The sequence below is a fragment of the Phalacrocorax aristotelis genome, chromosome 2 (genome assembly GCF_949628215.1).
Source record: "Phalacrocorax aristotelis chromosome 2, bGulAri2.1, whole genome shotgun sequence".
NCBI classification, from domain to species: Eukaryota; Metazoa; Chordata; class Aves; order Suliformes; family Phalacrocoracidae; genus Phalacrocorax; species Phalacrocorax aristotelis.
In genome coordinates this window covers 104,312,686-104,383,864 of record NC_134277.1, presented here as the reverse complement: position 1 = coordinate 104,383,864, position 71,179 = coordinate 104,312,686, and the positions used below count along the sequence as shown (strand labels likewise).

Below are 71,179 nucleotides of genomic sequence, written 5' to 3'. Positions count from 1 at the left end.
CTAAAAATCTTTGTACCTCCAGTGCTTGGCTGCTCTCTTTTCGTCCTTAATCTTGCAATTGTGCCTAAGACAAAGGAGGAGCAGTGGGGTTTTCTCAGCACTGAGGTTCTCTTTGTGAGGAAGAATCTAAGTCACACCAAAGGGCACCAAACTAATGGGCTTGATTCTGATTTTTTCTCATGTTGAGGTCTTGCAGTGGACATAGATTATACTGATATCCACTCTTGCCCCTGAAGGTCTTTTACAGAGGAGGCCAGAGGGGTCCAAATGTGAATGCAAGCTCAGGCATCATTTATTACTCTGGTTCTGTTGAGCGCCCGGCACAATAAGGCCCTGATCCACTTAGCCTAACAGAGACAACAAAATGTTTGAACCATGATCGTATCATCCTCAATGTTCAGATGGAGATTAAGTCTTGGGATTCAAGAATTTTGCAGAGGATTCATCCTGTAGGCAACGCAACTCTTGGCATTCATGAAACTCATGTTCTCCCCATTCCTCAGCTTCCTCAGAGCCTGAGGTGGCTTTGGCTGAGCCTGAGCGTGAAATCTGTGCTTCGGTTTAGAGTAGAAGATGCCTGCAAACTGGATGGGGCGCTTGACAGTTAGAGACCGAATACGTGCTTTTGGCTCCTTCACTGAAAGAATATTCTCAGTTACAAGAAATATTTGGGCATTTTGAGTAATAATAGTTAGAAAAGACCATTATGGTTTTTTGATTTTAAACTGTAGTTGACATTTTTGACAGGCTGCATGCTGGCAGCCTCTGAGACATGGAGGTCACCTAGTCCAACCCCCTGCTCAAAAGGGGCCCAATTAGACCAGATTTCTCAGGGCTTTGTCCTGTCATGCTTGAGTATCTCCAAGGATGGAGACTCCACAACCTCCCTGGGACCCTGTTCCAGTGCTTGACCCTCTCTACAGTATAAAACTTGTTCTTAATACTGAGTTAGAATTTCCCATGTTCCAGCTTGTGCCCGTTGCCTCTTGTCCTGCCACCAGGAGCTTCTGAGAAGGGTTTGGCTCGATCTTCTTTACACGCCCCTGTCAGCTGAGACAGCAGTCTCTTCTTATGGCTAAACATGCCCAGTTCTACCAGCCTCTTCTCATAATGATCTTCCCTCTTCCTATACAAGAGAGAGGCTCTATTTTTTTTGGCATGGCTTTCTTCTTCTAATGAAAAGACATCATCATCTTTTAATAGCGCTTCACAGTACCAGAACCGTCCACAGAGATACATACAACACCCTTTAAAAGCCCACACCTATTGATTTGGCGTTGCTCCAGCTCTGCTCTGCACTCCAGCATCATTGCAGCTTGAGAACACGTGCTCAGAGCAGCTGGTTTAAACATATATAGCTGTGTAGTTGCACACTCCAGCTACCAGACTTTTATCCAAATGCCCTAGCAGTGCGCCCGCATTGAAATCCCTGTTGCTTCCAGAGATGGCATCTGACCTGGCTGACAGCATTGTGAACTCCTGGACTACAAATTAGACACAGCCTTGCTGTGCTTTGCTATCCATAGCATGAAAGGATGGAGCCCAGCAAATTCTTTCTCTTCCTTTACGTTTTCCAGAAAAGCTGCCTTATTTTGTAGTGATTGTTCAGACAATTCTTATCTCTTTCCCACATGGAAAAGCAGACAGTGTTAAATTCAGCCCTGCGATCTTTTTGCAGCAGGCTCTGTTATGAGAGTAGGTCTTTCACACCACAGTTTGTGTGAGGCTGTCAAAATCCTGGAGCTGTGGGAACGTCTGAGATCAATAGGCAAGAAACTTCCAGTGGTGCTGTATGTTTTTTCTTTCACTGCCCTTCTTGACATGAACACAGGATTCCTCTGAGGCACCAGTCTTGGCATGAGAAAGGGTCTTGCAGCCCACACCGGAGAAGCAGGACAGCAAGCGGTGGGGTGAGCCCCCCACATAGCGCCCCATCACTATGCTGGGACTGGGAAGGGCTCCAGTTACAAGAAAGACACCTCAGCATTGGGAATAGTGCTAGAGACTCTCCCTCCAGCACCCTATGAAGATCCATTAGAGAAGCAGCTTTTATTTCCCAGTGAGCTTGCACTCAAGGACTGGGGGAGTGAACACTTGTAACTCATTGCCTAATGACGAGTGCTATCAGAGGAGAGGGGCTGAGCTACAGCCTTCAACCAGCAGGTTGGCCTGATCTATCTGCTCATCATCCAGGTGCAGGAGAGAATAACCTGTGCCCCCTGTACCCCGTGCCCTGCCCTAGAGCTGAGAGGCGGTGGCTGAGGCGTGAGTGGAGCCACAGCCCCATCACCAGCATGCCAGACGCAATTGCTGAGCCAGAGTCGGTGAAGTGGTGGTGACGGACAGTGCTGTGGTCCTTGAGGAGCATCCCTGGATCGCTTATGGGGCAGCACAGCCATGTGCCACCCTTTCCACAGAGATTTCAGCTAGGGAAAGAAAAAAAGCTCTGGCCTGTAGTGAAATTTCTGTATTCTCATGTTTATTAAATGAGCTTATTGCTCATATTACTCCTACCTCTGGCCATTTAAAATGCAAGGAGCTCCTGCTCTCGCTCTCCTGCTGACGTGAATCAAGAGCACGCACTGAAATGCCAGTGAGTTATGCTGGTGTAAATCCACCTTGAGCCTTAAAACATGCTAATACCACATGTGACTTCGTGTAAGTGCATATGCAAGGAGAAAAGCAAGCAAAAAGAATGAGGTGGGACTGAAGATCTGTCCCTGCTATTTAACGTAGTCCATTTGCAGGCATTTCAATAGTGCTTATCACTGTCCTGTCCAGCTCTTGGCTTCATTTCTTCGCTTTTGAGAGATATCTACTGAAATGGCAATGGAAATTCATGCAGTATACTTGCATTTTCTAATGCCTCTTCAGCGATATTGCTTTGGCTAATCTAATACTGTCCATCTGATATTTTCTAAGAGTTGGAGACTAGAATGTGATCCAACAAATTTAACTCTTTCACCACTTAAGAAAGCTCAGTGAAATCAGTGGGTAAAAATGCAGAATTTGATTAAGCATTCCATTAATTTTTCATTATTTCTCTACACTGTGTGATGCTCATTCATGTTGCTAATCACCCTTGCATTTTCCCAATTTATATAGAATATAATAGGAAAAAATAAAAATACTGGGCATTTGTGGACTCTTCACAGAGCATTTGTTACACAAAGTTGTAGTTCAACAAACAGATGCATGAATACCTGTGTGCACACGCACTGCCTTTACTCCACAAACAATTGAGTATGATTACTAAAAGAAAGACCATGGATATAAGTTTCTAAGGGTTATTTTTTGTTCCTCTATGCTCCTGTCCAGATACACAGTTTTGCCAAGAGTCAGTTGTAGTGTTAATCTGTGCGAAAGCATATCTGAACATAAGTTTGGCAAAGCACTTACTTGTACATATGTAATCTAGAATCAGATAGGATAATACTGGTATCGTTCCATTAAAAGCAAAGTTCTGAACGCTGGAGTAATTACATGGATATTTATTTAGTTATTGTTAGAGATTGAGTCCGTTAATCAGGCTCTGGTTTCATGTAATAAATATCTAGCCACTGATAACACTCTGCGAGATTAGAATGGTGCTTAATAACCCTTGAATAAGAGGAAAAAAACAGCTTTGGAAACAGTATTTTTCCAGACATTCACTTTCTTGGGATAATGGAAAAAATCCATTTCCTAAGGACAAAGAAACAACCTGAAATGTCTGACACAGAAATGGGAAAGAGGTAATTGGCATCCCTGTGAAATTTGGCGTAGTAAACACACTCTGCTTTTTCAATTTTCTTTTGAATGGGAAAGGAGCAGAGGGCTTTAGATTATGCAAATACAGACAAATGTTAATTCATAAATCTACAGGGGATACTGGTTGAAATATCTGTTTTTTCAGCTACTTATATTTAGCTGGAGAATCTCTTCTTTAGAAATAAAAATTAACCTCTGTTCTTTCCTGCAGCTTTGCATGTCGTACCTTTAAGAGAATGAACCCATACTGAACCCAGTGCAGTTTGGTCTTTTCCTGCTGTAGCATGAATCTTGGAGAGATTATAACCAATTTAAGCAGGATGGGGGATTCTGTTTCTAACCAGCTACAAGCAAACCGCTAAGGAACCAGCAAGGGAAAATGAGAGGTATTCACAATAGTCTCCAGCTTGGATTACATGTATCTTGAAAGCACTAGCAGCAGATGCTTGTGGAAGTGATTATGCACTGGATCATATGCACATCCTTCTGGCTGCCGTCACCACTTAGGCACATTTGTAGTATAGGAAAAAGCCCCTCCAGTTTACAAAAAAAGGAGCTCAAAGTATATTGCAGAAGGCACCAATAATCACAGAGTTTAAAGGAGCTCAGCAATTACTCTGCTGTTTAGGGGCCCAAGCCTGCAGGATCAAAACTTTAAACAAACCACAGGATCATGGATCATAGCCTTTCAGGGATTTCAGCATTTTGCCATACTTTAATTCATAGACATAATAAACCTTTTACTGAGAAAAGCGCTCTTTTCTCCTTTTTTTGGCTAACACAGGCTGTTACTAATTAGGGCAGTTTTCTGCATTTATGCAAATAGTAGTTCTAAAAGCTTTTGCTAAGCTATTTTATTCTGTCTAGCCTTTAGGCTGCAGACGTCATTACAGAGCTCCGCAGTCTACTTGACAGATCCTTAGATCTGTCATACAACAAATGGCTTTGGAGATGCCGGCAGTATATCCCCTGTGCTGCTGTTCTTTTTTATTTTAAAGAACTACAATAGAATTGTTTGGGATTTTTTTTTCCAATTAATTTATTGACAATCCCCGATTTTTCAGCGCAGGGTCTCTTCTTAGCTTCAGTTCTGAGTTCAGTTGCCCTGGATTTTCATACTTCCAAGCAACTCGTTCTCTCCCTCTTTGTGTTGCTGCCTTTTTCTGCTACCGAAAGCCTAGTAGCCTTCCTCCTGATTTCACTGAGGATCCTGGAAAGTGGCAGCGACTGGAGGCTCCCACAGAGTGACTCTGCTTATTGCTTGGACTCACTGCAGGTGAGCCACAACAGAGGGTTTTCATCTCTCATCTGTGCTAGCCTTCCGAGATCATCTGCCAAGATGCCTAATCTGATTGTACACTTCCTCCGATACTGCTTATGGGTTTTGTTACAGTTGGTTGTCCAGATGTGTAAACTGATATTACAACCACAAGGCTCCAATGTTACAGACTGATACTTATTAAAAGTTGCAATTTATCACCTTCCTGCCCAGTACATGCAACAATATGACCTGCTGAAAGACAGGCAACATGGTATGTGACTTCTTTAATTCTTTTTTTTTTTTGCAGCTTGGGTCTACACTTTTCAACCAAAGGAAAAAAAAAAAGCAGTGAGGAATCCCTAACTCCTTCAAGCCCCTGATCCCATTTTTCACCTGTAGGTTTTGTTCAATATTTCCAATCAAAAAACCCCAAATCCTTCCCTTTCTTCTCCCCCTGTCCCGAATATCTCTAGTTATATCTGTTGACTTGAGTAGTGTATCTCAATGCTCTCAGCGAACAGAGGGTCAGTGAATTCACACTAGGGCATAGGAGTCTCTATATGAAGAACTGTGGCTATGGCAATGACCTGCAGTTCTGGGTTAGTCACCATTAAGTCAACCTCAAAACACAAGGGAGACCACAGAAATCCTTTGGGCTAAGAAGTTTTGCTCTGTTTCACATCACGCTAGTGCAGGACTGTTGCTTGCGGATGTTTTTGCAGAGCACACAATGCCAATTGGACAAAAATCTGCATTTAAGAAGTAGTGGTTCTGTGAAAATCCTGAGCAAAGGGTTGAATTTATCTTTCCTAAAGGTGAGGCCTCCAACTGGACTCACCTTCTGTAAAATGTGGGAAAAGACAGTATATTTAGATTATTGAAGAGTTGAAGCACATGCTGGTAACTGAGATGCAAAGAAGGAATAAACAATGACTCAATGCCATTCCTGTTCCACAGGGAGCCATAAATATGGGGAGAAAGTTGCTGAGTAAGGCACTAATGTAGCAAGTGGTAGAAATTAATCAAGAGGTAGTGCCACTTTTATAGGGCGAAAAGGATTCAGGAACAGACTGACTGAGCAAAGAGATGGGGCTGAGATCAATTGAACGGGAACAGCCGTCTTGGATTAAGTGGCCATTCCCAATGCAGCCAAATGCTATTAGTGAACCTATATAAGAGGAGTCATCTTTTATATGGAGGGGATGAACAGTGCGAAGAATCTTATGTAGTCTATGATTTCACAAAGCTGCAGTGAGCTAGACACCAAACAGGGATGCCAGTAGACAGGTGCTTTGGAGATACCTGAAAGTGAGAGAAATCAAGCAGAAACCCTTGCAGCCCAAGTTAAAGTCACAAACAGTACACAAAAAATGAAGTATGAAGCAAAGGTGACTTCAAAAACTATATGTGGACTTCCTCTTTTCCAGATCTGACCACTGGGGCTGGGTGAAAAATTCTCTGCAAAAGATTTTGAGCTTTTGTGAAATTTCTCATCTGAATCGGGATGAAAAGTAAACATCAGAAAGTGATGGGGTTACTAACGAGCTCCACTTCATAGAGCAGGCAAAACACTGTTTTTTAAACTGTGATTCATTTCAATCTTCATCTTTTTATTTTGCAAACCTTTTCAGTATGAATTAACTAGAATTGGGAAAATAACCTGCAGATTTTTCCCTATAGGAGTTCCCTATAGACAGTTCCCTATAGGAACTGTCAAAACTGAGTATGTTAGATATTTTCAAAACTGACCTAAAAGCATTTTAAACTGAGGATTTCTTGTGTCTTGGGGTTGGTTTTTTTTTTTAATGAGACTCTCGTAGTGCATGATTTAATTTTTGACAACTTGTTAATTTTCTGAACATACCCCAGGACTGTTTCACTGCAGAATTTTCCAGCTATCACTGCTGGCTGTTGTATTGCAATGAACTGTGCCGACAGCCCGGGTTCAACAGCACACAGGACTCTCATTCAACACCCGCCTGACCTGGCTGTGCCCTCGGAAGTATGAGCCAGCTGGGTGTCTCTTTATGCCAGGGCTGGTTTTGGTGGGCAGTGCTGCCAAGGCAGTACAAAAAGGGCTGTGTTGGAAGGGACGTGTGAGCCTGGTTCTTCATTGTCAGATACCTGTATAGAGATTTCCGACATAAAACATGGGTGTAAAATAATGCAGTTTACACGTGTCTCTTTAAGGTAAATGGCAATTAAACCAGCACCTTCACTTTCTTTTCTTTCTGTCCCAGGGAGAGAAAGGCATGACTACTGTTTTATTCCTGGTTTCATCATTGGTACCTGTGCTAAATAAGTCAGAATATTTAATTTGCTTCACTGGTAGTATGTTTCTCTCCCATTTCCCAGGTTTGAGTGACTTTAGAAGGCACACAGGGGGCACTGAAGAATCAAGCCCTGTGTTCACACAGCCTGTCAGATTCTCCTTGTCTTCCCACTCACCGGTGAAGGTGTTCCAAAGCCAGCTGGAGCTGGCTGCATCAGCGATATGCAATCTCACAGCCCAGCCAAGTACAAATAGCCCACTTGTGTTGCTCTTGAGAGGTTTCTGAGGATTTTTCTCTGTATCCTGAAAAGAAGAAGTGAAACCTAATGACCTGGGAAAGGGTGTGGTGTGGGGGAATCAGGTCCCTGCCAGGTGGAGGCAGCTGCAGCCAGGCCCTAGGGGGGCTGGAGAAATCTGTCAAAGGCAGCATCCCTTCCTCAAACCTGCCAAAGAGAAGGACCTTCTGAGCAGAGTGACATTCCACCAGCGTTTGGCTGGTTTCATTTCACTATGTTTTTTTTCCACCTGTTTTAAAACTGAAACCACACATCCAACAGAAATTTAGCCCATTTGAAATGCAAACCTGAAAATGGGCAGGGGAGCCCTGCCACGCTGGAGCATGACACTGCCGCAAGCACCGAGTGTCTGCGTGATGCTTGCTTTTCCCTGAGGGCATCCTGCAGGCTTGGGAAGGAGGAAAGAATTCATGGGACCAACGAAACAGGAAACGGATAACGTAGACGATCTTCAGGTTCCCCAGCAGCATTTGGGGTACAGACCACATCACGCTGACCTAGCAAGGATCAGTGCCTTCAGCAGGGAGGTCAGGTGGGGAACACACAAACCCTGATCACACCACTAGGCTCTGTAGCATAATTTGCACAGCAGGAGACTTCTGTGCTTTCCCTTCCCAGGGGACCCCATGGATTTGCACATGGAAGGTAAAGGAGAGTTACCCATCCCCGTGTCTCAGAAGGGTGGATTTTGTTGTGAGGGAGTCACAAGAGCAAAAACATAAGCTGGTAAAATAACAGAATCACAGGACTTGGAGATAAAAGGCTACCTAAAGGCAGGATCATCAATGTAGCTGCATGTGCATCATTCCTGACAGGCGCTCACTCTTGTCTGTAGTTAAAAATCACAACTTATGAAGACTGAAGTCTTCCCGAATGATCTGTGCCATATCTCCACTGCTTCTTACTATTAGAAAGCCTGTAGAAAATGTCTAGCCAGAATTTTCCTTGCTACAATTTAAGCTCATTGCTTGTCATATCCACCAACGAAATCTGGACAGGGCAGTTCTACTCTCTTTTTATCTGCCTCTTTCTGTTTCTGAATAATGTTACCGCGCTCTCTTCAGTCTCTTCTTCCTCAGACTAAATGCCAGTTTATTTGCTTTTATGTCATAAATCAAGTTTTCACAAAGTGGGCCATATTTTTTACTTCATTTTTCCTATTTCTCCTTCATTCTTCCTCATCTTCTTTCTACCCGATACTTTATCTGTCCCCAACTCTTTACCATAATCTGATTCTATCCTTACTCATTTTCTTCTCTATCAGTTTGATGACTTTGTAACAGGGCTTGTTCTGGAATTTGGGTTTCCTCTTATTCTGCTTTGCCTTCCTGCTTCTGCCAAGGGTGATCTTAAAGTATTGAAACATTGTCTGTCTCCTTGGTTAGAGGAGAAGTGTGGGCTGAGCACAACTTTACTGGTCAGGATCTCCTAACCTGTAGCTCTAGCTTAGCAGCAGCTTGTCTTCAGTAGAGCCCCAGGCAAGGCAGCCAACGTTGTCCTCGCTATGAGCTTGTTGAGAGCTTGTGTGATTTTTAAAATTACAGTAGTTTATTGCGAGGAATAGAAAAAAACCTAGCACTAGTCTGAAAATTTGAGCTAGTTTTGGGTAAGTGTTAAGGTCTCCTAAGCAGCTTACATTTTTCTGGTCACAGGCAATTTAACATCCATTTAAGAAACCACTCCAGAAATGGAAAGTTTATGTATAATTAGTGCTCACAGGCTTCAGGGTTGTCATAAGGCTGAGGGATATAAAACCAAAAAAGATTAGGTGCTGTTACGTGTCTCACACCCACAAACCAGCATTGTCAATCTTAATATTGCAGCGTCCTTCTGAGCTGAGGGCGGTCACAGGCTGCTGGTTTTTCTGTTTGTTGCTTTTGTGATGTGTTCACGCCAAAACCAGCTCAGGAGTATATTGCACAATGTTGGGCCTAAACACACGCAATGTCTTCTGAACCCGTACGTTAGATTCTCCAGCCACAGCTACACATGTTTTAAAGGCAAAGTTAATGATTTTAAGTTAATCTAGGGATCTTTATTTATGTAACTGATTGCAAAATAATGAATTCTTATGAAAAATTTCCCTTTCTTCGTTAAAAAAAAAAAACACAACTCTGTAAGAAAACTATGGGTCTGGATATTGTTCTGTTCAGTGCAAAGGACAGATTGTTGGCATTCCTGGGTGATTCTGCTCTCTGGCAAAGGAGTGCTTCTTATCAAGTGGTCTGATGTACAAGTGCCTAAGGGCTTGTTCACATGGGAAAATTCGGTGCCATTATTCATACCTCTCCACTGCAGAATAGAAGTACCCGCATGGGAACTCAGCAAGGGTTATAATTATTTTGCTTTAAAAGAGTCCTAAGTACCTTCGTACAATTTCTCCCCAGAAAATTAGCTACGGCACAGGTAATGCAACACACCAGAGAAAATGCCTTTGGGGACATCGGAAGGGACTGCTTTGTACGAAAGCAACTCTTCACTCGTGTGACAATACATTTCCCTATTTGAGACTGTTTTTTCACACAGAGCTCTCCGTCCCTAATTTAAAAAAACGTTATTCTACAGAGAAATTAAAACAAACACCATGCATGTACCTATCCACAGACACCTACCCACTGTATTAATTATTGACATTAGTGTTGCTGCACTCACACTTTTCTTCTGTAAATTCACCCTCACCCTGAGCACCGCACGCAGACAGATGCTATCTGAGCAGTGACTACAGCTTTTGGTAAGCAAACGATGCGCTGAATGCTGATGGAGAGGGCTAGCAGGAGCTCAGGAAAATAAGCAAGAACGAATGCAGGTAATGTAAAACAATTTCACACTTGAAAGGATATTAACAGGACTTGCTGCACCTGCAGCCATGAATTTCATTTGCATAGGAGAAAAACAATTGCTGTGCTGTAAATGTAATAGAATGGGTAGGAGGGGTGAAAGAGTGAGAGAGAAAGAAAACATGGGCTGCCTTGTACACAGTGTCCCTTAGCAGTGGCTGGGATGCGGTCCTTGCAGTTCTGCCTTTTGTGTCTACTCTGCCCTTTGCAGTTCTCGCTGAGTGACCTGAAGCAGCTGGTATAACTCGGAGAGAGATTTCAGAGTCCTCTGGTGCCCGGCAGCGTCCACGTGCCCCGGCTCGGCACACTCCTGCACAGCCTTCTGCAGCTGCAGCTGCAGGGGGAGGGAAACCAATGGTCCTCTGAGATTTGGGGAAAACCAGCGACGGAATATTTTGTCACAAATTACCTGAAGAAAGGGAAAGAGCAGATTGTTGTCTTTTAGGAGCTACAACTACTGCCCTGCTGCTTCCCTAGGACTGTAGCAAAATGTCATCTGAATCCAAAATGCCTCCAGCCAGAAAAGGAGCATCCACAAAGGCTATGCTCTAGCTGAGGAATCCCCCTTCGTCTCAAGACTGCTCTTTCACGTCTGCAGAGCAAGTGGTGACAGTGAAGAGGTGCAAGAAGCAGGCAAAAGGCCGCCAAGCTACACTGCCCCAGCCTCTCTGCTCTGCTAGTGCCTCTCACACCTCATCCCAGGGCCAAAAACCCCATGGACTCCCTTTTCCACTACATCAGTGTACATGGTCTGTAGAGTGGAGAATCGCAGCCATAGCCCCGCTGCTGCTTACACGTGGACAGCCCTGGCTTTAGCATTAGTGGAGACAGTAATGCCTGCTTTCTTCACTCTCCTGGCTGAGGCATTGGGCTAACAGCTACACAAAAATATGGCAAATAAACTCTAGTGAATATAAAGACCTGTTTGTGTGCCCCAAGATGGGATTTCTGAGCAGGACTGGCACTTATGTGGCCACATTTAAAAACCTGACTGTTTTCATCTCACAGTCTCCTAGTACATACCAGGCATTTTACAGTCAATGTGATTTTAAAAGAAATGGATGCATAAAGCAGCTGTGTCTACTCACTTGCAAGTTGTTATTGGCTCTCTGTGCCCCACATTTTCTGATTTTCAGATTGCATTTTGAAAAGCAATCAAAAAAATTACAATCTTCGTCTCCTGTGCAGTTCTGTTCAAGGATGTCCCTCATTTTGGGTTCAAAAAAGGCCATATCCACATCAATAGCGACCACCTGTGGATCAAAACAAGCCATCAGATCTGGCACAGGACAGCCTGAGGGACAGAGCTGTGCAGGCATTCTTTGCTGCATGCTTTTGGAAATGCTGTGCTGAGAGCATCTGCCAGTGGAGAACTGGGATCACAATGAAAGGGTTTTATTTAACTTAACTGAGCTGGACTAGTCTTATAAACACCACTTTTGAAAGAAAAACAACCAATGCTTATGGCATGAGGAAAGGGAAAATTAATTGTGGACAATATGCATCCCTGGGGTCAGCTGGATTGATCTGCCTTATACCAGGACCATCCAGCTTGAAGACTGATTTACTTGTTTTTGCACCTTATGCAGATGGCAACTCGACCTTTTAATTATATGACGGTGCAAAATTACCCACAGGCCAGATGCTATCATTTCGCAATTCACCGTCCAGACTAAACCCCTGACTTTATCATTGTGGAGAGGAGAAGTGGGATGTACAGAAGTACCCATACCTGGTACAGCCCCTCCAATCCTGCCATTGCATTCAGTGGGTTTGAGGTCTGCTCAGCTGTAGAGAGACCCCTGAGGCTGTTGAAAGTCAAGACTGCTTTGCTCAGTCCTGTTTGCTGTGGTTTGACTCTTTTATTGTGCGTGGTTCTTGTTCTACTTCTCCAGAAATATGGTCCATAACAGAGTCCCGTCAGCAGCTGGTCTCAGCAGAAAAAGCAAAGGCTGAAGGGATCACTCAGTTTTCTCACCCTGACACAAGGCTTGCAACACAAAGAATATGCAGCACAAAGAGGTCTGCAGAGCTGCTGCCTGTGCTAGGTTTGAAACCATTTTGGGAGTGAAGGGCTGTAGTCTCAGTTTTCTGCCAGTGTCATTCCACCCATTAATACTTCACTTTAAAAAAACCCACAGCAATAAACAGGGAAAGAAAGGAAGCCGGTAATGGGACAGCAGCTGCTTGACATGAGACAAACTGTGGGTGACCACAGTGAACGCAGCCTGCCTTCGGCACCATGGATGCAGCAATCAGCATACGCCCAGAGCTCCGCTTGACACTTGACAGTCAGGGTCAGAGACTCTCCCTTGCAGCAGTTGACAAATACATTTTCATGGAGGAAAATGTCTGGGACCTGGGCAAAGTAGAGTTACTTGGGCTCAAACGATAGTCTTATTTTTAACATTCACCCCCACCCCCAGATAACAGGGGAGGCTGAACTGCGTGGCTGGAGCAGCAGCTGGATCAACCCCAGGAACTAAAGATGTCTGGTCTGGTAGAAGGCCAAATAAACCTTCCACAGGCAAGAGAAAGAACAAGGTCTAATCTTCATTTTATTCTACTTTTTCCCCAGGGAAAATCTTAAAGAGATGAGGCATAGCTTAAAAACTCAAGTATTTTTAAGCTTCTTGGAGAGCTTGATAATGATGATGCAGCCTAAGGAATTTCACACGTTTGGACAGGCAAATTTTTTTTTCTTTTCTTCTTTAATTCCTTAGGCTTTCTGCAGTTTTGCTGGTCACTTCTTTGGAGAAGAGACAGTAAAAGTGGTGCAGAGTTTTCCCAGCTCTAGGGTCACTGTATCAGCACCCTGGTGGGGTCTCTGCTCCCACTAAGAACCTTTGATAACCTGATCAATTGGTCTGCTAGGAAAAAGCGCCCTGCTTCCCAAATGCATGGCTGCCAAAGGCTTCAGTGGTTTCACTGAAGTTCATATGTTACAAAAATGTGTGGGCATCCAGCCAGACCCTGTGAAGACAGAGCTGGGTGACATATTTCACCTGTAAGCAGCTACATTTTGGTGGGGTTTGTTATGATTGTAATTGATGATGAAGGTACCTAAGGAAATGATGGAAGAACCTAACTTAGCTCCTGACCTGATTTAAAGTCATGTTTAAGGTGCTGTAATCTTTCTAGTTTGCTCTGAGGTGCTGGTAAAATAAGCAGCTCTCCTGGAGCACTGTATATTCACCCAGACCTCCTTCCAACTCTGTCCCTTATGCAGCTCCATGGCAGCTTCAGATTACCCTGGGTGATCTACCAGGCAGTGATCTCTCCCCTCCGTGCTGCAGGAACAGCATGTGAAGGCTAGAGTGAGGGCCAGAGGCTTATCCCCACCATTTGAAAATAATCCTCAAAGGAAAACTATTGCACTCCTGGCACATTTCTTTGGGTATTAGCAATCTCGTTGCTAGGATGAGAAACAGTGGTACTATTATGGGTGTTTATTGTTATCCTATAGAGAGCACAAGGAACAAGCAAGTGAAAAAATTGCTTAGAACAAATAAGAGGGACAAAAAAAGAGGCTGCCTTGCTGCGTCCCTGTTCTGGATCGGACTGATAAAACCACCTAGAGTTTCTGCTTCTCACTCTCCTTCCTTCTTCACTGACCAGAAGCTCGCTCTGTGTGTTCCCCCCTCCCCGCATCTTTCTGTCCATATCTCCTGTCTCCCAGCCCAGTGGGGTGAAAACACGTGATACCAACAGGCTGTAAGTAACTCACAACTGGGAGAGCAGCGTCTCACTTTTTGCCTTTTTAATCCATTCTCCTAGAAAATACTAAATGACTTTCCTATGCCAGAAGGTGACTGCTGTCTCTTTGGACCCCAGAAGTCACGGGAGGATCCTGGAGAAGGAAGCTTCACCAAGACAACTCGTAAGGGAAGACATAGCCAATATTCTTTCTCTTTTCCTAAATGAAATCTCTTTTCCTCTAAGCAGGTGGCAGAACAGATGCTCTGGTGTGTGCTCAGCCACAGGCAGTCACAGCCCTGTGTAACTTAAAAAGATGGGCAAAGCCTGCCTTGAGGAATCCCTGCTGTACCCCACTTTTTGCCTAAACGCTAGTACGCTTTTTTAGTTCTTGCTGTAGCTCCTCACCCATTCCCAGTTCAGCTGCTGTATTGCACCTGAATAAACAACGGGAGGGAAGGGAAGGGTGAAGGGGAAGCACTCTAATTGCTCCTAATGGCTATAAGTTTAGGCAATGTTTGTCTAGTACTCTGAAGATGCAAGTGTTACGTTAACACTCAGTGAGTACAGAAAACAGCATTCAAGTTCCTGAAAATGCTTTATGTTCACTCAGAGTGCAGAAACTCCACTGATGTCACCGCAAATTGTGAGTCTAGTTCAAACACTTATTGCACAGTGCCTCCAGCCCATACACACAATTCCCACTGAAACCAGTGGAATTTCTGTCCACAGAATGAATGCAAGATACATTCAGCAATGTGGTGCTGAGCTACATAACTATTTAGAAAACATGCACAGCTATTCAGGTCTGAGTTACAGCTGTACAACAAAACGTCGAAGAGTAACTGTACCAGGGAGTTTCACGTCGCTGTCCTTGGATCATTTCCAGACCAGATAAGCTGAACACTAAAGCACAAAGATGTATGTGTTTGTATGTGGGGAGCTCTCCTTGTGCCAGGTCAGAGAATTCAGCCTTAGCTTTCAAATTCAAACAGTTCTTCCTTTCAGCATCGCTACCAGAAAGAGTTGCTGTGACTCACATTACAGCTTTTGAGATCTCCTTGCCTTCAGGAGGTACTCCTCACCGCATCCAAGGGACCCTGTCTGTGCTGGTGCCTTTGAGGAGGTGAAACAAATCAGAACTGAGCAAACAGTTCTCGAAACAAGTAGCAGGATCTAGCGCTCTGAAACATGATACTAAAAGGAGAAAAAGCAGTAGAGAAACTCCCCTGTCAGTTGTAAATGCATTGATTTTACAAAAACTTGGCCTAAAGCTGTACGAGGAGCCACTTGCAGACTAGAATTTGACCTCAAATTGCTGCAACGTAACCCCAAAGACTCAACTTACCGTGAGATCATGCCTGATAGCGAAGTTTTCTGGTTTGATGTCACACAGGTGAAGTCGGTGAGAGAAGTCATTATCAAAATGCTGCACCATGTCCAGGAAGCTGAGCGCAATGTCAATGATGGCTCTCACCTTGCTTCTGTGGCCAGCAAGGGAGGGACCGACCACGTTTTCCAAGGGAAAAAGAGTTTTATGCCAGGCATGTCCAGCTGTGAGATACTCCACAGCATAAAAGTGTCCACAAGAGCCAATAATTCGCAGCACGTGTTTGCTGAAGTCCTGCAGCAAACTGAAGTAGATATATTCTTCCTGCTGGAGCAAGGACCACATGCTGGCCACCTGTGCTTTCCAGCGTGGTCCCTTCTTCCTTGTCCACAGGGGCCCCATGGTATTGTTAGACAGTTCTAGCCCCAGGACATTTTTGACCTCCAAGGCTACCATCAGTAGAAGCTCTGTTTCAGGAATATCCTGTGTTTCCACCTCCTCTAGCATACTGAGATGCTCATAACTGGAGAAGATTTCCTTTTTGGATTTCAGGATGATGGGCTGGCCTCTCCAGTCAGCCTGGATGACCTTCTTACCTCTGTCATAGTAAAGGCAGTGCTTGTACACCAGCTTCTGTGCCACACACAGGTCTTCACAGAGGTCACCAGTCAGGGCTCCACTGCTGTAGTCAAGACACTGGAGTGAAAGAGCAGAATAGTCATAGCAGTACCATACGCCTGTGGACCACTTAGAAGAAAAGCAAAGAATCAGCAATGGTCCTACGCTCAAGAGTCTTGCAGCAGTCGTGGTACCGCAAGCACACACCTTCTACAACCGTTGGGTTATTCAGTGGTTTTTCAGAAGTCTGCAGAGACCTTTTACTAGGGGGAATCTTGCTTCAAAATGGGGATTTTGGGATGGTAGAGGACAGGCTTGTTTGGGGCAATGAAATGCTCTAGATGACCTGTTACTCTTAAGTTCTTGCCACATATGAATTCAGTGAGACAAGCTTTCAACACATTTGGCTGCACTATGTGAGATTCTGCGCTGTAATGCTTTAAGGCACAGGAGATAACTTCCAGTGTAAGTCAGGACTTCTCTGGAAGGTTCAGGGCATCATAACTTAACATCATCCACACTTAAACTAATGGAAAATCCATGGGTAGCTGGATTGCTGGGACCTTCCGCAGCCCTGGATGTTTCAACCTTGCATTCAACATGCCCTGAGTGAAGCTGTAAGAACCTCCTTCCACATTACCAGGAAACCGAGGTTGCGCTCAATGCCTCTTGGACCAAGAACTTTCAGAATTTTTAAATATGGAAATGCTGTAGGACAAAATGACTTTTCCAGTTTTTATATGCACTTATCAGAAGTGACATTCTGATATGAATGAAACGCTTATATTTTTAAACCTGGAAAAAAATCAGCTCATGGAAACATGGGAACTGCTGCTTGATAGTTAAGCAGTCACTGCAAATTCATACAAGAACTGCAAGGATTCCCTTACCAGTCCTCCCTTCAACCCATAATTGTTTCCACACTATCATTTCCAAAAAGTGTAGGCAGTCAGTATATTCCTATGGGCATTCAGAAGTGCAGCTGCAGGGACTGCTTTGGGCAAATCAGTAGAGGGAATGATCAGAGGTCTCTGGTGAAAGGGGAATAGACTCTAGTGGTGTAGGAAGCCAAACATCTGGGAGGCGGCTTGACAGTGTCAGCCTTCTTCATTGCTTTCTGGCATTTGAACCTTAATTTAAGCAAGTTGGCAGCTCCCACTGCATGTGCAGTACTTGCAATGGCTGCCTGACCCCCACCTCACTTGTGACTTGCTGTTACGTACACAAGAAACATGATCATAAAATTCAACTGATTGATGTATTTCCTGAGAACAGCCTCTGAGGTGTGCACCTCTGAGGTGTGAGGAATACATTCTGATGCCAGGCAAAATTCAGAGCCCAACCTTAAACAACACACTAGGGAATGAGTGGAGGATTAAGTCCAAAATCCAAGAATGACGATAAATTGACTAAAGCAGCTCAGTGAGGGCAGTTCAGACAGGCACAGAATTTATTTATACTCTGATGTTCTCACAAACCAAATGAGAACATTCAATGCCAGCAAGAAGAGCCAGGTAGGCAAACTCTAGCATGACTGTCCTGACCCTGAGTCCAGGGTGATGTGCCTGTGTGAAACACACACATCTGCATCCACATCCACATCAGGATGGTCAAGCAGATTATCTATGCTGTCCCCAGACTTCAGAGCATGCAGATCAATGTGCTTGCTTTTGAAAATCCATTCCTATGAATGAAATACAAATTTATTTTCTCTTTTTAAGTAGAAAATGTAATTTCCACAGCAGAAGTAGCTTAGGAACCATCTGGAACTCTAGGCAATATTAGAAAGATGATTAAAAACAAAAGGAATATTGGGGGTTTTCTTTGGAGCTTAAGTATAATCACATTTAAAATCATTGTTGTCCTATTGAGAAGACCACAACCTAACTCTTCTTCTGCTACAGTAAGAGAATATAGGACTTAATCTTGTAATTGCACCCACATGGGTGAACACTTGCCCCTGTGGACAATTTTACTGTGGTCCATCAAGTCCACTCTTAGAGGGTCCATACACATAGACCTCTTTCACCTAGAAGAACACATGCCCAGAAGACCTGCAGTCAAACATGTGAACATGCAGCTTATTTTCTTGTGCTGCCATCACAACAGTCTTAATGGCATTAATGAGAAAAAGTAGTTGTGGAAAAAAATAGCCTCACTTACATTTCCCAGCCATAGCAGGTGAGTAATTTTTGAACCTGGCTGCTGTTTAGAGCTTGTCTGCTGTTCGAGTTGAACCTATAAATCTTGGATTATTAACCCAGTACCTGATAAACAGTCTCCGAATCTGATTCCTCTTACACTGAACTTGCACAGCGTTTTGCAGATGAGGATCTGTGAAACAGGACTTGACCAAGGAGTTCCTGGTCTCACAGTGATGAAACACAGATCTACTCGCCAGAAGTAATGCTCTCTGCTGGTCACCAATGTAAGCAAGAATTTCAAAAGTGCTTCTTCAAATAAGCAATCAAGGAGTTTGAAGAATCTTCAAGGTGTCTCTCTCTACTCACAGAATGTAGCACTTCATGAGTCACTCAATGGCTTTAAAAATCTCCCCAGTTTCCTGTTCATTATAACTTAGAAGGTCATCAAAGACTGACTGCACCTTCACGTTCCCCCATTATTCCAGCTTCCAGTGTTTCATATTTTGCCTTAAGCATAATACACTATGTAAGCTTAGCTCCCCAGCCCTCCCCCTATAATTCTTATTTTTTCATCCCCCGGATGACTTTTGTGGTTTTATTCCCTCCCTGTTTCTTCTGTCCTTTTTTCCCTCCACCAACCTTGGAAGCACAGACCTCAGAACCAAACGAATGCTGTTGTCCAGTGCTGCAAAGACAATGAACAGCCCTTCCCTAACTCTCCTTTTTGGAGACATTCAGAGATCATACCAGCCTTTTAGGCACCGGCTGCACTGGTAGTTCGTGTTGAAGCAATTATTTGACCCTGACGTCCTTTCCAAAGTCATACAGTTTTACAAGACAGTCTTCCACCCTATTGGCATAGCTGGTACTCGTGTGCTCCCCAGTGTACTAGCTTGCATTTTACTGTATCAAAGCACATGTTGGTTGTCTGAAAACATTTAACCAAGTGATGCAGATTACCCTGCAATGAAAAGATGGTCCGTTTATTATTTACCAACCCAGGAACCTTTGAACTAACTGCAAACTTTACCATACAAGATTTTATATCATCGTGATGAGTGCTGATAAAAAGAAGAATCAATTCCCCAAAGAAATCTTCCAGAAATGGTCCTCCACACTGCCATCCCTGTCTCAATGGCTGCATTTTGAGATCTGTCGGTATGACAGTTTTAAATCTACCTAATGACTGCCCTTTGAAAGCCACTAAGTGCCAGATTTTTAAAACTAAAATATGAAAGAGATACTAAGTCAAAAGCCTTATACAAAAGCAGCTGTACTGCACAAAAATGCAAACACAAGCACGGTTTGGACTTGCTCATCTGTTTCTGTTTAAAATTGGCTACACAATTTTTAATATCATTAGTACACTTATCAAGATAAGTTAAAAGAGCTGGGTTTAAATTTATGTAAAAGTTTAAATTAGGGTAAGCCCCACTAAGGTTTTATATAAATTTAAATAACTTACTGTACCAACTGTCCCTTTTGCGTGGATCAGGCCTGAGACCAAGTACTTCTATGTAAATGCAATACTGAGCAAGGTTTTGAATGGCATCAAAATTAATTGATTTCTCCAGAGAAAACAGAAATTGATTGCTATGATTTAGCGTGTTCAGTGTAAATGAAGATGAGACCAGCAGTAGGAATGGTCTTTTAGAGAGTTAAAGTTGGTCTCTGCAAAATGCCCAGTGCTACTCCAGCCTTCCCAGTACAGTACATGTCTCCACAGATGTATGTTTTACTCCAAAGAATAAACCTTCAGAAATACCACTTGAAAGGGTATACAACCATGCAATTTTCCCCTGCTTGCTTAAAAGAGCTCATTTTCTTATCTCCTACTAAAAATATGACAGATGACTAGTAAAAGAGTTTTTCTTGGAAGTTGAATTTTGCTTAACAAAAGGCGTGAGACTGAAGCTATCAGATTGTTTTGTAGATCAATTGCACTTTGTAGAACTGCAAAACTCATGCCGTGCTCAGGAGATGTATAAAGACTTATTTCAGGGCTGATGAAGATGAGCTTGTTTTCTAATCATTCCACAAGAAGGACAGTCCCTTTCTAACATCATCTGGGAAAACTGTGGCTTACAAACCTTAACGATGCTATTGAAGTCTCACCTATGGCAACAGATGAGGACTCACCTACGGAACCAGATGAGCACAGCAATCTCAGCCACTCTTCCTCTGGAAGCGGGGTCTGAAACTGAGCTATCACACAGTGATAGAGACAACTTTCCAAGCTTGCACCTGAAATCTGATCCCTGCCTGGGCTTTTGAAGTCATGCCTGACGCTCTCCAAACTGAAGTCTCTGTCCATCTGTTTACTGGCAGGGGTGATGCAAGGGCCTGGACCTCCCAGAGCTCGGCGGCTCCTTGCAGCTCCACACCTCTGTGCTCTTCCCAGCCACGTAAGGAGCAGGCAGGATTCATTCCTTCAGCTGCAATCCCGAGCTCAGCTGTACTTCAAGCTGACTGCTGGGGTAAAGAAACCGAATCTCACTGCCAATAAAAACACGCTGTCAGGACCACTGGCTATAGCTTCTCTTCCTTTATTATACAGAATTTAGGGTAAATCTATGGTTAGCTTTTGCTTGCTGTAGTAACAGATTATTTATTTTCTATTAGGATTCCTCCCTTCTCACCTAACCAGCGGCACTACGAATGCCTTAAGAAACAAAATTAAATTCAAAGCACTAACCCACACTGCTCCTCTTCTCGAAGTGTTTCCTACACAGTACTAAATCTGTTTGGGTTTTTTTTGTTGTTGTTGGGGTTGGGGGGATTTTATTGAATATTTCCAAATCCTTTCTTAAATTTCGAATAACTACATCTTAAATGCCAGCCCCCGCCAGACGTAAAGGAGGCACTACAAGCCGTGTGGCATTTCTGAAAGACGACTTTTGTACCAACACCTTTTTGCCTAAATAAAATAAAATAAAAAAACCCAAAACAACAAGACCAACCCCAAACCCGGAGGGGGGGTTTCCTCCCGCCTGGGAGCGTGCGGGATGCCGAGCTGCCCCTTCCAAAGCGCTTGGGAAGCGCACCCGCACCCCACGCCGGGAGCCGGCCGCTGCCTGCACCTGCCCTCGCCCCGCGAAGGGAGGGACGGACGCAGGGAGGGAGGCAGCCGACCGACCGACCGACCGACCGACCGACCGACGGCCCGACCCCCCGCAGGGCAGGGCTGTCGCCGGCGATGCGGAGCCCCGGCGGGACGGGGCGGGCGGGGGCGCCGCCGGTGCGGGGCGCTGGGCTCCGGCAGCCCTGGCGGACTCCCGGCGCCCCATCCCGGGCGGCGGGGGATGCCCCGCGTCCCGCCGGGGCACGTACCAGCCTCGCCAGGATCCGGCGGCTTTTCTCGTCCGTGCAGCGCTCGGTGAAGACGCTCCTGTGGAGGAGGAAGAGCAGGGCGCTCACCAGCACCCAGCAGGCAGCCCACAGGAGGAGGAGCACCACGGTGCATCGCCGCCAGATTTTGAGCCGCAGCCGCTTCAAGCCCGGGATGCCCCTCATCGTGGCGCCCGGGCTGGGCTTGGGCGGCCGCTTCAGCCCCCGCCGGCCCCCATCGCCGAGGGGCCGCCGCCCCCCGCCCCGCCGCCGCCGCCCCGGCCCCGCTCCCGCCCCCGCCCCCCTCCTCGGGCCGGGGCTGCCCTGGCGGAGCCCCCCTTTTGAATGGAAGCCACGTAGTTCCGCCGGCTTTTGTCTGCGCTCCCCGGTGCCAAGCGGCCCCGGCAGCCCCTTGGCGGCTTCTCCCCCCCTCCCCCCCCGCACCTCCTTTCCTCCCCTCTGAGTTTCTCGCCCGGGAATAAAAGAGGTTTTGAAGGGTGATGGAGGCTGCTGTGGGAAGCCTTCCCCACCCAGGCGGCTGTCCGACACTTTGAAAGAGGCAGCCTGGACACGGACGGCTGCTTCTGGTCAAAGCTTCGCCTCCCGTCAAATGGGGGTGGGGGAAAGTTGTTTATTCCGGAGTAAATCCCCCAGTTCTACCCGGCCGGGGTCAGCTAAAGGAGGGAGAGGAAGAAGCGCCCATTCACAAACGCACCCTCCTAGGCCCCGCCGTGATGGGGCACCCCTTGACTCCCCAGCAGCTGCCACGGCCTCCCCTGCCCGCCCCTGGCCCGGGGGTGCGGGCTGGCCCCGGCCCGGCCCCCCCGTGCCCTGGCTCCCCCGGCAGCCGCGCAGGAAGCCGGCAGAGCCCCCGCATTGAACACCTTGCCAAAACAGGGCAGGGGGTACGAGGGCCGAGGGTGCTGGGGACCACAAACTGTCTGAGAGAATATCTGAAGCTACGTCCCTCTCTGAGGAGGGGTCAGCTCCATGCGACAGCCTGTATATATTTGGCTTTGTTAACTTCCCTAAGAGGTCAAAGACCCTGATGTTTGTTCCTGTGCAGCAAGAAAGATCCTGGCATCCTTTCCGCAATCCAGCTGCAGATGTTCCCTGCCTCTGTTTAGACCACAGCGTTCACTTTTTTCTCCCTTGACTCCCATCTGATAGCATCTCGCCATCACAGTTTTCAAAGGGAAAATTCATATCCTAAAGCCCAATGTAATAAGGGCATCCAGTTCAGGTTTGCCATTAGATATGATGAAAATGGACCAGATTCATTTTCTTTCCCTCCTGTGGATGGTTACCTCAGGCTACTTGCAATCCCGTAGCAGGAAGATGAACTGCAGTTGATTAAACCACTCAGAGGGTAAATTATTTACCCAAATGAGTAAGGATAGCAGAACCTGGCCCGTGGATGGAGAACTGCAGAATAATTCAATAGACACATTTTAATGTGCACCTTGTGCAAGCTGTTCTGGTGCACGTTTTGTTAGTAAATTAATTTAATGTGAAAAGGGGAAAGTTCGCTGCTGGAGAGCTGGGTTCAGCGATATACGTTCTGTACCATCACGTCCAACTTAATGAAAAATACCTCCCTGTACAAGTCGTTAAAAAGAAGGATGTGTCTACTGGCATGATTGAATTTTACCTCTCAGAACAGTGAGGGAAAGAGCAAAGGCACGGCAAACTTGCGGCTATCTACGCCTTTTGCATGGTCAGTACGGTTTTTCCCTTACATGTGAGGGCAGAGCAGGGCTTGCAGTACAGCCTCTAAGTAGGTGGCAGACTATGGCAGAAAAGAAAATGGAAAGACGAAAATATTGCTGAAAATGCTACAGCTTTCTAGAGACTAGCAGTGGGAAGGGGGGATGCAAAAAAAGAGCAAAAGCACTTCCCTCTCCGAAGTGTCTCACAGGCAGAATTGTTATCACCAGCCACATTTTCTGTTGTTAGGGTGGTTTGCTCTCTCTCCCTCCACCATCTCATTTCTTCACCTACAGAGGCTGCCTATGGCCATGCTTTTTATATCTGGGGTTTTTTCCCCTCCCGATCCTTTTCCCTAGAGAAAGCTTTCTTTTGAGGCACCGGGGACACAGCCTGTTTCTTGAGAATGTAACAAGGAGGAAAGACTGACTGGGCAACTAGGAACTGAAAACTTTTAATCCTATTTCTCAGCCCGATATGAAATACTTTCAGAAGCTGTCTCTGACCAGTTTTGGGTGTTCACCAGGAAATTCCTAGGACAGTAAGTGGAGAAGGGCAAGAGGGACAGTTGCTTAGGTGGTCCTCTGTAGGGAGAACCAGCTAGGCTTGAACACAGCCAGCCATCACCAGCTGCTGCTGCCACCTATGAGGGAAAACTGCGGATCTGCCATAGCAAAGTCTGGTACAGTCCTGAGATGGAGGGAGACATGTCCCATGTGGAAGAGGGATGCAGGTGGTAGGGGAAACTCAGGCATCAGAACACCTCCTACAGCTTGGTCCTAAGCTGTATGGGTAATAGTTTAGCCACTATCAAAACTACATGTATTTTACATTTTATTTTATGAAGTGTGGATCTTGACTTCTCTGTGTGTCAGCATTCCCCAAAGGGTATTATGCATTATTATTTCATGTACATGAAATTCTGTATATGTATCATTTCTGCTTTAATGATATTTCTGAAAACAAATCTTAATTAGTCCTGACTTTGAGTTAGGAACAAAGTATGGAGACTTCAGGTCTGGTTAGGTGGCATAGCTGAGCTGCTCTAATTGCTACTGAAAGACGCAAGATGTTCCCTCCTCCTCCCCCACCACTGCCTCCCTGTTTTTCTCTAGGTCTTGCCTGCCTAGCCAGTGCCTTCGCCCAGTGCAAAACATGCCTTGCTCCCAGTGAGTTTTCTCAACTCACTAACAGGGCAGAAAACTGTAAGGCTGCTCTTTGCCGAGACTATTTTCAGACAGGTTAGAAAGTCCCGAGGATGCCAGCAGGCATGCTGGTGGAGCTGTTGCAGGGCAGCGTGCTGCAGGGCCAGGCGCTCTGGGATGCTGGAGGCGGAACTGTCCCACTGGCTCAGCTGCATCACATGTCTGCACCTTAAGGCTGCGATGCGAAATTATGGATAAGGTGATCTAAATGGAAACGGTTGCCGAAAGGAACGGTCCTGTCCCCATTTTCACCCCAGCCATACACTTCCACTGCTTCCTCGGCAGTTGGATCGGGGTCGTTAGCCCAGCAGGCAGCACCTGTAGGTTTTGGAGTGCACTTTTCATTTTCTCCCAAGATACCAGCTAAAAATCACTGGATTTGGGGGTGTATTAAGGAGCCCACATCCTTCTCTTTGGTGTGGGGACAGCTCCTACACGTAGCAAGTGCAATTCTACCTTTAACACGCAGGTGTTTGCTGCTTTGAAATTATGGAATAAGAAGAAATCTACTAAGAAAAAAATACTTTTTATATAGTTTTAATAAAGTTTTAATAGTTTTAATAAAAAATAAAAGCACAAGGTGAAAGGAATCTGATGAAGCAAATGGAAGTTGCATGACACTCATACTAGACTGTTTACCATATTCGTTTTATGGTAAATCCCACAGGAGGCATTTGCAGGGAATAAAGTCTTCCCAGAAGATTTCAGTACAGCATTCAGAGAGGGGAAAGGTTTTGTACCTAGTTATTCAGTCTCTGAACTTTCAAATATCCCACTGACTTTAGTGGGAGCAAAAAGTTGGACGATTCTGGTAAATACATGTGTGTGTGTACACATACCTTCATGTATGCACACATATACACCGGCATCTTCAGAACAGATCAAGAATTGACCCGGAAAGCTGGCATTCAGTAAAAGATAAAAGCCTGGGTGCTTTAAGATCAGGGGGTTTACCCTTTAATAACAATCTGTTGCTAGCTGTAAAATTCAAAGCTAGTTTTAGATTTCCCTAAACTTCAAGGTTATTCAGGCTAACAGAGTTAATGCTAGTCCATCCTTTGTAAAGTATGTATCTGAGTGTCCCTCTGTCCCATAGCAACTTTCTCTTGAGAAAAACCTCCACATCAGAGAAACTTTGCTTCCTGTATGTATTAAAATGTGAATATTTCATGTTGCATTCCTGTATTCCTAAAGGAAGCTATATTCCTATTCTCACTTTAACTGAGAATTAAGCTTGATGGAAATTAATTATCAGAGGTTGAATTAAAGCAAGAGAGATCAAGGGCAGTAAAAGTAATCCTGGACTAACTGTATTAGCTCCTACCCAATTAAATCACTGAAACATTTGATTTACTGCTTAAAGCACAATGACAACATCAAGTTGGTCTCTTCTTCATCGCTGTGTTGGGCACATCACAAAACCGCACATCACTGGTGACAGTTCAGAGCTGGAATAGCCGCAGGCTTCAGCGGCCAGGAGTGAGATGCCTTGGCACAGCCAGGTGGAGGACCTGGCATGGCGTCTACCCATGCTGTCTGCCTACATGTGGGCTCAGCAGCTTCTCAAGCCAGGACCGCCAGAAGCCCTCAGCCTGAGGAGCTGCTGAGCCCACATGTTTCTCATTGCCCTCAGATGCAAACTGTGTTGCACAGGCTCAAGTTGTGTTAGGCTGTCAGTCCTTGTTTTCCTAATTACTTAATTCTTTATGAGAGTTTAAAAGAAAAAAAAATCAGTCATGAAGAACTACCTTGGCACTCAAGTTAATGAAATGTAAAACCGGTTCATCAGGAATTATTGTTCTGTTTGATTGATTTCATCACCTTCTGTCCTTAGCACCAGGTTATCTGTGGAAACAGGGTACATTTCTGTTAATCTTTCGCAGGGCACAAATGAATCTCCTATTTTCCTGCTAGAAGCTTAGGAAACTTTCAAGTGCTGCCTAAATCTACCTTGAAAATATATTTTCACATATAAACATTTCTTTCTGATTTCTTGTGGCGAAGTTGAGTTACTGAAAAGCATCACAATGTCTGACATACATTTGAACATGTCCTTTAGGCAGTGAAATTCCCCTTGCAGGGCACTCAGAGGAATCCAAATGTATTTTCTCATTTATGCCATTAATCAAAAAGAATATGTTGCAAACTACTCACAGAAGTTTACTGCATCAGAGTGCAGCGAGTTTATTGGGTCACATTGCAAACCAGAAGCAGCAAAATGGCACAATATAAAGTACAGAGTATAGCTTTGTGGACAAGGGAATAGCCTAGAGTAATTCACTGATTTAAACAAGGGAAAGTGTTTAGACAGAAAAAGCTTTCCCATGTATATATAGAATAAAGGATTTGTAATATATTTTGTCCTGTTTGCTTTTTACTTTTAGCAGGTATTTCTTAGGCATAGTTGCCCATGAAAGCCAAAGGTATGTATTTTATTCTTCTCTTTTACCACTTTCAGATTCCACACTGCAAGTTTTAATTGCCCTGCTCTTCTCATATATCCCCTTCCAATTAATTTCTTTATTAACCTCACGCCAACTTCTCCCTCTCATTTGGAAAGAGTATCGTCTGGAGAAGCCAGTGAGATACCTTGGCAATGACTGCGGCAGACTGCAGTTTACTTGTAATTCTTTGGAATAGATGGACCAATCGAAACATAAAAATACTCTGGAATTTTTTGTCCACATATCAAAAATGATGCCCGACACAGCATTACCTATTGCTTCTCTGCTACATTCTTTGTCTATTTGTGCTACCAGTCACCAACTGGAAAAAAAAAAAAGAGCTTAATTATCTGTAAGATGAAGCCTAATCAGTTTGTCAGTGGAATTATAAGTGGAATTTGCCTGGGATTGGAGTCAGTGACTTCAGAACAATTTTTCTACCCTAAGAGGATGCTCTCCAATGGAATCTGCTACTGTGTGGCGTGTTGTATGTTTCTCCACAGCATGTGAAAGGGAGAACAAAGAAGGGAAAATGCTGCAATTCTTTTCCAGTCTTTCTATATGCAGTTTCTATTCTGTGCACCAAGTTCAGGCCAAGTGATCTCATTATACCAATGCTGAATCCAGCTCTTTGTAGCCTCGCTTTATGAGAGTCTGAAGCAATTCCAGAAATATTTTGAAGTTGCATTAAGATTATGTAGAAAGAAAAAACCCCACCATCTAATAAGCTAATTCCCTGTGGCCTCTTGCATTGGGCTGGGCTGTTATTTATATGAGTGATCTGAAGTCATTTAAACAGGCAGATTATTTTACACAATATACATATGGCTTTCACAGGGCTGTAATCATTTAGACGTGTGGTAGCTCAAAAGGGTAAGAGAGTTAAGTGCCATCTTTTCTAGTCCAATGACTAGATTACACATTCCAGTGTATTGATTAAGAAGACATTTCTATGGCTGATACAGTCAAAAAGGTTACCACATTGTCATATAGATTAAAACTGGTCTAGCTTTATGGCTGCAGACTCCCTGGAATTAGTTTATGCTAGGAATTTGCACCAGGCTGGTTTTAAATTTATTTCGCTGGCAGACTGATCTAGGGTAGCCAAGGCCCACCCACCTGGATCTTGTTATGCCACAGTGTTTAAAATGCAGCCCAGCTGTTTCCAGAGGTCTGCATGCTCTCTGATACTAGAAGAGAAATGGAAAGCAAGTAAGTGATTCTTGGAGATGGAAAAAGGCATCTCCATTGTAGGCACGAGTGACCACCAAGTGGATACTTTCGATATTGCACACGAAAGGTTTTGTACACTATAAATAGACCTTCCAGAGAGAATCTGTGCTGCTTTTCTCCATTCACATAAGCAAATCTGAATTTATAGCATTTTTCTGTTTGTTTTCTTGTGTTCCTTTGGCTCAAGAGCTGTGTACTATAGTACTCTATGTTTAAAAACCAAATGTAGCCATCACATATGGTAGATCATAGCTCATTTATAAGTGGATATGTCCATTTCTTGATTTCTATTCTAAAAATCCAAATCTGAAATATAAAAATAAAAAAAAGAGGATTTAGCAAGGTCATTGATGAATTTCAGTATTAGTTCTGTAACACTTAATTACTTTCAGTTTTTTCCTTGAAGCTCTTCTTTGCAGTTTCTTTGCAAATAATGAATGGCTGGGCATGGAGCAAGTTGCAAAACAATCTATTAGCGAAATTCAATTTTCTGCCAGTTTTGCTTTTTTTTTTTTTTTTTTTTTTGCAAATACAAATTTGCAAGTAATTAGCTTTTCTTTAGGTAATGTACTGTTAGTTTGCATGCATGCAACATTGTACCACATTTGTTTAACAAAGAGTAGATGATTTAGTTGCTGTACTGCTTGCAACATATAGTCCATAATTATACCAAGGTTAAATATCCAAGCGCAAGTGACTCCCCTATGATACTCCTGAGCAAGAAATCTGCGTGTGTGATCCTGTCTAGCTGCCTGAGCAGCAGCAGTGCCACTGCTGTATGATGTTCCTCCTGTTACACAGAAGCATCCTCCAGGAACCCGAGTAGTTCTGGTGGCCAGGCCTATTTCTGAGGAGGTCATTGCTGCACAGGCATCAATAGCCTGCATAATAAACAAGGAGTGCCGTGGCACTGCCTCCTTCCTTGAGCAGAGTTGTCTGTGGCTGAGAAGCCTCAGAAGTGGATTTCCACAGCTTATTCCACAGGCACAATCTTTGTACCCTACTTGCAATGCAATTCCTCACACAAAAAGAACAGCCAGAGAGGAGAATTTGCTTTTCATCAAAGCCAAGTTGGTGTGTATGGTTTACTTGGTAGATGGGTCTTTCAAGAGACGCAACATTCCTCTCCGTTGCATCCTACTTATGCTCTTTTAAAATCTGGCATTGAGCCAGCTCTTCCTACCAGGCCACATTGGTTTTTGTGAGCAGTCTTTTCAAGAGAAACTGAATTGACTGAGAAATACTTTATAAGGCAATAATGTATCTTTTGAACAAACTTAATTGGTTATGGCCGGAGCGAATGGCCACTGCAGTCAGCAGGAGCCATCAATGGTTTTCAGTTGACTTTGGCAGTAAAGTATCTTTCAGCTTCAAGGATGTGTGATTACAAAAATCCCCACTTAAGTTAGCTACCCCGTTGTCCCTATCTGCACTTGTGCAATAGCTAAACATTTTGGCTTTTTTCTTAAAAGCAGAATTTCACAGAAGCTTGCAGAATACCTTTGTGTAATGAAGCTTTTGCTCCAGAACTTCTTATGATTAAATTGGCATTAATTTGTTTTACTATAACACTTAATAGAATATAATAGTTAATACAATACAATATAATATGTATTATAATAAAATATTATTATAATATGATATAATAATTATGTTTCCATAGAATTAGTTTTTTTCTGAAGTGACGTGTTGTCATCCTTTTCCTGTCTTCTGTGTTCTGTCATTTTTCTTCAGTATGATCCCATTATCCTCCCCACTTATATTTTTTTCAGTTCTCCTTATTCTCCAATGATTTACCCTTTCTAACCTCTTAGTTATCTACCACCAAGAGCAGCTGTCAGTCATCTCTCTGCTCAGAGGACTTTGTGTGTTGTAGAAGGAAGTCCTTCCACATCCTTAGCTAGCGGCTTCTTCAGACAAGAAGAGGCCTAATTCTGATCCAATATCAGTGGAATTACTTTTGGTTTACACTAAGATACACAAAAGGAGGAACACACAGATATGCCATTGCTAGGCAATATTCAATATTCCTTGCTTTTGTGACTCCCTGTTTTCTGCATATAACAAAACTCTGCTTTCAGCCCATGCTGTAGAGGCGCACACCAGTATGTTCTTACCAAACAAACTCATAGCAAGTTTCCCAGAATTAAAAACAGGGATTGCATTATTCTGGATGTGATCCTCAATCTGGGAAGAGGGGAGATCCACCAAAGGATGGGGAAAGGAACCATGGTGAAACCACAACAGGCACTGAAGAGCAGTCCTACAGAGCTGCAACCCTGGAGGAAAATTCCAGCTGGGGAAGCACTTAAGTTCCATTTCCTCAAGGAGAACACGCAGCGCTAGCCAAGTCTCTTTAATATTTCTCTTTCACTTTGGCAAATCAACAACTTATAAAAGACTGAAAGAAAGTCTCCCAACACTCCAAAATATATTCAAGGAGAAATTGAAAATGACATCTATTCACACACACAGTGTGTTCCATGTGCTTTCAGCACGGATAAACTGGGCACGATTGGGCAGAAATACAGGGTAGTTGAGATTAAGTTGCAAAAGGGTAAAGGTTTTGGCATTTGGGCTCTATGGTCATTCCAGAGAAAAGTGCTGGACTGAAGCAGTCTCCAAGGGCTGTGGTTCTCATTTGCAGTCAGGCCACACCAGCCGGACTATTGACCCTTTGCTTGCCTGTCTATTACACTTGCTTGTTACATGACACACATCCCACCGTTCCCATTTGAGCTGTTGCCTTGTTGTATTAATTCAGAGTACCAGGACAAGCAGGCAGAAGCACAGAGTGCTTTAGTCACTCTTAGCAGAGGAACAGACATTAACCAAAGAAATGTAGGTGCATTTTTTTACTCCTTTTAGATCACTGGCACAGCTGGCCTAAAACTTCAGCAAACAAGGAATCAATCAGCATGCCCATTCAATGACTTTCCAAGATATGTTGGCTCCACAGATTGCGAGCCAGGCCTCCAAGGTGCTGGGGAAGAACAATATACTAACAGCCTCTCCCACCATTCTTTCATCTGTGCCTCAAAATTAGAAGAGGGAACAGTTCCTGCCCTCACTGAGCCTAACATCCCCAAAATAGAAAGACTGCCTGTTCCTGGGCAACATTAGGGCAGTGCAATGGGGAACATGCTGCCAAGAGCACATTAACATTTGGGCAATGCACACATTAAATTTAGAAGAGTTTCTTTTTGTCTGGCTTTCTGCCACTCTATCTAATTGGAGACAGTCTCTCCAGGCCTCTAGACAGTTTAGCCAGTCTTCAGGTTTATTTTGGGTTCCTAACAGCAACATTTCTAACATGTCTATCCTGACATGAGGACATGGGAAACACAGACTGCAATGTTGTGTATAGATTCAACAAAATAGCATGTATGGGGAGGGGCAAAGCCACCTTGTATAAAACCAGGACAAAAAGAGTGAGGAGTTATCCAGCACTGCACAGCAAGACCTTTGTATTCTACTTTGTGCTCTCACGGTTTGCAGATAAATGTAGAGCCTAAGATGATCTATGCCTCAAGATCTACCTAAGCTTCAAGATCTATGGTGTCCTGAATTGGCTTAGTTAAGGAGCTAGTGACTATTCAAGGCTTAGAGTAATCAAGTTTTGGTACTTTGTGAAGACACTGGAGGATTTGAAGTCACAACAAGCTTTTGAGTTTTTTAACAGGAAAGTTACAACCATATTGATACAGGGGCTATCAGAGTTGCAGAAAGGCTCGATGCATAAACCACTGAGCCAGGAGGTTGGGGACAGGAAGAGGTTCATAGGAATCAGTGAGGAAGGAGAAGAGCCCTAAGAATCCTGGGCATTATGAGCACCCAATCCACCTTTGCAGGGCACAGAGCAGAGGTCCTCAGGCTTGTGCCAACCAAGCCAGAAGGTCAACCTAACACAGCAGCACAGAGCTACCCTGCTGTAGTGCTGTGCTCAGGCAGGCTCATCTGCCTGCTGCACAGCAGCCTGGCCCTGCAGGACTCATGGGGGATCAGTGTAGATGTCTCTGTTCTGAGCTGGACTCCATGGAGCCACAGGGTGATACATGCCCTGGGAATACAAGCCCTCACTTGCCAGGCTGAGTGTAGTGAGAGGACACTGGAGATGACAGAAGGAGCAGCTAACAAATGGTGGGGCAGAAGAAGGGAAGGAGCAGAGAGAGGAAGAAGGGCCTTTCAGTGTTTAGTATTACTTGGGCTGCCGAGCCACATGGGCCCCATTTGGTACTAGTGTTCCATTGTGCAAGGATGGGAAGAAGGGTTATAGGAGTGGGACTCTAGACTTGGATTCAGTTCTTATTTCAATGGCAGCATTCCTCTGGGTCTACATCTTTGTCCACGTACACAGAGCATGGGGTACATAGTCCAATGTAGGGACACAGCACACTCCAACAGGATTCTGACCAGGGACTGGGGCACACAGGCACCCCACGCTTTGCTGTCTCACGTAAACATCAACACTTGCTACACAGGTTAAGTGTGATCTATCCTGTACTTTAATTAATTACCTATTAAAAAAGAAAACTATATTTGTTTTGCTAGAGGAAGTTTGTGAGGATCAAACTCATTAATTATTATATGGCACACATGCATATGTAAATTAGGAAGGCCGTGAGCATATCTAAATATTCAGCTCTCTACAATTACATACATCGCATAAACAGCCCTGCTTTTTTGGAGGCCAGAGCAGGGTTACTTCTGGAGCCATAGTGCTGACTAGAAAAAAGGGGCATTAATGATACTTTGATTTATTTCAGTTTAGTGCTATTCCTCTAAACACGTTTGGCCTCTGAGGCCACATTCTTCCTACCACTTGGTTTTGAAAAGCCAGAGTTAATAGGTGAGGCTCACATTGTTGGGATGTCAATGGCAAGGAAATTTCCAGATTTAAGGAGCTCTGCTCACCTTTAGTCAACAAATTCAAACCTGGCAGTAGTGGGTGTAATTCCAGCATTGGATCTGGCCCATAAACTTTATCTCCTTCTGCTGGGTCCAACACAAATAGTAGCCTGCTCTGTTCCCAGGGAAGATTTCATACTTTGCCAAAAACAGATGTTGTGATCAGAAGGCAGAGAGAGAAGTCACCCAGAAAGCATAGTAATCTTTTCACTGACAAACAGCTAGCAGAGCAAGAACCAAGCTTAGTTACACAAGCCTCCATCCTGCAACAAGGTTCTCTATGGAAAAGAAAACTGCTTCCACATGTCTCATTTCAGAACTGTGGCCATCATGAGTGGAGAATCTGTCTGAAATAATGGGGAACAAAATTAAAGCCTTAATGCAAAGAATTACGTTCTGGAACAAATCCATCATTAAAATTGAAAGAGGAAAAATCTGACAAAGGAAAATTACAATCCTGTAAACTTCTGGGAGGAGTTTTATCTGAAGTCTGGTAAGACAAGGAGTTTTACTTGAAGTTCCTAAATGCAGAACCGTGTTTCACACATCCTCCTCCAGGCCTCAGTCTGCTTCTAGTGCTAATGGCTGCAAACCAGAAAAAGTTAAATGATCCAGTGTCACTGATTTCAGATGACATCTAGACAGAGACTGAAAGACAGAAAAATGTGACCCAAAGGGACCTCAGGAGCTCATTTAATCCATCCCCACACCCAAGACAGGCTTAATTAACTCTATCTATGCTGATGATTTCTTGTCTAATTTGTGCTAAAGACTTTTACAATAATTCCAACACTGGAAAGACCACAATTTCCCCAGGCAATCTATTTCAGTGTGTGGTGGGTTGACCCCTGACTAGCATCTAAGCCTCCACCCAGTCGCTCCAGCAAGAGAATCAGAAGTGCAAAAGTGAGAAGAAAATTTGTGGGTCAAGATAAAGACAGTTTAGTAAGTGGAGGGAAAACAAACCCCAAACCAAAACAAGTGGTGCAAAGGCAATCCTTCACTACCTCCCACCAGCAGACTAATGTCCAGACAGTCTCAGAGCAATAGCTACTTTGGAAAAACTCCCCACCTAGTTCTATTGCTAAGCATGGCATTATATATAATATGGGATATCCCTTTGGTCAGCTGGAGTCAGCTGTCCTGGCTGTGTCCCCTCACAGCCTTTTGTCTGGGGGTGGCAGAGTGAGAAATACATGATATCATAGAATCATAGAATGGTTTGGGTTGGAAGGGACCTTAAACGTCATCTAGTTCCAACACCCTGCCATGGGTGTTGGAACCTGGGCGCCTTCCGGTAGCCCAGGTTGCTCAAAGTCCCATCCAACCTGGCCTTGGACACTTCCAGAGATGGGACATCTACAGCTTCCCTGGGCAATCTGTTCCAGGGCCTCACCACCTTCATAGTGAAAAATTTCTTCCTTATTTCTAACCTAAATCTACCGTCTTTCAGTTTAAAGCCATTACCCCTTGTCCTATCGCTACATGCCCTTGTAAAAGTCCCCCTCTAGCTTTCTTGTAGGCCCCCTTTAGGTACTGGAAGGCTGCTATAAGGTGTCCCTGGAACCTTCTCTTCTCCTGGCTGAACAACCCCAACTCTCTCAAACTGTCTTCTTAGGAGAGGTGCTCCAGCCCCCGATCATCTTTGTGGCCCTCTTCTGGACTAGCTCCAACAGGTCCATGTCCTCCTTATGTTGGGGGCCCCAGAGCTGAATGCTAGACCCCAGGTCCAGGTCCAGGTATGCATATATTCTTTTTACCTCCAAATTACTAGCCTTGTAAAACAAAACTTAAAGACAATTTACAAGGCCCTCAAAGCCGATAATTGCCCCTTGTCCTTCAAAAAAATTTTTGTTCTCACTTGGGTAAGCCGCTGTGTCGTTTCCAAGTTTGTTCTTCACATAATCTTTTGTGGATTTTAGATCAATACAGGCTGGCAGAAAACTCTGATAATGCAGTATACAATATTTTCACTGTATGCTTCCTTAATTTGGGGGGTTTGGGTTTTGGGTTTGGTTTTTTTTGCAGCTTGTGTTTTTGATTCGTATTTCCGGTTTGTAGGGTTTGTTTTGGATGTAGGAAAAAAGTACCAAAAATTACTTCCATGTAGGGACATGGGAATCATCGCATGTCATGTCACATAATACCTTTCATAAATGCAACAAACTGCTTTTTAGAAGCAGTTTCTTATTCTTCATATTTTTCTTTCCTATTGCTCCTGCACAAAGGTTTCCCTAATATAAGTACGGACAGAAAATTTATTCCTGTTTCTAAGCTACATTTGCCCGCATGCAGTTGATGTTGCCATCTGCTTTTCAACCAACACAGAGCAGTGCCGGGTGCCCTGGTGTCAGGAGGTCCCCAGGGCCTGGGGTGCCAGGAGCAGTGGGGGCTCCCCGTGGGGGCCCATTAGGGCAGGGCCTCCCCGTCAGGGCAGGGCCAGGCAGCCCAGTTCTGTCGCACCCCTCAGCCCGGAGCCAGGGAGCCGGGGGCACCAGGGCAGCCACATCCCCGGGCGTCAGGCACCTCCCTGGGGAGAAGCTGAGGCTGGGCCAGGCATCCACCTGTGTATCCCCAGCTCCACATGGCCCACAGCCAGGCCAGGCACGGCTGTGATGGGGTGGGAGCTGTAGCTCAGGCGGGGCCATGCGTGGCAGCCTAGATAAAAGCAGATCCTACAGGCTGTGGGCAGGCCTGGCCGCGGCCTCCCTGCTCTTATCCCAAAAAGCAGGATCATTCACCCTGTATGCAAAATGCCAAACTACACACAGAACGGAGGTATTTTATTTGATTCATTTTTGTGCAAAGATTGGTGCTAGGTAGTAACCCACAAAGCTAGCACACCGCTCCGAGAAACTACAAGGCATTTATACAGTTAAATGTGTCCATCACAGCTAATATTCACACACCTCAGCTAATAATTGGTTAATTTCTTTCTCGCCCCAACGTAACAGTACAGCTCACTTTTGATTTACCACGTATGCTCATAGATTAAGGGGCTTATCGGGGTGGGGGTGGGGGGGCAGTTCCTGGCCTATAGGCCTGATTTTTAGTATTATAACGAGGATAGTTCCCCTACTGGGCACTTTGTTTTAGTTCTTATCTACATCCCAATTAGTTGTTCTCTTTGACTATACGCTTTATCACCCCATTCTCAGCAGCTTCTGAGGTGGGATGTTTGCTTTGATCAGTCTCTCAGCTCTCCTCAAGGATATAGTCACAAAACAAGTGCTTCCCTATCTCTCCGTTTTCATCTCTGGCCCTCAAATTCTGTTTTGCCAGGCTCGCATAGTTCATTGTTCTGTCTTTAGTGGACAGTTCCAAAAATTTCATTTTCTTAGGGAAATTTCTGCTGGCTGCCTGGGAGCTGTGGAGAACAACATCTTGTTTAATAAAAACGGCATGAGAAATATGCAGCTTTGGCCTGTTTGCTGAAATGGCCAAGGACAATGGGTCAAAGAAAGGACATGTACAAAGCAAGCTCTGCATGTTCCAGCGGTTTGCAAACAACAGGTGGCTGGCTAAATTCTGGAGATAAGGAGCTGAGAAACAAGAGTCAGGCATCTTCCAGAAGGAACAGAAAATATAAACATTGAGTTATACTGGGAACACGAATTGGGTGGTGATTGGGGAATAAAGGGGCCTCCCCTTTACAGAAATGGTATATATAATCAAAGAATTTTATAATAAAATGCCTACACCCTACAGAGTCTGTGTCCATCATACACCACAGGGCGCCCGAACAGGGACACGAAAAATAACTAAGGGACTTGAAAAATAACAGAAAGAAAGCAGCAACGATACTTAGCGGTGGTGTACCCCTACGCAGCTGGATGGAGGATATTGCATCAAGCAGTCATACTAATTACCAGTCGTTGGACAGCACAGGTGAGCAGCTGCAGGGAAGTCCTAGACTGCCATTTTACATTATGGGACAGTCAGCAACTAGGGAACAGAAGTTACATACTGAAATTTTGCAACGTTTTTTGCAAAAGCAAGGATTTAAGGTCGCTCTGCTGCAGCTGGTGAGGTTGCTTGTATGGATTTGGGATCATTGTCCGTGGTTTCCTAGCAAGGGATCATACGATCTCGCCCTATGGCAGAAAGTTGGTGAGGAGATGCAGATTAAGCAACTTTTGCAGTTGGAGTTCCCTGATGGTATATTGATTACCTGGTGTGTGGTTTATACTGCTCTTAGAACTCTGCTACCTGCTGAACAGGTACTGCAGAAAGTAAATGATCCTGCACTACTGCCTGATGAGTCAAACAGGAGAAAAGAACCCAGTTAATTTGAATTAATAGATCCTAAGCCGGAACCAGACCATGCTAAAGTGGTGGCTGAACCTCTGCTATCGGAGGATATAGATAACCCTGAGGATCCTTTTGATCCCGATCCTGTTGATCCTGAACAGGAGCCAGATTTGTACCCCCCGCTTACTCCTGTACAAACAATGGCTGCTTCTGCCCCTGCGGCAGATGAGATTTTGCAACAACAATGACAAAAAAATCTCTCACGTTTACCTTTGACACATCTGTCCCCCCCTCCCACCCCTCTGGCACCACCACCGCCCTGCCGCCGCTGCCACTGCTCACACCGCCACCTCCCATTTATCAATTGCAAGGAGCTGTTCAACCTACAGCTCCGGGCAGGCTGCTTGATGAGTGTTGGACAGAAGCCTTAAAAAAAGGGGATATATCACTCCTTCAATCCATGCCTGTGTTATGTTGACCACATAGGCCACCGGAGTATACTCGTTTACCATATGAAGTGATAAAGGAGGTGCTCAAGTCAATAAAGGAATATGGTTTACAGGCATCATTTATAATGAATTTGCTACAAGCTATAGAAGAATCTTATGCAATGACACCCATGGACTGGAAATTCATTTTACGCCTTAGCTTGTCTGCAGCGCAATATTCTGTGTGGGTTTCTGAATACCTTGAGCTAGTTCAGGTCCAGGTAATGGACAATTTAATGGCTGGAATTGCTATCTGTCTTGATGAGTTGATGGGGGAAGGGAATTATGCTACGGGGACAGCACAAGCTGGTACGCCATGAAACGTTTTTGCTTAAGTGGCAGGGTTAGCCTTCGGGGCACTCCAACGGGTGCCAGATTTTGGAAAACGAGAATCATCATTTGCTGCCATTCGTCAGGGACCTCAGGAACCATATGTACAATTTCTAGATCATTTACAGACTGCTATACATAGAGAGGTAGAGTCTTCTGAAGCAGCAGAATTTTTATTGTTTCATCTTGCCATTGAGGATGTGAACACCGACTGTAAACAGGCTATTGATCCTATCCACAATCAAGCAAAAACTTTGAATGATCTTATTAAAGCATGCCAAAATGTAGGTTCTGAGCAACATAAGGCAGATGTGTTAGCTGCTGCCTTAGCTCAACAGTTGGTGGTCGCAAGAGCTGCTACTAAATGTTTCTCCTGTGATCAGGAAGGACATGTAAAGAAGGATTGCCCGAAAGCAAAAAGCGGAGGATGAGGTCAAGGAGAGCAGGGAAAGCAACCTACTCAGCTATGCCCTCGTTGTCAAAAAGGATACCATTGGGCTAATCAGTGTCATTCTAAGTTTGATGAACAGGGCAATCTGCTCTGTGGAAGAGCATTGGGAAACGGGAGAAGGGGCACAAGGTCCGGTGCCCTAAGAAAGCACAACAGGACGCAGCTTCCACTGGCACAGTCCTTGACATGGTAGGCACATATGAGATGAGCACTGGCAACCTACAACGGTCAGGTCTCTCAAACCAGCCACAGCAGGCAGCACGGGGTTGGACCTGGCCACCAGTCAATCAACAGTAATTCGAGATCAATCTGTACATTTATTGGCAACAGGAGTCCTTTACCTAAGGCTTTATGTGCCCTATTGCTTGGTCATTCCTCTACTTCCAGAGCAGGCCTATTTGTTTTGCCCAGGGTCATAGATTCTGACTATACAGGAATGATAAAAATCATGATCTGGACACCTACACCACCCTGCACTATACCTGCAGGGGAGCGAACTGCACAGTTGCTCCTGCTGTCCAACACACAGATACAAGCTGGAAACCCCTCCCATGCTGACAAAAGGGGATCCACTGGGTTTGGAAGCACAGGTTTACCTCACATTTTTTGGACACAGAAAATTACCACAGGACAACCGTTGTTGACTTGTAGAATTAACAGTGAGGTGTTCATGGGTCTAGTGGACACTGGAGCGGATGTTTCTATAATTCAACGGTCGGATTGGCCACAGGAATGGCCATTAGTACAGGCGTTTGCTGCTGTTACTGGAATTGGAGGAACACAAGTACCTGGGGAAAGTATGTATTCTGTGATAGTAGAAGGTCCTGAAAACAAACAAGTGGTTTTAAAACCTTACGTTTTGACTGTGCCTTGTACTCTATGGGGTCATGATCTCTTGTAACAATGGAACACAGCACTAACGACATATTTTTAATGCAGGCCACTGACATTCAGCCATGACTCAAGCTGACTTGGCTGACAGACAAACAAGTATGGGTAGACCAGTGGCCTTTGAAATGTGAGTGGCTAGAAAAGGCTCATGAATTAGTGCAAGAGCAATTGAAATTATGTCATATTGTCCCTTCCACGAGACCTTGGAATACTTCTATATTTAGTATTCCTAAAAAGTCTGGTAAATGGAGATTGTTGCAAGACATCCGAGCTATTAATGAAGTGATGGCACCTATGGGGGCTGTACAACCAGGAACTCCAAATCCAACTATGATTCCAGATAATTGGCATTTGAAGGTTATTGATTTGAAAGATTGCTTTTTTACTATTCATTTACATTGTGATGATTGTGTTTGTTTTGCCTTTTCAGTTCCTGTGGTTAATAGTGATCGACCTATGCAGCGGTTTCATTGGGTAGTTTACTGCAAGGGATGAAAAATAGCCCGACCATATGTCAAGTGGTGGTCAGTGAAGCCTTGTCAAATATTCACAGGCTGTATGATAACATTGTGTTATATCATTATATGGACAATATTTTATTAACTGTTGAAACTGAATTGCTTCTTTCCCAAGTTTTTGAAGATGTAGTAACTGAGCTTCAGCGATACGGCCTCCAAATTGCGACAGAAAAGGTGCAATTGGTTCCTCCATGGAAATACCTTGGTTGGAAACTTCTTGATTCGTATGTATATCCACAGTCGGTCTGACTTGCTACCACAGTGAGTACTTTGAATGATTTACAAAAGCTGTTGGGAACAATTAACTGACTTCGACCTCTGTTGGGTATAACAACACATGAACTGTCACCACAGTTTTCTTTACTGAAAGGGAACCCTGAGCTAACTTCTTCTACGATTGACAGAAGACGCTCAGTCAGCACTTCAAACAGTGACAGATAAAATTAATTCCACATTTGCTCACTGAATTTCCCTCCAGTTGTCAGTTTGATTGTTTGTCATTTATCATTCTTTTCAACTGTATGCTCTTCTAGGCCAATGGGACAAAGGAAGAGGATGCTTTGTGCATTTTAGAATGGCTATTTCTACCACATTTTTTTGCCAAGACGTTAACCACTGCCCTAGAGATGATTGCCAGACTTGTTTCACAAGGTTGTTTGAAATGTCAACAAATAACAGGATGAGATCCTGTCTTTATCCATTTACCATTAACAAAAGAAGAGTTTCATGCTGTGTTGTGTAACAGTTTAACTTTTCAGGCTGCCTTGGCTGATCATACTAATGTTATTTTGTATTCTCTGCCATGTCATCTTTTATTAGGTTCTTTACACTGCTTACCTCTCCAACCACAATCTTCGTTGAGTTCTGTTCCTTTGCAAAATGCATGTACTGTATTTATTGATGGTCTGTTAAAACAGGTAAAGCTGCAGTTGTTTGGCAACAAGCAGACTGTGAAGAATAGACCTCAGATGTTTTGCATCTCTGTGGGTCTACACAAATTGTTGAATTAGCTGCAGCAGTTCGTGCTTTTGAATTATTTTCCAGGGAACCTCTTAATATATGTGCAATATAGTCACAGATTCTGCATATGTCACGCCTATTATTCAGTGTTCAGAATCTGCTTTTATATGGGAGGTGGACAACAAACAGTTGTTTCATTTATTGTTAAAACTGGCGCGGCTTTTGAAAACAAGACAACATTTCTATTTTGTTGTCGATATTCAATCTCACACTAACCTACCAGGACCTCTTGCTGAAGGTAATACAATAGCAGATCGATTTACAATGGCTGCAGTTTCTCCCCGGCGTTTTGAGCAGGCCAAATTGGCTCATGAATTTTTTCATCAAAATGCACACTCCTTACGGAAACATTTTTCTCTAACAACTGAACAAGCTCAGGATATAATTTGGGCATGCCCAGATTGTCAGTGGCTTTCTCCTTTACCTGTTTTGCCTAGAACTACTCCTAGAGGTTTAAATGCAAATGACTTGTGGCAATAAGATGTCACACACATTTCTTCCTTTGGACAACTTAAGTATGTCCACGTTTCTATCGATACCTTCTCTGGGTTTTTAATAGCCACTGCTCATTCTGGGTAACGGGCCCAGGGTGTTGTGAAACATTTTTTGCGATGTTTTGCAACCATGGGGGTTCCCTGGAAGATGAAGGCAGAAAATGGATCAGCTTATGTTTCTCGCCATTTTCTCTAATTTTTGCAGGATTGGGGAATTGAACATATTACTGGAATCCCACGTTCTCCAACTTGTCAGGTGATTATAGAACACGCCCACCATTCTTTGAAATCTCTTACTGATAAACAAAAAAGGGGGAATTTGGTAGGGATAACACCGCAGGAAATATTGGACAAAGCTAGTTATGTTTTAAATTTTCTTAATCTATCTGGGTCTAAACAATATAGTTCCACAGTAGATAGACATTTTAGAGCTGGGGAATCCTCCACTTTGAGACCCCAGGTGTTTTATAAGAATTTGGAATCTGGTCAATGGGTGGGACCGGTTCTCTGCTTACATGGGGACAGGGATGTGCTTGCTTGTGTTTCTCTTCCTTCAGGTCCTTACTGGATCCCTGCAAGAAATGTAAAGCCAGCCCAAGTGAAAACACATGCTGAAGATGAACAGGATTTGTGTATCTTTTAGTAATGTACAAAATAAGTCTTATCTTTTTCCTCTTTGGTGGCATTCGGAATTACGGTTACCGGTGAATTTAACAAGATCGTGGGAAGGTGAAGGTGGTTTGGCTCAATTTGCTAGTATTTTATAACAAAAAGTAAGTGAGACAAAAAGAAGAACTAGATGGTTTTTAGGATGGTTGATATTTACAATAATTTCTGCGGTTATTATTATAGCCTTGGCTGCTACAGCAGCGGCCTCACTTACACAATCTGTTAAAACTGCACACATAGTTGGAGAAGCCTTGACAAATGTGACTAAAGAATTTCAAATACAAGAAAAAATTGATGAAGAGGTTTTATCTCGATTTCAGGCCATACAAGCCACAGTGATGTGGCTGGGAGATTGGCAGGAGGCACTCAAAACCTGAGTAAACCTGCAATGCGATTGGGAACATAAACATAGAGCTTTATGTGTCACGCCTCTCCTGTGGAATAGTACTCAGCATAGCTGCGATTTTGTGAAACAACATTTACAGGGGGCGTTTACTTATCTTTTCAGCGTAACATTCAATCTCTGCATGATCAATTAAAGGACCAAATTAAGAAATTGCAAGACCTAACAAGTGAAAGTGTGCTTCAAACATTAAGGAATGATTTGTCATGACTAAATCCAAAAACTTGGTTTAGTGGATTAAATCTTCGAATGTGGGTATGTATTGGTATAGGTGCTGTGTTGTTTTTCTTGTTCTTAGTGTCTTTACAGATTCTATGGTCAGCTATCCGACGAGTGCAAAAGGTAGAAGCCTGCATTATGGCCACACTGTTAATCAACAGATTGGTCATAAAGAAGAAAGGGGGAGATACATAATCAGAGAATTTTATATTAAAGTGATACTGTGCCTACACCCTACCGAGTCTGTGTCTGTCATATACCACAGGGAGCCTCTCCCCACCATCACCAGTGGGACAGGGCAGCCCTCACTGCTCCCTCCCTGGCTGGCCCGTAGCCCAAGAAGCCAAACATCAGGCCCTTACAGCCACCACCAGTAACTATTTTCCTCCCCCTTGTGCATTAACCCCAGCATAAAAAGCGCTTGCAATTATGTCATTCCTCAGTCTTTTCTGTAGGTTACTTAAACCAAATTCATATGCTTAGAGACAATTTGTTTCTCTGGTCATCCGAGCAGCCCCTGGAGACCTGCTGGAGTGGTTTCAGCTCATCGCCCGTGGGTGACTGTATCTGTGCCCAGCAGTCCACATGGGACACCACTCACCACAGCCTTGTGCAAGGTCCTAGCACTTACCTCACCCCCCCAGGCACCACCCGCTGAGTTACCAAATTATGTAGTTCTCTTCCATGGCAGCTCCTGGAAGCTCACAGACCTCCTGTGACCAGCTAGCATGCCCTGCTCCTTACTCATTTCTAGCTCGCAAGCTGCCAGTTACCAAATTTCATCCTGGTTTTATTTCTGTGATCCTCAGAGTCACCACATTGTTCCAGTTTCCTTCTCTATCCTGACTCCATACCCCGGCCTCATGCCCTCAGCAAATTCTATCAGCGCATCTCCTAATTTTTGTGGCGCTGAGGACCACCTGCCTAATAGGTTTGACTGAGCGGTGAACCTGCCTCAGCAATTCAGGTAACAAATCCATTTACTACAGCCTGGGGCCAATGACCATTTGTGCAGTTCTTTTAAGAATGTCCATAAAACGATATTAGTTACCAAACTGTTATATCCATACATGGTTAACAGCAATGTGTATCCGGGCTATTCAACTACTCATGAACAGAAGCAGCTTTAGCAGTTCCTGTCTTACAAGGCCTTGCTTCATTTAGGCCGGGTGCAGGCCAATAGCAAGCCTTACCTGAACTTTTATCCTGCTGCACTTGAAATGACTTTATGCCCTTCCAACACTGTTAGGAGCTAAGGAAACCCGATACTAGGTGATCTTCGCTTTTGCATTTTACCGTTGGTATTACACTTTCCTTTTCTAATCTATCTAAACGACATCCAAATCTATCTAATCCATCTAAACCACAAATGTCAGAAGGTTATAAGGACACTCCCATCTCTGGTTGGAGTAATTCAGTTGTCCTGGCAGGCTCCAGCCAAGATCTCCCACATTCCTCCCGTATTATATTCTCCCAAGGCACATCCCCCCTTACTATCTCCTGTATTAGCTATTGTATTTGTCTCATATTATTTACGCCCGTGCTCATGCCGTCGCACTGGAGAGTGGGTGGGACACTGGCAGCCCAGCACCTCCAGGTGATGCCCTCCCCCCGCCCCAGCGCAGGACACGACACAGGTGGGCCCCGCCTCCCCCGGCAGGCAGGCGGTGCCGAGGCCACGCCCTCTCTTGCGGCAAGCCCCGCCCCGGGGCCGCCGGGCTGCCCTCTCCTTGCCCGCGGATTGGCCACCGTGGCGCGCGGCGCGGGGCGGGGTCGGCGCCGGGCTATTTAAAGCGCGGCGGCGGCAGGAACCGATGCCTGCCACAGAGCGCCGGGGCGGCAGCGGTCTGTGAGTGGTGGCAGGGCGGGGAGGGTATGGGGGAAGCCGCGGCTCGTCCCGTCCTCTTCGCGTTGTGGCGCCTTGGCCCGGCGCTCAGGGCCGCGCTCGGCCTGTCCACGGCCCCGCTGGCGGCCGCCTCCGCGCCGCGGCCTTGCGGGAAGGCGCCGGGTGCCTGGCGGCCCAGCCGGGCCTTGCCCGGTATCCAGCGGTAGGAGGCCCCTGCCCGGCCTCGGCCTCCCCTGCTCTGGCTTTCCCCTGTTCCCCTCCCCACGCTTGGTCTCTCCCCGTGAGCCTCCCCCTGTGTTCAGGAAACCCGGCCCGCGACGCACCTCCCCGCGCTCACAGAGCGGGGGGCTGCCGCCAGCTCTTCCTGTCGCTGCAAAACCTCGTAAAGTCCCAAATTTGACTTTTTCAGTCACCCTCAGCCCAAAGAGCAGCGCCCGCAGGGTGGGCGTGGGGTTGTACGTGGCCGCTTGCAGCGGCGTGTGGTGGGCGGTGAGCGGCCGCGATGGCTGCGGCCCTCCCCGGCCGGATTAAATACCCTCGCCTGGGGCGCTCACCTTGCCTGTGGGTAGGGGGGTGAAGTTATCATGGTGCACTGACAGTCCCTTATGTTCTCTTATTCCATAATGCAGCTGTTGTAGTGCCGTGAAAAGGCAGAACTGTGGAGCAACTTCCACGCAGGTAGGAAGGATTCAGTTCTCCAGCCTGAAGGATCTCTGGGGAATTCTAGTCCTGATTTTTAAGAGGGGAGGGGAAGTAATATCCACACTCCTGCTGTGCAGTAAGCTACACTTGCTTTTGCGAGTTTGAAGCTGTCTGGGGCAGACTTTTTTGGCAGCTCTACAGCGAGACTGAAGTGATTCAGTACCCCTCTAATTTGAAGAATATCTAGTCATTTAAGATGATACTTAAAGTAGTCCCTAACTTAGCAAGTAGTTCAGATCTTGTTTGTGTGGGAGAGGATATCAGCCTCCATGTAATATGTTGTATTTTGTGTTCTGTGCTATGAAGCTAAAGCCCTGATGTTGCTCTGGGAACTGGCTGAGTGGAGTCTCAGATGCACAGGGTTGATGCCTGTGTTCTGATTTCTCTGAAAAGCTCCAGGTAAATCATGCCTAAGCTCTTAACTGCATGTGGCTTCATAGGGAAACCAGGCTTTGGTGAGAAGCACTGCTTTAACTTGGTTATGTCTATATAGTCCTTTTGAAGGTGTTCAGTTTTCACCATTCATGACTCTGGAAGAGAATGCTTGAGCATTCTCTTGAAAGAAAATGCGTTCTGTAGGTCTTGTAGATTTGGGATGGTAGGATGTGCTTGTATCCTATGTTGTGTGGGATGACCTGCAGCTTCAAAGTATTCATTTCAGCTATGTTGAGTAGTCAGCTGTTCAAGAAATCCTAAGGCACAGTCAAATGTTGTAACAATTAGCATATTGTCTTGTGACTTCCATGTACAAGTGGAAGAAAGGCTTAAAGATCTGGCATAAGGCTGACTGAACAAAATACTGAGTCACGGCACTTGGGGCTGCTGAACATACTTGTTCAGTGTAGTACATGGACATCAGAGTTATTCTTGTGGTCTGGGCACTTGTATTTCAGAGGCATGTTTGTAAAGCTTGTTATTTTCCTGGATTAGAAGAGGTGCTGTATCTTTAGGTCTAACTTGATAACTACATTTAAGTTTGGCTGAGTAGACAGTATGTCTTTTAAATATGGATTTTTGGACTAGTGAGGAAGATGGGAAACTGGAGGGGAAGGGTCTTGGGTTTTCTCACTTGAGCTTCAGTTGAAACTACAACAAAACAAGGAAGTGGTAGCATGGAACTAGTCACTGACCACTTGCTCATGGCCTGCTGGGGCTGGTTTCTGTTCCCTGGACTTCACTCTGACCTTCTTTGGGAAGGCTGAGTGACAGGTTAAGACTTCAAAGCTGAAGAAAACACAGTTCTTAAGCTGCCAGCTTTTAACCTCCTTTGTAGAGGACAAAGTGTGGTGTTTCCTTGGACCTAGTTACTAGCATTCAAGTATATGGCACAGTATTAGTTGAGATCTTATAATAAAATGCAACTTCAAAGAGTAGGTTTCACTGGAGTAACTTTGCCTGGAAGTCTGCAGTAAAGTGAAGTACATGACTTGAAGTATCTCTATAGACAAGCTTAACTTCCAAAGTTATTGTGGGGAGAGAGGCAGAAACAGTTCTGTTGAGATCAAATATAGTTTTGTTTAGCCATCTCACTGTGATTTCATGAGAGGGAGTGGCCTCAAGCTTTATATTTACACAGCTTAGTGTGTGGCATCAGCAGTGGAAAGGTGAAAGTCTTCTGTGGCTGCTCAGTTACTGACTGCTGTCTCTGAAACCTGTGCGGGCGAAACTATTTTTCTGTCACAGAATCATCAGTGACACCAATCTGGTCAGAAAATGTCTGCTCTTGAAACACTCTTTAAATACATTGATGAACACCAGGACGTCTATGTTGAGGTAAGTTTTCTTTCAAAGTCTTGTCCTGCAGCACAGATTTATTAGGCGATGCTCTGTTACTGTATAGTGCAAGCAGTGCCTTACCTGGAGTTTGGCTCTACCTCATGAATGCCAAACTAGGTTTATGCTGTCTCTTCCCTTCTGAGATGGGAGAGGAAAGATACAAGCAGTGCTGGAGTAAAGCCTGTTCATGTTGGGGGACAGAGGAAGAGGTTACTTTCTGTACTTTGCTGTTTAACCTGCAATTTAATTGCACTTTGTATTGCAATCCCTCTTGCCTGTGAAGGGATCAGTGGTGTACAGCACTGTAAACTCCCAGGCAAGAAGTATGCCAAGTGTTCAACTTGACTTCTGACAGTTGCTCTCACTGATCTCACGTGGGTGTGCGGGGAAGCAAAGGCAGCCTTTCTGAGAAGCCTGAAGGACATCAGCTGGTTCTGGATTCTTAAAAAATGGCAACCAGAAAGGCACAACATGCACAAGCTGTCATACTGTTAAGCCTACCTGCTGTATCTATATATTTTGGGCTACACTGCAGGGACAGCTGTAGAAAGTAAGGTTTTTAGAGAGCTTTTGAGTGTAATATCAATGTTTAGAGCATTCCTTTGAGCAGAGAGAGAGATCTGATTTGCCTCAAGTTTAAGCTTGGCTAAAACAGTACTAGTTGAACTGCAAGGTGGTGTATTTGTGTAGTGCTTCCGTGCCATAATTCATGTGTAGTGAAACCTTTAACTTTTCTGTCTCTGTAGCGGCTGGCTCAATGGGTGGCAATCCAGAGTGTGTCAGCATGGCCGGAGAAGAGGGCTGAAATCAGACACATGATGGAGGTTGCTGCGAAGGATATTGAGCGACTGGGAGGCACAACTCAACTTATGGACATTGGGAAACAAACGGTATGCGAGCATCTCCACGTCAGCTTAGTAGAAAGTATCTTTTGAAGACAAGGTGTTTTGTGCCAGGCTGTCTGCTTATGATCCCAATAAGAAAGACACTTAGACTCCATAAAGTATCATTTTAAATGCTGTTTATTAGAGCTACTGCTATAAAGAAAGAGAATAGTATAGATATTATGTCCCTTCAGATGCTGGGAACCCCAACCTGTGCAGCATCTAGTGGGTTTCCAATCAGCATGCAGCATGGTGTGCAGATCCCATTCATGGAAATGTTATCCCATTTTATTTATTCAAGCTGTTCGATTCCACTGCCAAACAAAAGGGATATTCACATGAGAACTTCTTGCTGCGCTTTCAAAGACAAGGACGTGCAGGTGGTATAATTGCCAGTACCAAGTGGGAACTGCCTCCAGCTACAGTCAGCTGGCTAAGCTTATCCTGCAGCCCAAGGTTATGCACAGCACAACACGGGCAGGAAGGCAAAGATGTGCGTGCAGCATAGCACAGCACAGGCTTGGGTGTACTCAGGCTAACTATGTGCATCACTAATTCCTTGACGTCTGGGCTTTTGGTCAGGGTCACCACTCAAGGGTCTTGTGGGTAGTGGCCTAGAAGGGCAGTAGCTCGTTGGGGTGTGGGATTGTCTTCCCTGCCACATGTCCTAAGCTTCCTGTTAAAACCCTTGTTTGTAGTAAACTTTGGGATCTAGATCAATTAAGCATGTTGTATTGCATTTTGGACTGTGTGTTAAATATATTTTAAATACTTTTCTAACTGAACAAGAACAGAGCACCAGCAAACAAATGTTAGACTTTTTTTAACAGCAGGCTGGTGTTGGTCCTCAGACCCATAGGCTGTAAAGATACTGACTGAAGTTATGTGCTTAGGAGAATGATAGCGATAACTTCATCCTAGAGAACAATCCACTTGATATGCTCGTACTTTGAAGTCCTAGTCACTACGTGTCACAGAACAAGACCAATACCAAAATTGTTTGAGTAGCGCTTGGATAGTGGCATTCAAAATCCTGTTGTACTGCAGTGTTTGCTAGTGTTAGATCATCATTGTAGTTGGTGCTACTGACTCCTGGGTGAAATCGGTTAATCAGGCCCCTCCAAGCAGTTCTTACTTTTGGTGACTGGAATACACTTATTTGTAGCACTACAGGTCCCAGCAGGGAAGCAGCTGGCATCATGTGCCCTCTGGGGAGGGAATCTGTAAGATAATTCTAGCTTTGCTACTACCTGCAGCCTAAGATCCCATCAAAAGTATTTCAATTAACTCAGACTTGTTCCTTTCATCAATGTATCTTTTTGGGAGCAAGAACTGATTTTAAGGGTTTATTATAAGTAACATTTCTAATTAGAAAACTCTTATAGCTGGATTAAAGTTAACTTTAGCATTTACTTTTATATTAAGTATAGACAAAATAGAGTATGTACATTGCTGCTGTATCAGTGAAGGACAATGTAAAGCATCTGGTGAAGTTGTCTGATCTAACGTAGTATACTGCTGCACAGCAGTTTTTACTGTGTACTGATTACTGTAAGTGTAAATTCTTGCAATAATTCTTTAATCACTTAGAACTGCAGCTGGCCAAGGACCATGTAACCTGTTGATAATAAATCGGAGCTTGGAGCTCATGCAAGCATAAAGCTGATCTTGATCTGCGGAACAGTGTCTAGGAGTGTGTGTTAACTCACTGGAGGGGAATGTGCTGATTGAGAATAGCATGTGATAATTGCTTAAGGAGTATTTGAAAGAACTAAGCAAGTTCAACCCTTGAACTCTTGAACTAAGCTTATCAGCGCTACCCTGACCTTTGCTTAACAATGTAGGCTGGCATAGGAAATCCAGCTGTTACGCTGACATTCTTTGGGTGTAGGGATGTATTATACTCAGTGATACCACTGCCAGGAAATCTTTGTCGAGAGCTATACTGTGGGCAGGGTGAAAGTGCAGTGACAAGCAATACAGAATGCAATATTGAATGGAGTTCATCACTTATGCTTAGGTCAGCATTAGATATGGCAGTTTGGCATGCAGACAGCTTGATCTGCGGAAGTCTGATGAAGGATTGCTTAAAGCTAATGGTTCTGAGTGGCTTGGAATACTTTGATTATTACTGGAACTTGTCAGGAAACTTTTACTGGCATGGTTCTGTCATGCCTTCACTGCCACACTGCTTCTGGCAGTCAGTTTAAGTATCTTAGTTTTGTTTAGCTGTCTATGCCCCTAATCTTATCACCTCTATATTAATCTGATTAATCTGATAAAAATGTGCTACTCTGATGTTCCACATTTGCATACAACTTCTTGCCTATTTCTAGCTGCCTGATGGATCAAAGATCCCTCTGCCGCCAATTGTTCTGGGAACACTTGGCTCAGATCCATGCAAAAAGACGGTGTGTGTATATGGTCACCTGGATGTTCAGCCAGCAACACTAGAGGACGGCTGGGATAGTGAACCTTTCACACTGGTAGAAAGAGATGGTAAGAGTGGTGGACTTAAGACTGATGAGCACTCCTGTAACAAGTGTGGTATTTCTCAGCTGTTCTGAAGTTGTACCCTTGAAAGGAGAGGAGAGTAAGAACAGACATGGGTGTTTATTTAATACTGTTGAGATAAAAAATGCAGGCGGGGAAAAGGTAAACAAGTAGAGCTGCAAAGTCTCAGCTACTCTCAGGGCTTGTTTCTTTTTCTGATAGTCTAGACTGTACTTGCATGTTATCTTCCTTGTAGCTACAGCAAAGTCTTAACTGCTGCCTTCTATGGCAACAACTTGTTGTCAGAAAGCTTTCTAGAACTAGTTTCTTGTGCTGTTCACAACTTGCTGCATTTAAGGGCATGTCAGACTGCAGGGATTTTGAACCATTACAGGGAGCCAACACTCAACACAGCTTCTTTATGCCTGGAGACAGGAGTGGTACAGCAGCTTCCCTGGGTTGCCTTGTGTTTGCATACTGTGCTACAATGAGTACTGCAGAAGCTGAGTTTTACAGAGCTAGTGCCCAAACAAGTGTCCCTTTCCTGTAAATGGGGATGAAAAATCATGCAGTAACTCCTGTTGAAGCAACACATTGCCAGTAAGCAAGAGCAGACAAAAACTTTCTTTTCTATTTAAAGCTGGTGTTACCAACAGCATCTTACTTGTTTCATTTGCTCAGTGTTGAGTGTCAAAGGTCATATGAATAGAAGACATTAACCATTCCTGTTGCATAAGTGCCAAGAAAAGATATCTGTGGTAACTAGTGTTTCTACCTGGACACTTGGTCACAGGCAGCAGAGTCCAAGTTACCAAATCAGATTATGTCATCTGATAGCAACAGCTAGACTTGCCCCAGGCTGTGGATTATCTCTGTGTGGCCTGGCAGTGTAGGAGGCATATCTACCAATGCCGCCTTACCTTGCAAGATGTCTGACCTGTTCTGTCACTGTGGTTATACCTAGTGCTTAGGGGTTGTAGCCACAGCTGAGTTGCAGCAATACCCACCTCGACTGTGATCCTGTGTGCTATGTTTCCTGGGACTTCCCTGTAGTCTGTAAAACTTCTCTTTGACTAAAGCCCTTTCTGGGGAGATTCATATTTGTCTGGAGAATCCAGAGATGCTATTGGTCACTAGCTGCTGAAGTCTTACTCTTCAAGCAAAGAATTTAAGCTAATACTGGATAGGTTTCTGTTAAAAGAAGGTAGTTTGTTTCTATACCCTTACTGCTGTGTTTGCAGAAAATTATACTATTGTGAAGGATATGGGAACAACTTAGCCCAAGGCAGTTACATCTTTTCCAGGCTTATGTTCAAGTCCCATCCAGGGCACAGCTGGGGCAAGAGGTTGGGTAGCCCTAAATGGGAGAACTATTGCAGTCCTGTACCTATCCCACTTGCATGGGTATATGAAGTGGGATGTAAAACTGCTACTTCAGTAGAATCAGGAAATGAAAAGTTAATAGAAGCAGGGCTAAAAAGCTTATCCAAAAGGATGTTTTCTCCTACAGGCAAGAGATGACTGGAGCTTCATCCTAATTTTTGTTCATGCTCGTTAATTTGTATCCTGTTTCTACAGGAAAGCTGTATGGGCGAGGATCAACAGATGACAAAGGTCCAGTGCTTGCCTGGCTGAATGCCTTGGAAGCTTATCAACAAACTAACCAGGTATGTGCCCAAAACGTATGCTGCTTTTTTTCATATAGCTGAGTCTAGCAATAAATGTTGTCCAAGCCACAAACCCTCGCGAGGCAAGCCTGCTTATTCAGCTGATTGGAGGAATGATGCAATAGTCCTGTGAATTCTGTGATGTCCCAGTAGGGTTGAGTTGACTTGCTGACAAGTTAGTCTTGAAGATGCTTGGATTGCACTTTAAACATTTTCACTTTAATGCAATGTGTAGGAAGGCAAATACATATGCAAGCATCTGGAGCAGGAGGAATAAACAAATGTGATCACTACTTTCATGTAAGGATGTCAAATTAGCTTGGCCTTTAGCAAAGCTTAATGTCTCACTGCTACTGAACTCGAAGAAGAGATTAACTTAGTAACACAAAACCGGGAGCTTTGCTGTTTCTGTTCAAGAACATTGCAATCAGAAATAGCTCAGGATGTCTGCTTCGTCTTGCAAAACAAGTTGCTATTACTTGTGAGAAGAATTAGCAGTTCTCAAGTGCTGTCTAGGCATAGAATATGGTAGACTGGATAGACAGGATAGCTCTGACTCTTCTACTGTAGCATGCAATTTCTGTGGTTAATATTAGTTTTCCTAGCCCTGTGACTTACCTTTGGCAACAGATCTCTGCTGCGTTCCCACAGTTAAGAGGATTGGGAACAAGTTGTTCTACAGCTTGGTTAAAACTTTTTTGAACAGTCTGAATTCCATCAAATGAAGGGTGATGTAAGTGCTGTCCAAGCTTCTTAATACGTTGTGTATAATTAACAAATTCCACTGTCATGGAACTAATTTACCCAAGTCTGTTTTTTCTGCTTTCTACGTGACAGATTGAATTTACTGATTGCCAAAGGAGTCCAGTGTGTTCACATACTTCATCTGTTCTTGATTTTACTTTTCAAAGGAGTTTCCAGTAAATGTTAAGTTCTGCCTGGAGGGTATGGAAGAATCAGGATCTGAAGGCCTTGATGAACTGATTTTTGCTCAGCGAGACACTTTCTTCAAAGATGTGGATTATGTTTGCATTTCTGACAACTACTGGCTAGGCAAGAAGAAGCCTTGTATCACCTATGGTTTGAGGGGTGTCTGCTACTACTTCATAGAGGTAAGTGCTGAAATACAGGGGAAAAACAGCATTAAGCTGAATTCTCTACTGGAGAAGAGTGGTAGCTCCAACTCTTCGATGCCAATAGCTTTTCTTCAGAAAAGGTGAAACTGACTACTTAAGTAGAACTGTTTCTACCAGTTGTCTAAATATTTTCGTTTTACTATCTGATATGATACTTGGGTGGGAGGGATAGCTTTCAAATGTATGAAGCAAGATAAGCCACCGCCTTCACTGGAGGACTATCTCATGGCATAATATCTTCATCCAGATATTTCCTTGAGTGCAGGAAGAGATGTCACCACTGAAGTCTCCAAGGTTGGGACAGTCAGTACTAAGGGCTTGTACTCCACAGAGCAATAAAACACATACGCTTTAATGCGCTACAGCTGAATGGTCTGGTTTCAAAAACAGATGCATTCTCAAAACACATGCAGCAAAAAGCTAGGGTAAAAGTCTGTTTGTCAGTGTCTTCATGCTAAAATTAACGTGAATCTTAATTCACTTCAAACCAGGTGGAATGCAGTGACAAAGACCTTCACTCTGGAGTTTATGGTGGCTCAGTACATGAGGCCATGACAGATCTCATTACTCTAATGGGTAAGAAAAAGCAGGCTTCACTGAAAGCATCTAGAGTGGGAGTCAAAGCCGTTAAAGCATGAGTTTGCAGTGAGGGGAGTTCCTAAGGGCTGCTTACACTAGCAAAGCTATGACCGATGAAATGGTGCTTCCTACATATACATAAAACAGACTGCTGCCTTAGATACAAAAATATGAGGAAGGTCATGCCAAGAAGTTGTCTATCTACTTTAGCTTCCCCTAAAACCTTGCTGCAAATTTGTATGTTAATTAAATCAGCTCTTTTCTGCAGGCTTCTCTACAGATGCCATATTGAACTCCTAGGGAATCCTCCCTTCAGCCAGCCAGCCAAATATGTAGCAGTAGAATTAAATGCAGTTGCAAGGAAGCACTCATTTTGGATAGCTGCAAATTCTATAAGTGCCTTCCATGCTTAGTGGAACAGGCTCTGGGAGGTAGAGGTCAGAGTTTTATTATATTTACAGAGCTTTCAGAAGGCAAAGGCTGTATTTTCCATGGGAAGTCTTCTCAGCAATTACATTTTGTCTCTTCTGATTGAATCCTGACATTAAGTGCTTGTTTACAGGTTCTCTTATCGACAAGAAAGGGAAAATTCTTATCCCAGGTGTTAATGAAGCAGTGGCACCTGTTACCGATGAGGAGCTGGCACTATATGAGAAGATTGATTTCGACCTGGAAGAATATGCAAAAGATGTAGGAGCAACAAAGCTATTGCATGGTACAAAGGTATATTGTGCTCCTTCCTCTCTACCTTGGTTAGCTGTGTTAGTTCAAGCTATCTATATTAGAAGACAGAAGCAAGCTTCTGTGGGTACTTTTGTAGTTACCAAGTAATTTAGTAGGCAGAGAATTAATCTGACGTCGTTAAACGGTGAGATTGCTTTGAAGATAACTTTACCTACTGTATAGCTGATTTCATACTTACGCAGTTCCTGTGCAAAGTGTTATGTGCTTGGAAACTTAGTCTAGGTTATCCCATGTTTAAGGCAAGCAGTCTAGGCAACTTTAAATATGCCTCTTAGTCTATGTATAAGTAGCACTTCAAACTTGTACAGAACTTTATCTAGTGCTGTTCTCTTAATGCTAGATAGGAACTGCTAGCACTTTTCCAGAGGTCAGATACCCTGTTTACATCTGTGGGAAGTTCAGTGGGTTACTAGAAATGAAGTTGCTCATAGAGATGACCTCTTATAAGGTGAGACAACAACTTGAGGTCTAGCTGTGATGACCTTAAGGTTGACATATTGAACATCTTCCTAGACTTGGCAAGCAAGGACTGTTTTGTAGCCATGAACTAGGCAGCTGCCCAAATCTTTGAACAGGCTTGAGTTCAATAAACTCATGTGTGAACTTCTGAAATCTTCATCCTGGGAGGTCTACAAATGAATGCTGTTAACATCATTGAATCTTGCAAGCTATAGGCATTACACACTTTTAAGCATTAAACCCTAGATGTAAATAAATCTAGCATAAAATGGAGAAACAAGTGTTGTGAAAGACAAGTTTACATGTGCAGGTCTGTGTTCTGTCCTTGTACTGTCAGGAGGAGACTTGAGACTCAACTCAAATAGGTATAAGTAACAATTTTATATCCTCAACCTTGTCTTTACAAGCTCGGGTTTGTATCAACTGAGAGCACACAGCCTTCCTTGTTTTAGCCTTGTCCTATAAAGTAATGGATGAAATACAGCTTGTATATAAGAAGGAGCTGACAAGATGATCTTCATATATTATGCTGAACTACAGCTATTCAGTCTTAGCTAGACTGAAATCCTAGCTTAATTTACCAAGGGAGTTCTAACTAAGCTGCATGCAAGAAGGGTCTTAGGACTAAGGGGAGATGTGGGAAAGGCGGCTGTAATCTCCAGGTGAGAAACAATGTGCTTGAAAGATTTGAACAGTGACAGTTAAATTCTCTTTGAGCAAAGATTAGAGGCAGGTTGTACCTAGAAATTTTGTGGGCTTTAACATTAACAGTTGTTTTGTTCTAAGACCCTGAATCTCTGCAGTGAAGTTCAAGTTTGACATACTGTAGCTATACAGGACACAAATATGTTGAATTCACAGTATGCAGTGTACTGAACAGCTGTGTCCAAGGCAACAGGGAAGAAATGCAGAAGTGTACCTGAAAAAGGCAACAGTGCTCTCTTTAATCAACCCAGAGTTCAGGCAGTTTAATACAACTGATAACATAAACAGGAGCACTTTGTACACCTGTCTGCACAGTGGTGAGGCTTTTAGAAAACTTGTGATCTTCATAAGCATGGGGCTTAGTGATAAAGGCACCTGCCTGACTTGAGGCAGTGGGGACTAGAGCTTCCAATACACTCCCTGCACATTCTGCTTGAGCACCTTGTAGATGATATTTGTGTCAGAAGCGGACTGATCACATCCTGTAAGTTCCATAGCACTAGGAGAAAGCCAAACTAGAGCTATTGAATCTCTTAAGGTGCTGAAAATCCAGCTGTTGTATCAAAATGTGTGCTTAATGGGAGTGACAGCTTCTGTTTATAGCTGAGGGATCACGAATGAGCTGCATTTCTCCATGGGAGAAAGCACTGTTTCTTGCAAAGTCTTTATTAGATTGAAGAAATTATTACTTTGGGAAACCCCAAACTTCATGTAACCTTGCATCTTTCCCTTTGCTTCTGCAGAGAGATATCCTTATGCACAGGTGGAGATACCCTTCCTTGTCTCTCCATGGAATTGAAGGAGCCTTCTCAGCCTCTGGAGCCAAGACTGTGATTCCTAGGAAAGTGATTGGCAAGTTCTCAATCAGAATTGTGCCAAACATGACTCCAGAAGAAGTCACAAAGCACGTATGTTGAGATGGGTTGCTGGTCTCAAAACTAGTCTCAACTTCTGCTGTTCTTCATGCCTGGGGGAAGAGTATTTCTGGTTTCCAAAGTGGTTCCGGTTACTTTGCTACCATCTTCCCTGTTCTGCACCTCAGCTCAGATAATTGAGGGAATTGCTGTATGGTCCCACGCTGGACTGTTTGTGGCCTTGCTATTCAATTTCTCTCAGCTAACTCAAATAAGACTCAGCAGTAAATGCTAATTTTAGAGCAGTTGTATTGCCAGAAGTGCTTATTCAAAAGCATTAGGTTGACATATAGGCTGACAGTTATACAGTATACTACTAACTTGCCTAAAGGAGATCTTCTGATTTCAGAGAAGAGTTACATAGGGATAATATGAAATAATAGTAATAGGAAAAGTATTGCTGCACAGTAGTAGTGACCTGCAAGTCCCTAGGATGCTTTTAGTGTACAGCTGTTACCAGTGTTCATACAAATGCTAACAGTAGATAAGACTATTCAATCTTTCTTACAGGTTGAAGACTACTTGAGCAAAAAGTTTGCAGAGCTGCAGAGCCCCAACAAATTCAAAGTATACCTAGGCCACGGTGGAAAACCCTGGGTGTCAGACTTCAACCATCCCCACTACATGGCTGGTCGGAGGGCTATGAAGACAGGTCAGTGGGTTTTCTACTTGGCATTGGGAGGACTAAAAAGCTCTTGTTCCAGCACCTCCAGAAATACAGAGGAGGTCGTGTTTGCAATGTTCTGTACATACTCTTCCAGAGGTCAGTTCTGTACATACTTAGCCAAACTTATGTCATGAAGCATGTCACATGCAATCCTTAAACTCAAGTCTGAGGTACAGGAAAGAAAGAAATTTGCTGCCAAGCTCATTACTACTATACTGGAACAAGGCTGTTGGTATGGTGTTGCTTTTGCACAAGGATGAGATTGTTGGTAGTTCAGATCACTTGCTTAGCCAAAGCACCCAAAGTTTAGTCATCCTTGCATCCCTAATCAGTTACACTAGGGCAACTAGAGTGAATCTGACTTCTGTGTTGGAGTACAGACAGGCTCCCAGATGAAGTGTTGTTTGTGTAACTAAACTCTGAAAGTGACAGGACTCCAGCACTACATCTGGGGTGTGAATGCCATAACTCTGCAACCTCTGCAGTCTGGCTGATGAAAACAGAGCAAGACTTGGCCAGCACATGGTACAGAAGTGGTTGATACTTCATTGCTTGAGCAGCCGTAAGGATCTGTGTCAGAAAAACAAATACAGTTCCATACTGACTAGAGCATCACTTTGTTCTAGTTTTTGGAGTTGAACCAGACCTGACCAGGGAAGGAGGAAGCATTCCTGTTACCCTTACTTTTCAAGAAGCAACAGGCAAGAATGTCATGCTGCTTCCTGTTGGAGCTGCAGATGATGGTGCCCACTCTCAAAATGAGAAGCTAAATAGGTAAGAGAATATTTATCCCTGTGCCAGACTCAGTTGTACTGTGGGTCTTGGCATGTATTATGAAAAGGACCAAGAAGAATTGAGCTCTTGATTTTCTTTATGTGAAAGGCAAAGTGCCACTTCTCCCTAGCAGAGAGTCACTGGTTAGATAACTAGTCTGTACCTCAATCTTGATCTCATTACAGCTTCTGGTTTTATACACTTGAAACCAGAAGCAGTTTTCATACTTTGGTCTCCAAACTTGGCTACCCAAGGGTGGTGTTTCCCTCCTTGCCAGGGGAGATAGATGCAGGGAGGTTAGAACTGCCTGTTGGCTGCACAGTAATGCCTGCAGTGTCAGTTGCATGCATAGGACTGCTCTCTACAGCTACCTGAAAGGAGGTTGTAGTGAGGTGGGGGTTGGACTCTTCTCCCTAGTAACAAGCGATAGGATGAGAGGAAATGGGCTCAAGTTGCACCAGGGGAGGTTTGGATTGGATATTGAGAAATTTCTTCACCGAAAGGGTTGTCAAGCATTGGACCAGGCTGCCCAGGGAAGCAGTTGAGTCTCCATCCCTGGAGGTATTTAAAAGAAGGGTAGATGTGGTGCTTGAGGATATGCTTTAGTGGTGGACTTGGCAGTGATAGGTTAGCGGTTGGACTTGATGATCCTAAGGGTCTTTTCCAACCTTAATGATTCAATTATTCTATGATATTGCAAAAAGCACAGCTGCTAAAAATAAAGCTTAAACTAAGACAATGCTAATGGAAGCTGTCTTCTTTCCAGGAGCAACTACATCCAGGGGGTGAAGATGCTTGGTGCATACCTCTATGAAGTCTCCCAGCTGAAGGAATAAGTGAGACACCCTACCTTCTGGCTCTGGATCAGAAGTCTGAATTTTCTTATAAAATGTCATCAATTAAAGTCTTACTTGGCTCCCCTTTTCCACCAACACTCCACTGCTTTGGTGGGGGACAGGGAAGCATGCAGTTCCACTTGACAAAAACACTGTATACCAAAAATTTCTTTAAATGCTTACTTCAAATGACACAGACTATACCTTATCTGGCCAGCAGTCCTGAACTGTGTCTTTGTCCCCTCTGTATCACTCAAGTTGTGGTTTGCTGTATTTATCTACTTTTCCTGTAAAGCAGGAGGAACAGTTTGCTCTCAATGGTTTAAGCAGCCACATCAGTTGCAGAACTGCCAGCCAAATTTAAGGTTCTTATTCTTGGATATGTCCTAGAAGTAGCCAAAGTGACAGATTATGGGGTTATACTGGAATGTGCTCAAGCTGTAGTGAGGCATCTATCTTGCTAACTGAGTCACTTTGAAGAACAGTTTGTCTCTTACAGCTTATACCTGCCTGCAGGTTTCAGTTCACAGTGAATTAGGCTATAAGTAAATTCACTGTGGTAATGACTACTGGCCATCTTTTTGTAAAGCTGCCTTTGTATTCCCTGAAAAGAACAATAAATCATGCTCTAGACTTTGGCTCTTGGTCTCTAAGGATTAAATAATGACTTGGGAGGGACAGCAACCTTGGGTAACTTGGGAGGATATCTTCTATGGCTATAGAGGCAGATGAGCAACATGGCTACACAGACTGTACTTCCTAGGAATCCAAATTCTTATTCCCTAGGCTCTGGCTCTGTAACAGCTTGTTGTCTTGAAGCACATGTTGTTAAATCCTGCTCTGCTGAGGGAAAACAAGGTCAGAAAACATTCCCTTTTGGCTCTTTAAGCCAGGTCATCACACTGTAGCACAACTGATGAATACTGCAAGGGAGTGGGTGGAATTTTAGGCGTAAGTGGGGAGAGAAGAGCATTGCTCACTGCAACTACTGACTGACATCCAACTTCAAGCTGTCTTTTTGGAGACATTCAACTCCAACACTCTGATATCATGACAAAAACCAAACCCTCATAAATGTCTGCTAATTTGAACTGAATTTGGCTCGGTGTTACTGAATTCCCTGTCCAGCACTAGCAGGTTAAGCTAGGTAAGCATTTCAAGTGATGGTGCTTTATTCTGGGCACTGCCTGAGAGCATGATGCAGCCCTGTAGCCTGGCAGATAGGTGAAAAGCATGTGATGCTTGTTCCCTTGGGGGAGCAGAAGGCAGGAATGTCTTGTTGATCTGGCTTTCAATGTTGCTTCACAGTGGATGGCTCTCAGGGCAGGGAGGAGTCTTCTCACTGTGAAGCTTCTAAAGCTTCTCTGCCTTGTTTGTTTTTGTTCTGGTTGGTTTGTCATGGGAGTTGATGGCTCAAGACAATCTGGTACCATTAAGCTTTGTACTTGCAGCTGGGGTACAGGGTGAGACCCATGTCATATACCTGTGTCAGTACTTGCTAGCAGCAAGCATCTGTACAAACATGGTAGTGGGCTGCTAGGTCCTCCCCTTTCAGGGACAGTGGAATTACTTTGACACCACATGCAGTCTGTATCTAGGACAAGACTAGCATGCCTGAATAGTTGAAGGTCATCTGTATGCTAGGATCAATTAGTTATACAGGATAACTAGTCCTAGCAGTCAATGTGTTAAAGCAGCTTCCTCAGTTATTGAATTGACTCCTCAGACTTTCCCAATGGGCTAACTTACACAAAAAGACAATTCCATCACTGTTGGTGAGTTTATATTGCTTATTTTCTACCTATTGATTTTAAAAGTATCAAAACTTACAAAAGACTAGTTCCTGGACTGGGGTAAAACTAGTTTCTCATGATATAGAGAAAAAGCTTATTTAGGCAGGAGAAAAGCTGATAATGTCATGACCTGTGTTGAGAAAGTGAGTATGTCTGTAGCTGTCCTATTTCATTTGTAACTCTTTGTGAGAATCGCTTAATTGTCTCAAGTTCTGCATGGAAGGCACTGCATCAGATCCTGCGCTTCCTGAATAAGCATAGCATGGCTGAGTTGTGAAGGATGCCCAAAACATAAAGTGTGTTAAGGGGTTTGTAGGAGAGGCTGGGAAACAGATCCTGTTGGATAGACAGTGGAAGTGTTTTGGCATGGGGTGAGTGCCAGAACCCTGTGAAAAGGAGATTAAAATGGGACATTGGCCTGAGCAAAATGCAGGGACCTATTTAAGCACGCAGGAGTAAATTGCTGAAGTAATGGGCCCTTTGACACTTAATGGGGTTTCAAATTTGTTTAGATGTATAACTTTAAAGCTGGAAATCATCAATATTTGTTACCTTGTTACAGTAGAGCTTGCTTTAGCTGTAATCTCTCTTGTCCCTACCTAACATGACCACAAAAGCAGTAGTACTTGGCTTGAATGAACAACAGCAGGCAGAAATGACTAGTGGTACCAGCTTATTTCTGTAGCCTGCCTGCTTCAGACCTGACTCCTTGAAGACTTCTAGAAAACTAGTATCTGCTGCAGAGATTTGGTTTGATACATCTTAGAATGCTTGTGTGTTTTATGAAGAGTTTGTTTAGCCCAAGTTGTTTGAATAACAGCACTATTGTAACACAGAAGTGCCTGACATAGTGTGAGCTAAAAATGAAAACTAAAATGTGCCAGGAAGCACAGAACCTCACAGCACCATCTGCTGGGTGTATACAGGCTGCTTGGTATTTTCCACACAGAACTTCTTAGTGTCTTTTTTTTTTGTGTGTCAGTTTACTGGAAGGCTTGGCCAGCTCCACTTAATATATAACATGAAAGTTTGTAAAATTTAATATCCCTCAGTTGATGCTCATTAAGAGTCCTAAGTGAACTGACTTAACATCCAGACCAATCCTCTGCTAGGAGGAGGGCAAGACAGCAGATGGCTTTGGTTAGCCTAAGTAGCTGCTATGTATTTTTACTGTGCTAAGTAACTCCTATGTGATGGTAAGCACTGGAAAAATATTCTGCCTGGTTTTGCAGTTTCTTCCTCATGGTCTTCGCCCTCGGTTACCATAGTCTGTCTGGGGTGGAGTTATGCCTGGAACAGCTTTACAAATATGAACAGCTATAATCTCCAGTTTTCCTGAGTAGAGGTGTGCCAGCTCTACTTACAAGCAAGCATAAGCAAGGCTATCAAAAGGAATGTGGCTATGAAATTCTCTAACCTGATGAGTCTCTGAATCTTGGCTGGGCTTATCAGGGATACCAACACATGCCTGCTTAGCTTAGACTTATTTATTGCTTAGACTATTGCTTCAAGATGGTCTTTTATTTGTCTACCACTTGCCTCCTAGGGGTAAACCAGGTAGGAGCCCAGCTTACTGCCAGTTGACACAAACGGCATGTGGCTGTAAACTGGTGAAATTGTTTTTTGCAAGCTCCTGTTCAGCTAAGTTATGTCACAGTATGCTAAACTCCTTCAAATACTAAAGTAGAAGTAGTTGGATCACATCTACCTTCTCTGTGCCCTGCAACCCCAAGATAATTTTGCTTTTCATGTCCAGATTCCCTTTCAGTCAAACTTGATGGAACTGCCCAACACTGCTTTTTGAAAGCTGGTGTTTTATTAAAAATGAGGAGGAGGTTTTTAAATTCTCACTTAACTATTTTCTCCCTTGCTTAAGCAACTTAAGTCAGCAGCAGCGGTTTCCTGGAAACTAATTTTGAGGACCTGGGTCCATTACTTGCAGAAGGAAAGGTGGCTTCATAAATAGGCAGCTGGGGGGAAAAAAAAAAAAGAATATCTATATGCCAGAAAAGCAAAACACATTCTCTGTCCTGTTTCCTAACGTGGAATAATAACTTTATTCCCGATAGGAAATTGGGAAATCTCTTGGTTAGTGGCACGCTGCTGTTCACAAGTCAAGATGCCTTGTACTTCTAGTTCTCCCACCCCAAGACTGGAGGGCAATCTACAACATATAGTTTACAATCACTTGTCCACAGGGTGAAACTACTGCAAAAGTGAGAAAGCACATTTCTGGCTTGTAATACCTCATTGCTCACTAGATTTCTTGTGTTTTGGGGAAATCCATGAGAGTGCATTTTGGTACAGAACATGCACTTAAAAGAGCAGCTGGAGTTATTACAAGCTATTATCCCTAAATGAACAAGTCCTAAGTGCCTTTTAAAATGTCACTTCTCTTTATTTTTGCTGTACTGGGAAACAATAGCATGCACATTAAAAAAGAGCCCTGACTTTCAACTATGTGGCAATCCATTTTAGGTTTATCGAGCACAATGTTTCCTAATTTGAAACTCTTTTTAACTTGCAGAACAGACTTTGGTTTAGCATAATGAGTTTGGATGTAGTAACTAAATCAAAACTTATTTTTCCATAAGGTTACATGATAGACTGTTTTAACTTCAAGAACTTCAGCTTTGTGATTTTTCACCTTGAAGCCATGTGAAGAGTGGAGATAACACAGAGCTAATCTAGATAAAGTATGCAAGTTTGTTCATTCTGTCAAAGCACTAGCTTAAAAACATTACAATTTTTTTTTAGTGTCATCTGAACACATTCAATTAAAATAGAATAGACTCGTGTTAAATACGCTTTTACATTATGAGGAGTCAATCTGAATAAATCACTTTCCCGGTAATTAATGAAATTATGCAGGGGATTTAAATCACTCTTCAGGGAATCTGCTTAGGCTACACATGAAAGCTTAGGAGTGGATAATTTTGATTCTAGTCTCTTGCTAGCATGATCATACCATTCTACCTCATGATGTTAGGTTATGACAGACCCTGAATGCTAGGATGTGTTTTGCTAGTACTTTTAAATATTCATTTTTCTATTAATTTTGCATATCCTTAGTGATTCTGAGATTTCTTGAGGATTGCTTAAAATGCATGCCAAAGAAATGTGCCAGCCGATGCTGACACATTGGTATGCAGTGTCCTCCTCCTGTCTGGGCAGGCTTATGTTCATCTCAATCATGGAGACAGCCCATGGACCTCTTGTATTTCTGCCTTTTAGACTGAAAAATGAGATCATGAATGCAGCTGAACAGCTGCTTTTGTCATTGCTATTGTGCTATGTTCTCCTTTGGGAAAGCAGCCGACCTGTATGCAGTGCATTTGGATTGTGAGGATGTGTGGTCCCTTCACAAGTAAATGCTAACTGCACCAAGATAAATTTAAGAGTAACTAAATAGCTATGATCTATAGCAACAAATTTGACCCACAGCACAAAGTGCCAAATATTATTTGAAAGTTAAATATGTTCAGTTATTAGATACTCAAGCAAGACTTCATATAGAGATGCTTCTGTGTTAGCAGTTGCTTGCGAATAATGTGCTCAACAGTTGTCAGTCAGCTGGTCTGTACTGACTGACCAGCCTTAATAAAGTTTAAGAGTTCATGAGCAATATGTATGAATAGCATTTAAGGACAGATCCTTCGAAGGCTGCTGTTACTATCTGTACATAAATAAAGACATACATCAGGATGACAAACCTGGTGGCCTTCTATGACAAAGTGACTTGCCTGGTTGACATGGGGCGGGCAGTGGACATTGTCTACCTGGACTTCTCCAAGGCCTTTGATACAGTCCCCCATAGTCTCCTCCTGGAGAAATTGATCCGTTATGGCCTAGACAAGTCTTCTGTGCAGTGGGTGGGGAACTGGCTGACAGGCCGCACCCAAAGGGTGGTGGTAAATAGCTCTTTCTCAAACTGGCAACCTGTCGCTAGTGGAGTCCCCCAGGGATCGATATTGGGCCCAATGTTACTCAATATCTTTATAAGCGATCTGGATACCGGCATCAAGTGTAGCCTGATGAAGTTTGCTGATGACACCAAGTTGAGTGGGGAAGTAGACACCCCAGAAGGGAGAGCTGCTCTGCAGGGAGATCTGGATAGGCTGGAGGAGTGGGCCAGCAAGAACCTTACGAAGGTCAACAAGGAGAAGTGTAAGGTCATGCACCTGGGAAAACATAATCTGGGAGTGCAGCACAGGCTGGGATCCACCTGGCTGGAGAGCAGCTCTGTGGAAAGGGGCCTGGGGGTCCTGGTGGACAGAAAGCTCAACATGAGCGAACAGTGTGCTGCTGCGGCCAAGAAGGCCAACAGGGTGCTGGGTTGCATCAACAAGGGCATCGCCAGCAGAGATAAAGAAGTCATTATCCCACTGTACTCAGCGCATGTCAGGCCACACCTGGAGTACTGTGTCCAGTTCTGGTCCCCGCTCTACAAAAAGGATGTGGACAGGCTGGAAGGGGTCCCGAGAAAGGCCACCAGGATGATCAAAGGACTGGGAAGCTGCCATATGAGGATAGGCTGGGAGAGCTGGGTTTGTTCAGCCTTGAGAAAAGGAGGCTCAGAGGGGATCTCATCACCGCGTACCAGTACTTAAGGGGTAGCTACAAAGAAGATGGAGACTCCCTTTTTACGAGGAGTCACATGGAGAGGACAAGGGGGAATGGACACAAGTTGCTCTTGGGGAGATTCTGATTTGACACCAGAGGGAAATTTTTCACAGTGAGGACAGTCAACCATTGGAATAATCTCCCCAGGGAAGTGGTTGACTCGGCCACGTTGGACACCTTCAAGAGTCCCCTGGACAGGGTGCTGGGCCATCTTGTCTAGACTGTGCTCTTCCCAGAAAGGTTGGACTAGATGATCCCTGAGGTCCCTTCCAACCTGTGATTCTGTGATTCTGTTATGTTTAGCACTTTATTTAAAAGGTAAATCTTTAGATGACTTTTCTTGCTCTTTTGGACAGAGTAAGTAAACAGAATTCCAAATCTGAGCTGCTAATACATGTGAAATTGTAGCTAATTCCTGAATTTCAAGATAGCTGCTAGATACAGAATGAAATTAAATTTCACATTTCTGAACTACTTAATAGATTTAATGTCCATGTAGTGAATAGTAGAGCCAAGGTTAGAGACTTAAGAATAAATGCTGTCTTCTCTTGGACTGTTTTAAAATGCTAGTAGGGAGAATTCTGAGATATTGCTTCTTAATTTCAAGAAAACCTATTAAACTCTTCCTCAGACTTGCAGCAACTTGGAAAGCAACTATATAACTAAACTAACTAAAGTGTTAAAGGAGTAGAACAGCTGCAAAAGACTCTTGCAAGCTAGAATGCTGTATAGTATTTTTTTATTTATGAAAAAGCATTTGATAAGGGGATGTTTTAGACTGTCTTGTGTTAGTAATGGCTTGAAATTTTTTCTCTCTTCCATTATCAGTTGTGTACTGGTCCATCATGAGAAACCTTCTAGATGCAAAAATTCTGTTTCTTTTGATGGACTTAGTAGTACATGCAGAGTACAGAATATCTGCCCTTTGTTCCCTCCCATATTCTCTACTACTGCTGCTCTTTCTGCTCCCCCTCTCCTATTTTCTCCTGTTATTCACATGAGGGGAGCTAACCCTGTAAGGGGGACTCAGGGAGTTTCCCAGGAATATGACCAGGCTTTCACTTTATAATGTGATAGTTATACGTTGACTGGACTGAGTCTCTTCTACTTTTTGTATTAAGTCTGTAGTTCTTCCAACGTTAGCGTAGAAAATGCTGGCAGGCAATGACCTTTAATTTCAACTTTACTCTCCAGTTGCCACTGCGATGGTTCCCAGTTTTTGGAAGTTGGCACAACAGTATAACAACACTAAATGGAGTGGGAAAAGGTAACTCTCTGCTTGCAAATTCCTCTGCATTAACCTCTTTACTATTTGAGTGAATAGCAACCTGTAAAAATTCTAGCAGAAGAGCAGCTATTTCTGCAAGGCCACTGGAAGATACTTTTTAATTTGTGGAAATGGCAGAAATTAAAGGCATCAGACAAAAGACACTTGGAAATGGTTCCAGGCGAATCTCTTTAGGTTTCTCTATTGTATGTGTTGAACACTTAGCTGGAAGACTCAAGTTCAAAGCTGTAAGAATACAATACAAATTCAAAATACAGCATAGGCTGCATGTCATCATTTTCAGGAATAGGTTGTCAAACAGAATTAATAAAAAGAAAGCAAAAGATTTTATTTTTGCACAGCTTTGAAACTTGTTTTTATTTCAGAAATCCCGTAATGCGTTGTCAGCTGAATCCTAAACCTTTGTACAAGGAGGCAAAGGGCTGCTTGTGATTGTTTTAAGGCAGTTTTAATTCTGACCGGATAGATTCAGAAGTACAAATCAAGAAGGGGGAAGACTGCATCATGAGCTCAGGCACATGCTGGTTACCAATTTTGTTGTCTGGCAACAGAACTTCAGTACAAAGAGATGTGAATAAAGATACCTTGAATGTGGATAGACTGGGGAGAAAGACAGGTAGGGAGCAGGTTTCAGAAATAAAGTAAAAGTTTCATGAGAAAGGTATAAGTGAATGTGTAAATACATGTTCCTAGAGTATGGACAGAGTTTATTAGCCTCCAGGCTTTAGTCTGCTGTTCCTTTGAACAACAGTGTTTAATGGAATTTGGCTTGTTGTGAACTTCTGGAGGTTTGTAGAGCTGTGTACAATTTTTGGAAGCTTTATTTGGAGTTGTCTGACACTACAGATGGAATTTAAATACCTTGAGCCCAGTTCAGAAGTCCTCATTTTTTTTAAAGTTAATAGGAGTTTTGAGGAAGGGATTTGAGAAATGGGAGAATAAAATGTTGACTTTAACTGCAAGTGAGTTCATGCATTGATTGGTTTCAAACAGAAATACACTAAAAAGTACCAAACACATCTGAGGGTTTTTTCCATTGACAACAGGAGCACCAGATTTTTGAGTATTAAATTAATAAACTATGCTGTATTACATTGCTTGCTTTGTGAAAATGTTCCTATAGGACATGACAGGTAATTGAGTCATCAACATAAAATATTAATATTTAAGATGATGCATTCCATTTTCTTAATGTGTTGGAGGTCCACATCTATCTACGTGCAAATCTGGCACAGATTTACTGGGACACAGCAGTCACCTTGAAGCCATGCTCCCTAACAGTTGATTAGCATTATCTCTTCCAAATGTAAAACAAGTTCAGCTTCTCTGACCTCATTAAGAGGGAGCTGAGAGTGCCTCAGCAGTAAATGCTCCTCTAGATCCTTCCAATAATTTGATTTATATGGAAAAGAGCTTTAATGACACAATCCCTGCCACTAACAGGCCAGCAGTCCTTAAGGATGTAGAAGAAAGATTCTGAAAATAATTAGTTAGCACTAAAATTAAAAAGAAGGGGATTGGAATAGGAAATTTTTTCAATAGCACACAGTCTGCAATAGAACAGGTTTTTCATCCCCTTACATTTACAGGCGTCAATACAGAAATGAGGCTAATATATCCAGAAATGCATAACAATCTGTTCATAAACTTAGATATAAGGACCTGTTTGCTTTTGAATTTGAATGACTGGAGTCTGCATCCATCAAATATAATTAACGTTCTGGCACACTGTTTATTGGCCTTTCTAAATTATTGAATGTAAGAATTTGGGGTAACAAAATGACAAAGTAGTCTATGAATCTGGGAGCCTGCTTTAAGTTTGGATCTAAATCTAAAAGATATGGTGATTTAAACTATGGAATGTTCAGAAACTTGTTTGCTTCATAAAAAAGCAATACAGTAAATCTTAATTTTGCACACTGCAGAAGATTATAATGCAAAACCACAGATTGTAATTAATCTGTTCCAAATACTATTTTATCTGTATTGGTAGAAATTAATGTGTCATCCTGAGTCCTTTAAACCTACTAAGCTATTTTGCAACTCAAAACTAACAAACAGCAAAATGGTATAAAAACCCTTCTTGTAGCCTGCAATTAGGGAGAATTGGTTACTTCAGGTAAATCAAGCATACTGACAAAGGATGCATAAATTTATAAACTTGGTTTGTCACTCATTTTTCACAGGCTTATCAATATTCTGAGAGCTTCCAAGATTGGCAGGAGCAGAGACTGACTTACATCTTACTATTAACAAAGGAACGCACCATATGCCAAAAAGCCCCCTCTCTAAACCCCTTATATCAGTACTTGAAGTGGCACATGTCACCTGGAAAACATCCATTTATCTTTCAGTTTAAAGATCAAAAACTCTCTGTATGTTTTCAGAGTGCTCTGAATTTGAGAGCTTGATCCCGCTAAATCTGTTAGCCGGTTTAAGGCCCAATTACTAGTCACAGGCTCGAACGGAATCTTCAGATAAGATGACACCATGCTGAGATAATTCAAAAGGAATCAGTCATACTACTTCCGCCTGGCACTTTTTTTTTTTTTGCTTGAAATGTGGCTCTTTGAAAACTCACTATTTATGAGAAAAAAGCACTTTTTTTTCACCCCTTTGCTTGCAGGATTCACGTAAAGCCTCAGCTGTGTGAGTTGCATTATCTTTCCAATACCTCCTCACTTCCCCGCTAAGAAAGAGCAAGTCTAGGTAGATAAAAGGCCTGTTTATACATGGCTGGGAAGGCTGCACACCGATGAAGGATCTGACATCTCTGACACCTTTATATTCAGCTGTAATCACTCACAGAGTACTGAGTGGACAGTCTGGACGCCTTATGTCTATAATGTTCCAGAGTTAGATTCTCCTAAATTAGTTCTTCATTTAATTAGTGCTTTGGAAGTGGAGGTATATGCTGCCTCTAGCAATACTTTTAATAATAACTTTTCCTGTACCCCAATAGTGAGTGATCAGGTGGATGAAAGCAGACTTATTGCAAGTGGAGAAACTTGTACTTCTTTAGTGTGACAGGAAAACTGGGTCCATTTCATTATGCCAATACCTTCAGTCCCCATTAATTACCTGCATGAGTTGTTGTGTGTGCTCCTCAGGGAGGTTTTTGTTGTGGCAATCTACTTGCCCAGCCAGTTTCCCTATAGGTATCAACATAAAAACAAACAAACAATCCTAATCTCTGTAGCCTTAATGAGGGAAGGCACCATGGGAAAGTAAGGGGCCATCAGAATGTTTTTTAGTTCCTATGTGCTTTTCTGTAGTCTAAGACATTGACCTGAGATACAAGAAATACAAAAAACGTGCTAAACAAAAAGTTTGTTTGTATTCTGATAGAGGCATAGCAAAAGATATGTGTGTTATGGTTTTTTCCAGAGAGAAGTAGCGAAGGAAAACGCTTCTTCTAAGTTTTCAGTGCTTCATGGGAAGTTTCTATGTAATTGCATATCATGGATTGAGATAAAGAATACAATGTGGTCAAGCAGATAAATGCAACGCAAAGTCTATTGGTGTGCCTGGTGTGGTTTGTGGTGAAGAGTCAGATTTTGAAAACCTGGCGTTGTTTGGTGAGGCTGCCCAGTAGCATTCCACTACTAGGGAGGGATCTGGACGACGGTCAGTTTGCAGGGAGCCTTGGAGGGTTGCCTGGAGCCCTGCAGTGGGCACCAGTACCTGCAGCAATCATTGGACGTGGATCCATGCTATCAAGCGGCTCTGCAAGCTAAGGGAACAAACTGAGGCTGCCCTAACATTCAGCTCAGTATGGCAGGGAGAGCCCAGCACCTTCTCTCAGAGGTCGGTGACTAAAACCTTGTATTCAGGAACCTGAGCAGGAAGCCCTTTTTAAAAAGAGATGAAAAGCAAAGCCAGTGCTAGTGTTGCCCATCTGGAGCACAAGAGTGTTGTGGCTCAAGCATGCAGCCAGGCAATGTGTGTCCCAGACGTGATTTCCTCCCCAGCCTTCCCATTTCCCAGCTTTCAGGAAAGGGTTTATTGCAAATGGGGAGAAGATACTTTTCTTCCTCGTCAAGCTATGTCCCCCTTAAAGACTGGCTTCCAGGCAAGAGGAGGGGAGCACAGGGTGGAACCATTCTTCACAGAGCTGTTTGTGCATTTGATCTTTCATAGCTAATGGCTTAAATGCATTATTATTATTATTATTATTATTATTATTATTATTATTATTATTATTATTATTGGTTTTCTTCTGTTTCCCTTCTTTAGTTCACCCTAAAACTTAATTCCCTCTGAAGTGCAGTGAGTGAGGGGATACAAAATTTACATCTTCATGAATTATCTCAAATATTTCAACTAAAATTTCATAATTTATACAAGGATTTAGGCACTTGGAATGTGGGATTAATGGCATATCCAAAACTGTGATTTTAAGAACTGTCATTTGCTTAGAAGTTGGGATATAAAAATATTAGCTCTAAATGTTAGGGCTCCTAAAGTATAAAAAAATGCAAAGCCATCATTGCGTTTTAAGCCATGTCAAGGTATGTGCTATACTTTTGTT

At 43.6% G+C, this 71,179-nt stretch overlaps 2 protein-coding genes and 1 long non-coding RNA gene across 4 annotated transcripts; 2 read left to right on the top strand and 1 right to left on the bottom strand.

Annotated features, from left to right (window-relative positions):
- Positions 1–9,267: 9,267 nt before the first annotated feature.
- DIPK1C (divergent protein kinase domain 1C) lies at positions 9,268–21,771 on the bottom strand. Its single transcript, XM_075084579.1, has 4 exons — positions 21,535–21,771; positions 15,461–16,138; positions 11,505–11,669; positions 9,268–10,825 (listed from the first exon to the last, which is right to left on the bottom strand). Exons 1-4 carry the CDS (start codon positions 21,715–21,717, stop codon positions 10,610–10,612), a joined length of 1,242 nt encoding a protein of 413 aa, XP_074940680.1. The 5' UTR covers positions 21,718–21,771; the 3' UTR covers positions 9,268–10,609.
- Positions 21,772–36,739: 14,968 nt separating this feature from the next.
- Positions 36,740–42,994, top strand: LOC142053244 (uncharacterized). 2 transcript variants are annotated; one of them, XR_012659146.1, is made up of 4 exons: positions 36,740–36,916; positions 40,073–40,218; positions 41,677–41,727; positions 42,029–42,994. It is a non-coding gene; the product is annotated as an uncharacterized LOC142053244 (long non-coding RNA). The 2 variants fall into 2 exon arrangements; XR_012659145.1 differs by having other exon boundaries at positions 40,073–42,994.
- A 1,548-nt stretch (positions 42,995–44,542) lies between these two features.
- CNDP2 (carnosine dipeptidase 2) lies at positions 44,543–59,582 on the top strand. Its single transcript, XM_075084578.1, has 13 exons — positions 44,543–44,611; positions 45,238–45,286; positions 46,994–47,083; positions 47,833–47,976; positions 50,307–50,469; positions 52,042–52,130; positions 53,042–53,242; positions 53,758–53,842; positions 54,408–54,568; positions 56,497–56,661; positions 57,178–57,319; positions 57,961–58,108; positions 58,875–59,582. Exons 3-13 carry the CDS (start codon positions 47,024–47,026, stop codon positions 58,942–58,944), a joined length of 1,428 nt encoding a protein of 475 aa, XP_074940679.1. The 5' UTR covers positions 44,543–44,611; positions 45,238–45,286; positions 46,994–47,023; the 3' UTR covers positions 58,945–59,582.
- The last annotated feature ends 11,597 nt before the right edge of the window (positions 59,583–71,179 follow it).

Coding starts and splice junctions, on each gene's coding strand:
- CNDP2 (XM_075084578.1), top strand. CDS start 47,024: ATGTCTGCTCTTGAAACACTCTTTAAATACATTGATGAACACCAGGAC. Junction 47,084..47,832: donor ACCAGGACGTCTATGTTGAG/GTAAGTTTTCTT, acceptor CTGTCTCTGTAG/CGGCTGGCTCAATGGGTGGC. Junction 53,843..54,407: donor AGATCTCATTACTCTAATGG/GTAAGAAAAAGC, acceptor GCTTGTTTACAG/GTTCTCTTATCGACAAGAAA.
- DIPK1C (XM_075084579.1), bottom strand. CDS start 21,717: ATGAGGGGCATCCCGGGCTTGAAGCGGCTGCGGCTCAAAATCTGGCGG. Junction 11,670..15,460: donor CTATCAGGCATGATCTCACG/GTAAGTTGAGTC, acceptor TTTGATCCACAG/GTGGTCGCTATTGATGTGGA. Junction 10,826..11,504: donor GAGCCAATAACAACTTGCAA/GTGAGTAGACAC, acceptor CCCTTTCTTCAG/GTAATTTGTGACAAAATATT.